The sequence below is a fragment of the Sinohyriopsis cumingii genome, chromosome 17 (assembly GCF_028554795.1).
Source record: "Sinohyriopsis cumingii isolate HCF-2022 chromosome 17, ASM2855479v2, whole genome shotgun sequence".
Lineage (NCBI taxonomy): Eukaryota > Metazoa > Mollusca > Bivalvia > Unionida > Unionidae > Sinohyriopsis > Sinohyriopsis cumingii.
In genome coordinates this window covers 15,813,620-15,864,343 of record NC_142977.1, presented here as the reverse complement: position 1 = coordinate 15,864,343, position 50,724 = coordinate 15,813,620, and the positions used below count along the sequence as shown (strand labels likewise).

Sequence of the window (50,724 nt, the reverse complement as noted above, 5' to 3'; positions counted from 1 at the left end):
TCAAGATGTCTATTCAGTTATAAAAAAAATGACTGACTTAAAACATACCTGACTATCTGATTGATTAATGTTATATGACATCAGTCTGACCATCAATAAAATTTAGAATAATTCTTTAAACATCCACTATGTAAAACAATTATATCATAAAACGGATAACAAGAATTTATGTAATTTTATATTTCACTTACCTCTACAGCTGAATATTGCTCACGTGAAATGAACAGCTTCCTGACAATCTTTGATAAAACAAAGGGAATTACCTTTCTAAGTACCATAGTTGTGGTGAAAGCTCAGAGCCAGATAATTCGGGGTAATCGGGTTCTTCATCGAAGGCACTTTGCGAATGCATCAAAGGTTAATCAGAACTCATTATATTTAAATAAACAAGACCAAAGATAAACCACTCTCGTGGAATGCTGTACGCGGCAATGAAACCCGGGTACATTTTGTTCATAAATATTTTCTACACTTAATACTGTGACAAGCTACATCAGTCGTATTCACTTTTACTCAACAATAAGTGCAATATTTAGTAAAATAACTCGAATGGTTTTTAAACATATGCTGACCAAAGAACTCTTCCGTTCCCAATCGAGTCGTTTTAACAGTACTCAGTGTTCTTATCTCTACGGAAATAAATTTCACCCTCAAGACACTAATTCATGTCCTTTTGACAAACAAATCATATTTTCATCTTTTCCAGTTGGGGACCTAGAGTGGCCGAGTGGTCTAAAGTGCTCACCGTTATGGATCACTACCATCTCATCTCTGTCTGCGAGGGTTCGAGTCTCGGGTTAGGCCAATGTGGGTATGTGAGAAAGCTTGCTATCTCACCTCTGTCTGCGTGGGTTCGAGCCTCAGGTTCGGCCAATGTGGGTATGTGAGAAAGCTTGCCATCGGTGGTTCATTCTGGGGTTTCCTGAGGGTTCTTCCTTCACCATTTACACTGGTCGCCTATCTTGTGCTGGACAATGGAGTTTAACCCTACAATAACAACAACGACTTTTCCAGCTGTACTGACTAAAAAATTGTTCTTTATCTGATCTGCATTGGTAATATCTAATTTAATTTTCTTTCTCTGGAATATTGTTTTTCATTACCTACTTTATGAAATGAGAATTTAAAATTGTTTTCTGTTATTTATCAGATCTGCAGTGGCAATATCTAATTTTATTTCATTTCTATCTTTGGAATTCGTTTCTCACTGCATGCTTTATGAAATAAGAATTAAGCTTTAAGGTATGAATCACAATGTCTGATGATGCTGTCCGAGTATTACGTTATGTACGAAAGTTTAAAGTAAAGGTGTCATTGTATAATTCTGATGATGCTGTCCGAGTATTACATATTTACGAAAGCTTAAAGTAAAGGTGTCATTGCATAATTCTGATGATGCTGACATAGTTTTGCGTATGTACGAAAGCTAAAACTAAAAGTGTCATTGCATAATTCTGATGATGCTGAGAAAAGATTACGTATGTACGAAAGTTTAAAGTAAATGTGTAGTCGCATAATTCTGATGATGCTGAGAAAAGATTACGTATGTACGAAAGTTTAAAGTAAATGTGTAATCGCATAATTCTGATGATGCTGAGAAAAGATTACGTATGTACGAAAGTTTAAAGTAAATGTGTAATCGCATAATTCTGATGATGCTGAGAAAAGATTACGTATGTACGAAAGTTTAAAGTAAAGGTGTCATCGCATAATTATGATGATGCTGACATAGTATCGTGTATGTACGAAAGCTAAAACTAAAAGTGTCATTGCATAATTCGGCGCAGGTTTACTTGTACCATTGACCGCTCCGGTGGCCTAGTAGTTAGAGCGTCCGCCTCGGATGCGGGAGGTCGTGGGTTCAATCCCTGGCCGAGTCATATCAAAGACTTACAAAAATGGTACTAATAGCTGCCTCGCTTGGCGCTCAGCATTAAGAGGTTAGTGTTAGGACTGGTCGGCCCGGTGTCAGGATAATGTGATTGGGTGGGACATCATGCCACATGTCTGCGGCATGATGCCCCAGTCCTAGACATCACTAAAAACTGCCACACTGCAGGCATCGTAGGGATATGACTGAAAAATTGTTAAAGCTACGTTAAAAATCCAAATCACACACACACACAAACACACACATCACACACTTGTACCATATATAAAATATTTTCTGTTCTTTCAAATGGTTTCCATGGTTACCAACAAAATATGTTTGGTTTCTCTCTTGAGCATGATCATGATATTTCTTCGACAAGTTTTTACTCAGTAATAAACAGTAACTTTCAAGCTTGAAGACAAGTGATTCAGATATGCAATACTTCCTACAATATAAAAGAGAACTGAAGATAGATGATTTGGTACGAATACCCTTCCTGCAGTATCAAACAGGGCTGAAAACGTTCCTTTCTTGATTTACATTCTAACCGATGCACGTCTCTGACCGCAATATAACACCACATTTGTTTTGGAAAACCTGATTTGTGGATCTGATTTGAGAAAAGACTGAATCCGGTTTTCACAGCTAACTTAATTCTTTCGTCACCTGTCTTGTTGATAAATTATCATTTTGTTTAATAAGGAAAATTGAACCAACGTTCTTTTTCTCATAGGGAATATAAAACATTAAGTTTTAAATCAGTGTGATTTAGTAACAGAGTAAACTAAACCGAAAGTCTCAGAATAGACAGGCGTTGTTGCCGTAAGAGTAGTACACATAAAGAATGAGGGTGGACAAGACCTTGTTTCTTTTAGAGTCGACAAGGTCTTATTTCTGCCGGAATGGGACAGGCCTTATTTCTGTTTGAGTAGTTCTTAGTTTGAACGATCTTCTTTAGTTAGAGAGCCAAATCCAGACCAGAATTAAAGCACCAAAGACTTCCTCAATTTTACAAATATAAACACTATTGATTAAACCAGACGGGAGATATATTTTAATAAATTGTATTTATAGTTTAAAACATCTCTATTAATTAATTATTACCTTTAAAATTATATTTACTTTAAAAATTGTATTCAGTGATGAAATTTCACTTTGTAATCACACGTGATGCTTGTCTATGACCGCTTTCTGCGATGGGAAGTAAAGTACGGGGCTGAGCAATGATGTCACGTGATACTAGTCACGGTCATATGGAAGTGGTTCAGTTTTTTAACCGGCCGAATATTATCCCAGGTAAACTTTACCCTCTCACCGTATATAAAACTGTGATAACTCTGCCCTAGATGCTATGGACCGATAGTCCACTAAATCATGTGAAAATTTCCAAACAACAGTACAATCAGAACAAAGAGAAATGCATCGCCACACACGTACTTTGTACATTATCTCTTTGTAAATCATCACTCATAAGGCCATTGAGCTCCTGTCTAGTGGGATACCACCTTCGTGGACCTGACTACGTCAATTAACACTGTCAGCCGGGAAGGCCTTTGGAAGATCATGACCAAATTTGGATGTCCAGAAGTCTTCGTTGAAATGGTGAGGCATTTTCATGATGGCATGCTTGCCAGAGTCCAGGACCAGGGTAACTATTCCGAACCCTTTGCAGTTACGAATGGTGTGAAACAAGGATGCAGGTTAGCCCCCACTCTCTTCAGCCTCATGTTCTCCGCAATGTTGATGGATACTTTCATGGACAGTGATGTGGGAGTAGGTCTCCGATGGGAAGTTGTTCAACCTAAGTAGGCTTCAACCCAAAACCAACAATTCCAAGTTGAGAACATTCGCGACCTCCTGTTTGCAGATGACTGCCCTCAACTCCAGCACGGATGCAGGCATGCAACATAGCATGGACTGTTTTCCACAGCGTGCACCAACTTTGGGCTCACCATCTCTACCAACAGGACCGATGTTCTGCACCAGCCAGCTCCTGGAGAAGATTACCTGGAACCATCCATCACTGTCAATGGCCAAAAGTTCAAAAATGTAGACAGGTTCGCATATCTCGACAGCACCCTCACACCAGCAGTCCACATAGACGATGAGGTCATCACCAGTATTGCCAAAGCCAGCGTAGCATTTGGCAGATTCCTCTCAAATGTCTGGGATAGGAAAGGCATCAAGCTTATCACCAAACTCAAAGTCTACGTAACGGTTGTTCTCCCCACCCTCCTCTGTGCTTGCGAGACATGGACTGTGTATAGCCGGCATGTTAAAACACGGAACCACTTCCATATGAGCTTTCTGAGGAAACTACTGAAAATCAGAAGGCATGACAAGGTACCAAACACAGAGGTGCTCACTCAGGTCTGCATGACAAGCATCCACACCAATCTGTGCAAGGCACAACTCCGATGGGCTGACCATGTTGTCCGCATGCCGGTAGAAAGCCTATCTGAAAAGTTCTTCTATGGAGAGCTACAGAAAGGCAAGGGATCTCATGGTGGTCAAAAAAAGAAGTACAATGACACCCTCATGGCCTCGCTGAAGAACTTAGGCATTGATCCTGACAGCTGGGAGAGTGTCGCTTCTAATCGATCTGCTTGGTGCAGTCAATGCCGGTGCGGCAGCCTTTGAGCAGAAAAGACTGATGGACGCAGCTGAAAAACGTGATCTGCGTAAATCCAAGAACAATAGTTCAGCAACTCCCAGTCAGCAACCTGTACATCCATGTCCCCACTGCAACAAATTCGTCCTGGCCCGGATCAGACTGATCAGCCATCTCCGGACCCACCACCATTGAATTGATGACATTGAATGGTCATCGACGCCGATGAACAAACGTCATCAAAGTATCACTTAATTTAGAACCAACTTTGCACAACTGCATTTTATGCACTGGAATCACCCCCTTGCTCACACAACATAAAATCGCATATTACTGACAATACTGTCAATAATTTTGCTGAAACATTGAGATCATGTATGACAGCAGCAGAGGGGGCGAATCCGACATTTTGTCCAATCGTCATTTTGCTTAATTATTACTTCTGCACTCAGCGGATCCGGTGTAGTCAGCGCTGGTAAAAAAAAAACGACGACGTCGTTGGGGGATCGTCGCGTCGTCATTTGGTTTAATTAACACCTTCTGCGCGTCGATCCCCAGCGTCGTCAGCGTCCGGTAAGCACATCGACGACCGCGTCGATGTCATCGCCCCCCTCTGCTGCTAAGTGGTTATTTACAATGAAAATTATTTACAACTAACCGAATATTTGGTCAAGTCCGATACGATATCGTGTCCGAGGATCTTGTAAATTTATCGTTACGAATCCATGTGGGGTCGACTGAGCATGACTAAAAAAGTTTCGAAAAACATTAAAGTCCATGTCACCGCCGCACCATGTCTGCCAAATATTTCGTAGCGTGTGTGTATCAACGCCGTTGAACACAGCAAGAATATTACAGTTGTCTCTAATTACTTTTGGAATCTGAGTGTATCGTTGAGTGACATATATCACGTCAGTGTTTTTATGCCTGCCTCTGGAAAATATCCTAGCTGGGTTTTTTTGATTGTCTAACATAACATCATCGTACACGACTAGATTGTTAACGTCGCCATCAATATCATCAATACCCGGTGCATCATTGATATCTGTAATAAACTCGATGACATTTTTTTTAGCGATCGCTGATGCATTCTCGTTGAAATCTTTCAACACCTCGTAGCATCGTTGATCATCTACGCTAGGAGCAACCAAATACAACTTATCCCACTTCATCCATCTCATTATTAAATTGAGTAACAATTGCGTCTTGCCGGATCCAGATGGTCCGATGATAATCATCCGGATCGAGTTTGGTAACGCTGCAACATGCTTAACTGGTTCTCTTGTTTTAGTCGCCGAAAAATCAATTATATTCATATTTCTATACATAAATTATGGATCTATATTGTGTGAAGTGTAGAGTGCGTACTGGCACAAATGATATGACAACCGCTACAACAAGAAATAACAGATCGGCGCTTACTGGTAAGTGTGTACAATGCGGTACAAAGAAATTTAGATTTATTTCTATTAAACCCGGGGATGTTTTAAAAAAAATCGAGGAGGTGATATTGCAGCCAAATTGGCAAAACTCCCCGGAACACCGTGGGCAAAGTATCCAGGAGAAAAACACCTCCCAGGATATAGCTACTGTGGTCCCGGAACACGATTAGATATTAGACTCGATGATCAAAATCAGCCGCGACCCGGTGAGTATCCAATAAACGCTATCGATAAGGCGTGTCATGCTCATGATGTTGCTTACAAAAGTAGCGATCTGCAACAGCGTCATATCGCGGATGTAAAATTAATTCACGCGCTAAATGCTATTCCTGATAAATCCGTGAAAGAAAAATTGGCCTCATGGTTGGTAAAATCGGCTATGAAAGGTAAATTAATGATTGGCGCTGGTAATTAATAACAGTCATCCAAGAAAAACGATGGATTCCATCTATTATTCTCCGAGAGGATACTGGAAGGGGAAGGCCGCAATTGGTAAGCTTGCAAGCGCTGCAAAGGTAACAAAGACCACTGCGGCTAATTGGTTATCCAAACAGGCTATATGGCAAATTTATCTACCACCGCCTAAACAAATCAACTTCTCTCGCTTTGATGTCGGCGTGCCTAATGAAGTTCATCAGGCTGATATACTATTTTTGCCGCATGACAACGGTTACAAATACGCGCTAACCGTAGTTGATGTTGCGAGTCGATACAAACAAGCGGAGCCGTTAAAAACAAAGTCGGCAACTGAAGTAGCCGCTGCGTTTGAAAGAATTTATCGAAGAGGCCCTCTGCGCTGGCCAAATCTATTACAAGTTGATCCCGGTAGTGAATTTCGCGGCGCTGTTTTATCAACGCTGAAACATCATAGCGTCGCGATACGACGAGGTCATACTGCGCTACATCGTGATCAGGCAATTGTTGAACGATTCAATCGGACTCTCGCTGAACGGTTATTTGGATATCAATACGCGAAGGAATTCATCCAAGAAAAACGATCTCGTGAATGGGTTAAAAGGTTGCCAGGCGTAATTGCAGCGTTAAATAACGAGATTACCCGAGCAATCAACATGAAGCCCAGCGACGCGATTAAATACGAGTATATACCCGGAAGATCAAAAATAGATAGCGTTTCCAAGCCGATTCTCGGCGATGTCACTGTCAGATATCTGTATGAACCAGGAGAGCTTGAAGGCGGTAAAAAAAGAGCTACTGATCCTATTTGGAGTGTTACCACACATAACATATCAACGATAACACGATCAACTGGTAGACCACCGATCTATAGACTGGATTCAACTGCTCCTCAGCGCGGATTTACACGCGAGCAACTACAAGTGATACCTAACGATACTCAATTGCCCCCACGTGGTCTTAACTAGCGCCGTTGCGTCTATTGCACTCAAGACAGGTCAACCTCACATTGTTTTTGACATGACCGAGACTGTTATCGATCCTATCCACGGTAAATTGGCGAGTGTCTTTATCCGAATAACGCCAACTCATTATACAATTGCAACTCGCGCAGTGATTATTCTGTTGTTGTCGTAGCGAGATTATTAATTCGGCATCAATATCAAAACGCCGCTGTTTTTTTTTTATCCTGTTGGCGGTAACCCGAGAGTTTTCTATCAATGACGCTTGCATCGATGGTGACTTTGTTGCCGGCTTCGTCGGTGGCTTCGTCAATAACAATTCTTCGAAGCTGATTTATCCTTCGTACTCTGGACACTGCAAGATAGACTAGATTCGACCATTCGATGCGATTATCAACTATCCAAACAATTGTGTCCGTGATGGTTAGTCCCTGCGAGGAATGTATTGTTGTTGCGTATCCTAGCGTCCACGGGGATTTATCAGCACGTAGCGCGTCCTCGACGACGCTGATATCAACGAGCACAATATCATTCAGCACGAGAATTTGTTTTTTTGTCCCCGACGCTGTCGGGGCTGGAATTTCAACTTCAATGTTCTGCCGCCGTGTGTCCGCGGGTCTATAACATAACGGCACTGGACGCGTTGGAAACTTTTCCTTATGCAACGTAAACAACTTCCGCTGAAGTGTGTCTCTGACTATCTTTCTACTCGCTACAATCAAATCGTTTGGTCTCCATGTTTCCCAGAATTCATTCAACGGCGTTTCCGGAATCACCTCGCGGATTATTTCACACTGAACTCTATCCGGCTGTAATCTGATTAGTTTTTTAACCTCGCGCAGTTGTTCATCAAGTGCTCGGTAATCAGTATCGGTTTCTTCATAATAGTCTACGAACCCGCTCAACCACTCATGTGGACCCTCGCCGACAAATGGTGGTGGTTGGCCATGGTCCCCACACATGATTACCGCTGTATTCGCGCGCAGCAACCACTCAAGAAACATTTGTAAAGTATCTAACGAAACAGTACATATCTCATCCCAGATGATAATGTCGGGAATAAATTTTTCACCCATTCGATCAGGAGTCCACTCACCGCCGCTGTATCGAAAAAAGCTGTGATAAGTAACGGCGTCAACATTTCGTTGTTTTATCTCTCGCGCTAGTCTATGGGTCGGTGTAAGCACGATTATACTTGCCCGCGTTCGAAATAATTCAATTGCCCGAGTCGTCTTTCCTGACCCGCCACAGCCGCTTAAATAAACCGTCTTGTGTCTACAAATTGGATCAGAACACGATGGTGCATTAGACCATTCTGACAATTTATCACCGCGTAAGTAGTTGTTCTCAACGGTGACATCTGCTGACGGGGAATAATCGCGTCGTATTTCATTTTTAATTCTCCATGTACCCCAACTCTCGTCCGGACTAGTAAACTCGGCTACGTTTTCCTTATACGCTACGTCAACATAAAATGAATCAACGGCTACTCTAACCGCGGTATCGGGAAATCTATTTATCATCGAGAATAAATTGATAGCGGCATAACCCAGCATAGACGCCCTCAAATGTGGATACGCCGGGCTGTCTCCGTCGCTGTAGGTAACAACTGTACCCAACCTTGTTCCATTGGACAAGAAAGCTGTTTTGCAGTTCACGTATCTATTTTTTGCCACTGCGTCCTTGATTACGAAATCATATTCTGCGTCATCTATAATCAGCCGTGAGCAATATCGTTTGTAATCGCAGTTTTTTCCACCTTGTGTAAACTTACCAATTATTCTTCTACCGAGATCTTTTGCCTCTCTGTTTCGTTGGTTAAATATCCTCCTGGACCATTCGATGATATATTCCTCGTCGGCATCAATGTTTTTTCTGGACTCGTCAATTATGCTATCTAGACGCTCCGGTTCTGGTAACCAGACTTCAGTCTGCGCCCGGTATGATATAATCGCGTCACTGACAATCAACGAAACTAGCATGCTACAATCAATCATATACCGTAGCAGCGCTATTGGCAACCACTTCTTTTCAGCCATGTGTCTACCGATCCAAATATAACAACAGCGATGAAGTCCTGCCGCGAACTCAAATGATACTATGCGAGCGAATCCGTTTAAATCAAAATCAGGCAGTGGTCCATTAATAGCAACACGAGTCATTTCATGTCTGGGGTGTCCAAATCGTTTGAAATACTCAGCGGCGGATCCATACCCGAGAAAACTCGCTGGATAACAGGCAACCATATCAACCGAAATCATAGCGTCGCGGTTGTATTCAGTGTTCCATAGTCCACCGTGATAGTATTCCAAACAACTGGATTGTACATCCGGTAGAAATTCCTTGCGCGTTGGTCTCCACGCATTTTTCCTTGCTGCAACATGAGCTACAACCGATGGAATCGTAAAACAATTTGTTAGCAGTTGTTCATCATGCTCTTCAAATTCCATGGCGGTTTTTTTCATCCTGTTGTGAAATGCTTCAGTGCGATATAATTCGCCGTTTGGTCTTACAAACTGATCAAAGGTATCCATGTCGTTTTCAGCGCTGCGAAGTAACCACACTGATACAGGGTCATTTTTACACAAGCAAGCAATAGCATCAAATAGTTTCCTCTCCGCGAGAAAACCGTCCTCTCCTAAAAATTCCCCCGGGATATACTTTACTGTTCTATCCCGTGGAAATATTGTGATCGCGGGCGTCCATGCGTGTTCGTTATGATCAATAATTTTGATTGGGGCCCCATTTGATTTGTACTTTGATTCGTATAATACTTCACCGGTTATCGTTGTAACGGTTATTGGAAATCTCAACGACGTTTCTAATCTCGCTATGTCGCTGATGGTCGCTCCACGCTCTTTTACGGTTAGTTCCCACTGGTTGATTTTGCTACGTCGTAAATCAGTCAATTTGTTTCCTCGACATGCATTTGTAAAATGTTCTATTATTCGTTCTGCTACACAATTTATCCCCGTTGACTGTTTCATCGGTTTCAGTTTTCCGATATCAGGTTTCTTATTTAACGGGTATATTCCATAAACAACTGATGTTTCAGGATACGCTCGTTCATAGTATGGTCTGTCAATTCCGGTTAACAACCCCGGCTTGGAGTCGCGGCTGACAATGACTGTTTTCTTGTCGCTGAGAACTGGTTCAAATTTATCACGTATGATCCAATCGCCTGATTTCACCCGGACAATGAATTTTACTCTGAAGAAATATCTTTTACCGTCAAGTTGTGATATTATCGTTGCTGCGCGGTTGTCGTTCATGGTAGCATCAACAACGCCATCAATTCGAAATGTTGACCAACTATGAGATGCACCATCACGTTTGAATTCATTGATACAATCGCGTATTTTATTTAACAGGGTTCTATCGTTTATTAACGCTTTTGGTGTGTCCTTGAGGACTCTATCGAGATTGAACTTAATATTTTTCCGGGGCTTAATTGCTGCTAATCTCTCGAACTCATCCATATAATTAAAACAAGTATTTAAATGAAAGAATATAGTATAATGAATCACTGCAAATGGTTGATGATTGGGTCGACAACCCCGTGCAATAAATCATGTAGAGGTGAATTCTGCGGATATCATTTACAAAGCGTTCGTAATGGTTCTCTTGGCCCCCTACCGTGCTTGGTTTGCCACGTCGGTGTAAGAGGAAAATCCCAGTTGTGTATTAATTGTGGCGGAAAGCGATACAGGGAACTAAAACGCTATTATGACAAACGAATTAAAAACGCCGTCATTGACCCCACCGCTGACTCCGTCATCAAAACCCCCCAAGACTACGTTGAAAGATTCATAATTAAACCAAATAATAAATTAGACAAGTAGTATTATTATACAAATGGACCAAGAATTTCAGCCGCACCCCCTGCTCGTCAATTACGAGGCATCTCGCGACGGTATTGTTAGAAACCGCAGACTGAAGAAGCCGGTTGGATGGAAAAACAATCACGGGTATTTAATGTTTACTGCTGGAGGGAAAAAATATCTCTGTCACAGAATCATCTATGAATGTTTCCACGGATTGATCAAAGATAGTCTCGTTATTGATCACATTGATTCTAATTATCAAAATAACAGACTGTGTAATCTGCAAGCCATCTCTCAGAGTGAAAATAGTAAAAAAGGCCAAACTGGTAAATACTCAAAGAAAGCAAAACCCGTAAAGTCATTTGATACAACAACTTACGAGGAAAAAATATTTCACTCCATGAATGAGGCAGGAAAATATTTTGACATTTGTATCGCCTCAATACAATTTGTTGCAGAACGAATATATCAAACAGCGATCTCAAAAAAGACGGGTCATAGAATTCGATTTTCATATATAACATCAAAGGGAGATAACTCGTTTTGTGATAGCGTCGCATGACAAGAGTTATGTCCCTTGAAGTCCAATTAATGTTGCGATTAATTAATCATTTTACGATGAAAACTAATGAAATACACGCTATTATCTAACAGCTGTATTCTTTTTTTTAATGTTTTATTCAAATATTTGGTTTCATTTAAATGCCGTGAAACACCATTAATAAGTATTTAAGGGTTTAACGATTCAAGGGAATTCAAATTAACACACACCTTGTGACTGACGCCGCTGTATTAGTCACTTTATATACAAGATGACTCGTTATAAGCCTGGGGCTTTCGAAAGCCAATTCAACTAATCAAAACTAACCCACGCTCTTGACCCGGGCGTGTGGTTGTCTTTTGTTCACAATCATGCAACCGGGTTAATTTAATTGGGTTGCTTTTGATTGGTTGAATTGGCCGTAGAGTTCCGCCCCGCCGTTTTATGTTTGTGCTGTCTTGTGCCGTCCCATCATCCATCAATCATTTCATCCTTAATTAAGTACATGTAGTGATGTCCCCCAAGCATATCTTCTGGGCGGTCTACGATGACGTTTGTCACCCTAGGCCTCCCTCCCGGAGATGTATGCTTTGGGGTTCCAAGATGTGAATGTCCTTAATTAAGTATATGTATATGCCTGTAATCTGCCACAACACTCGAGTGGAGATTTACGGCATTGTACTGTCCATGTATGCCTGTAATCTGCCACAACACTCGAGTGGAGATTTACGGCATTGTACTGTCCATGTATGCCTGTAATCTGCCACAACACTCGAGTGGAGATTTACGGCATTGTACTGTCCATACAAAAAACGGGGTCAAAAATGACCCCCAATAATTTTATTAAATTTTATTAAAATTTTTGATATTAGAAATAAGATGTTTTATAAGAATAATGAATATCGAAGACATCAATAATATATTAACTGAGATTTCAAAATTAAAAAATCAAGGAATTGAATTATCTGATGGTCTCGACAGTGAAAAAATATTATCCGATTATGAGATTATTAACGAACAGTCGAAACGGGGGCGTTTTACCCTGGCCCGCGATTACAACATACGATTAATGAGAACCTGTACCACAATGACGCAAATGCATTCATTGGACTATTCACTGCCGTTGAAATAATACGAAAAAAACTCGGACGTGTTTATGAACGACGCCGGGAGATTTCTAGTAAGATCAAAAACATTAGAAGGATTATAGACGAAAACTCCGTGGAGCCCCCGATGGTACACTCGGCGGAAAATTAGAAAATTGCGGATCAATTTACAATAATGGTAGGTGAATCACTTACTACTCGGCTAGCCAGAGAGCGGCTAGCAGCGCTTAAAAAGTTCATACCGTTACGAGACAGAGTGAGAGAGAAACTTCAAACGCGACAACAAATGCAAACCGATTTTACTGTTGGAAGCGAACAACTCTTTGCCCCGGTAACTAAAGCGACTAAGGATGTTACAGCTGCAACAGAACGAGCAATATACGGGGATATTCCTAAGGAGGGCGAACGGAAAGAGACGCCTCTTCTTCCTGTACTTGAAAAGATAGCAGCAGAGACAGAACAAACACAGCAACGGATAAAACAACTTTCCAGTGATATAAAAACCCAACGAGAGTATGAACGATTAGCTGATATTGATGATTCTGAACAGGGTGATGTTGGTGAACTTCAAAAAATTTCCACTCAAAAAGGAGTCCCCTTTATAGATAAACTCACTGAAGGGGCTATAGCACAAATAAAACGACCTCAATTACTGAAATCCGACGAGTATAGGGTTTTTGGTAATTTTGCCGCTCAAAGCTATCATTCAAGAAAAAACTTTTTAAAAGACGAGTATAAAAACAGTAATATAAAACGAGATGACTGGGTTAATTGGTTGTATAAAACGAATAAAGAGATTGATCGCTTGGATACAAAAGAATTGGGATATAAAGAATTTAAAAAAGGAATTGATGATTATGATATACGACAACAACAAGAAATACTACAACAGCAAAAAGAAGAAGTCCGAGAAAAACGTCAAAAAAAAGCTGGTTCTAAAAAAACAAGTGGAGAGGGGTATCCAAGTGGTAGTGGTCTAGTTGAAAACGCTAGTGTTACCTGCCCTAATAGTGTTCTCAGTGATATATCACGGCTAGAGGTATTAATTGGAGGAAAACGAGCCGGAAATAACTCTACGGAAATAATCAATGAGGCTGCTGATATTTGCAAGCGGTTATTTGCAGGCGGTATCATAGACATTAATACATATCGAACGCTCATAGACGAACTCGTGGATGATTAATTGGAAAACTGGTGTTTTTAATAAGGATGATCATACACTACAACCATGATAAACCAGTACTCGTCTACGTGGTAAACTCGCGATTGCCTATTTACCGCGCGTACTATGGAGATGGTCTCGGTAGCACCATTGCGGGGTTATTTACAAGAATGGCTCCAAAAGTAGCGCCGTTAGCCAAACAATTAGGAATGAAGGCTATTGATGTTATTCGTGATAAGGGTATTAGTGCCATTGGAGATGTTGCCGGAAGGGCGTTTTCTGCCGCACGAGACAAACTAATGTCGTTGGTAAAATCCAGGAGAAAAAAACAGAAACCACCGGTAATGCCATCAACGACAGTGATGCCTGCAAATGTCAGTAAAGTAATAAATAACGCCGTGGAAGAAAAATTAGAGTCGTTGGCGACGACTTCGCCATCCGCCGATGCGGCAACCAACGCGCTCATGAACGCGATAGCGGGGAGTGGTTTAAATTCAAAGAATTTACGACGAAAAAATCGCAATTGAAAACATCAACATGATAAATAATAGAATGTTTGCGCGTACCGCTGATCCCGCGTTTGATATGGACGCCCCAGTACGCAGGGATGATTCTGTCCGTGATTATCAATATTATTTTTATTATGCAGCGCAACCTGACCTACGATCGCGAATTGAACTTCAAGTCCAAGATACCAGTAAATATTTTTTGCCGTGTGAAGCGTTTATCGAAATCGAGGGAGAACTCGTGACAAATGCCGCCGATAATGCACCATACGCAGATGACCATCGTGTTCGAGTTGGCTTCGTCAACAACGGTATCATGGCGTTATTTGAGAGCGCCAGATATCTTATTGACGGGCGAGAAATTGAATCAATAGAACGCGAGGTTGATGTTGCAACGACGATAATTGGGTTGGCGAGATACTCGGATGATTATACAAGATCGGCGGGCCCATCTATAATGTTCGCAAAGGACTCCACCGATAACGCTGATCATATTCAGTACATTAACGTGCTGGTGGAAAGAGATACTTCAGTTCCTAATCAAGCTGAAGCAGCCAACCCAGACCGCAGAACAAGACCGGGTGCTGAGTTCAATATCATAAAAAGTACTAACGATAATTTTAATCTAGGGTTTGCAACACGAATAGGAATGTTGCAAGGACCACGCCGAAAGTTTTCATGCGCGATTCCACTCCATCACGTATTTGGATTCTGCAGAAATGTTAGAAAAGTTGTCTATGGGGCTAAGCATACAATCGCGCTGACGCGAAGGGGCGATGATAACAATGCAATATGGCATGCTGCTGGCGTCGCTGCCGGTAAAGTCATTTTAACTAAAATGGCATTGTGGATGCCGGTGCTGACTCCATCAGTTACCACGGAAGCACGATTGTTAGCATTTATGGAACAGGGAGGGAAATCGTTGTTGAGTTGGCTAGCGGTAACAACTGATGCTAAAGAGGATAACGTCGCCGATACGTTTACATGGCACCTAGCATCAAAACAGGGTGTTTCAGCCCCGCGTCATATATTCATAGCGCTACAGAATAGGGAACGATTGGGTAATCAAGAACGCAGCCATATGATATTTGATCGATTAGGAGTCATGGAGGTTTCGCTGAGAATAAACGGACAACAGGAACCATCCGAGGATATACAGCTTAATTACGGTGACAACCATGTCGCACGTGTGTATCATCGATTGCTGTCATATATGGGTCGTGATCAAAACGTCGACACTGGTTTGCAAATATCACAACTTGATTTTAAAAACCTGTATCCGATTTATTACTTTTCGTTGGAACATCTTGATTTAACGAGACAATCCGTCGTTGATATACACTTCCGAGCTCGTATAGCCCCAGCTGGTGTTAATTACAGAGCGGTCGCTGTCATTCTCAGCGATAAATCAATGCTGCTAGAAGGTGTTGGTGGACGAATGAGAATCGTTGATGCGCCAGTGGAAAACATGTAATTGAAAGCACAAAACGCGTTTACAATAAAATGTCGTATAGTGTCGTCAATGTAGAGTTGACTGATGGTCAAGTCAAGAAATTACGATCAAAGTCGGCTAAACAATGCGGGATCACAATAACGCTGAAGCCGTCACAGATGGCGGGTGGTAATCATAAGATATCGTTGACGGCGCGTCAAATAAAACATTTCAATGATGCGATGAAGAATAAAAAGGGTGTTCAAATAGATTTTTCAGCCGCAGCAATTAAAAACATGGAAAAGACCGGTGGGATATTTCCGCTGTTAGCTGCGATTTCGGCATTGATTGCCGCGGCCGCACCAGCAGTGGCTAAGGCGGCGGCGTTAGGAGCCGTTGGTACCGCGGCGGGGATGGCATTGAAGAAGGCAACCGGGAAAGGCTACAAAAAAAAACGACCCGTGGCCGGAAAGGGTCTAAGACTACCGGGAACCCCGTATTCATGGTACTCGGGAAAGGGTCTAAGACTACCGGGAACCGTTTATTAACTCCAATGTCTAATTTTGATTTAATAGACGCCGCAAACGCGTTAGCGATAAAAAACTTCAGAGGTGTTTTTATGAGGGATCAATTACCGACAAAACCAAGGAATATTGAAACCGGTATAATTAACCTCGATGGGTCCTCCGGAGCGGGAACTCATTGGGTTGCATACGCGATTGATCCGCGTGCGATCGTCTATTTTGATTCATACGGGTTAGCTCCGCCGAAAGAGTTCATGCGGTATATCCGGGCGTGTTCAGCCCGGGCGTGTTCAGCCCGGGTTTTTTATTCCACGCTGCCAACACAGCAATTGAGTGACCCGCCGATATGTGGCCGTGAGGTATTGAACGTACTCGCGGCGATTTCATCATCGCGGAAACCACCTCATGTGGTTGTAAACGAATACACTAGTGGGGTCGTAGAGGCCCGGCGGGTTAATTAGAAACGCTGGTTTTTTTTACAATAACGATGATTGATATCTGGGGACGACCGGTTTCGGCGCTGAAAGAATCCATAACGTCCGCCACCGATGACATAAAAAAACTAATCGAGGATGAAATCGCTGATACGTTAAATCTAACCAGTGTTGACCCAGGTGAAATAGTTGTATTTCAAGACCGCCAGGGTAAATTGAAATCCAGTAATGTGTCGCTGGATGACGTTTTAATACGACAGCGTAATGCCGCCGAGAACACTATCGCGTTGTATACCGGCGACGGGCGACTTAAATCAGGTGAATCCATCTTGACGATAAATGGAAAAATAAATACACTGGGCGACAATTATATATCCATGTCGAATTCGTTAAAGGGTTTACGTGGTGAATTTAACTTTCATGGAGAACAGTTCAGGTCGATGATAACGCACGTCAGCGAAATGCGAGACATTGTCAATAGTTTTTTTCGGGGACCCCCGACGGCAGACGAACCAAATCTTGTAATAATAAAAAATGCTATTTCGGATCTTATGGAGATGTCGGCCAATTTACCCCCGTTGCGAAAAAATGTTAACAGGATCGATGACAACTTTGATAAATTCTTTGGTAAAAAAAATACCAAGCCGGATGAGATTACAATAACTATAAATGATATCACTGCGTATGGACAGGAAATAAAAACAATCAAAACTGATGTTGCAACAAACAAAAGGAGTGTAGACGCGCATGAACGGGAAATAGAAATAATCGGCGCTAATGTTGCAACGATCATAAATAATGTAGACTCGCATGGACGGAAAATAGAAACAATCAAAACTGATGTTACAACGATCATAAATAATATGGACGCGCATACACAGGAAATAGGAACAATCAAAACTGATATTGAAGCGAACAAAAAGGGTGTGGACGCGCATACACAGGAAATAGGAACAATCAAAACTGATGTCGAAGCGAACAAAAAAAATGTAGACGCGTATTGGCGGGGAATAGGATTAATCAAAACTGATGTTGCAGCGAACAAAAAAGGTATAGACGTGCATACATATGAAATAGGAACAATCAAACTTGATGTTGCAGCAAACAAAAAAAGTATGACCGAGAATACACGGGAAATAGAAACAATCAAAACTAATGTTGCAGCGAACAAGAATAATATAGACGCGCATTGGCAGGAAGTAGGAATAATCAGAACTGATGTTGAAGCGATTAAAGACGGGCTACCGAGAGTAGCAGAGCAATTTGAAAAAATAAAAATCCCTCATGAGAACATCATCAACACAGTATACACAATTCAGCATGGATCATTCGATTGGACTCCTACACAGAATACAGTAAATATCACCGCAACTGTTAAGGGCATTTATCGATTGACACTGATTTCAATGATGCAGTTTAATATATTATCGTCGAGTTCATCCGGGTTTAACAATACAATATCAACAATTATAGACAAGAACGCAACTGAAAAGTTTACAATTTATGCCGTTGATAGAAATCTAGCCGGGGCAAACATTACATGGTATGTGGAATTTGTAGCGAATCTAAGTAATTAAAAACACTAGTTCTTTTAAAATAAAAATGACCACCAAGGAAATTGAATCAGAGGTATCACCGACGTCACATCAATATCGATTCGATACCGCAAAAGAATTCTCCGCGAACTTGAAAACGCTTTCCGAACAATACCGTGCAAAAATAAAAAAATACCGCCGAAAAATAACCGCCATCGACGCGGTCGTGTACTCGGTGTCGGGTATAGTGGCCGGTACCGGTGTTATTTTATCCACGGTGACCACGATAGCCCCGATCGCTGTTCCAATCGCTGTCTCCGCGATGACAACAGTTGCTGGAGTCGCCAACGCAATCACTAGGAAGATATCATCGTGTTTTCAGAAAAAACTCAACGAGTATACAGTAAAACATCAAATAGTATCCGACGCGTACTCGAAATTATCCGGGTTGATCTCGTTGTCAATTGATAATTTGTTCGTATCCGATGTTGAATTCTCCACGATGGTCCAGTTGTATAGCTCCGCGATGTCAAAAATCGAGGATTTTCAACTGGAAGCCGGAACCACCTGGTTGTTGAAATTAGACACTAAAGACAATAAATAATAATAATGTCGCTGAACCCCGAAGGGTTTCAATTACTTCAGCGGATCGCGGAGAACACCACTCCGGTACAAACAAATATGATATCAATAACGTCAACGAAACCCGAATTCAGTGTGAACTTCCCGTCGCCGGTTCCAGTGAAGGAAATAGCGCTGGCAAAATTGCGAGTATATCACAGTTGGCCTAATATTCGAGCGGAAGCATTTAACGGACAACAACCTAATAACTCGCTGGTTTTTGCACGGAAAAATAAACCCGATGGGACCCCAGACTGGGAGGAGGTTACAATACCAACTGGGTCATACCAAATAGAGCAAATCAATAAAGAATTTCAACGCAGAATAAAATCGATCACAGGAAAGGAATCAAAAATCGCTATTACGGTTCATGAACCGACGTTATCATCGACGATTGAAATAAGCACACCGGGGTATATGGTTGATATTTATAACAGTTCAATAAGAACCATACTAGGATGGCCTAAGAATCCACCCGCGGATTTGCACACAAATGTGCAATCGTATCATGAGATTAATCCCAGTTATCTGAATGATTTGTCTATTATAAGAAACACGTTATTACCCAGCGAGTTTATATTTCAAGACAGGAATACCATGCAATGGTTTTTTCCGTATAAGAAAACTCCTGAATTGTCAGCCAAGGTCACAGTTCGTTTAGATGATATCACTGGTGCGTTTGCCGAGATTAATCGTAATTACCAATCACAACTAGAACAGCTACGGAAAACAAAAGCACGAAAACACGTTGAGGTGTTAAATCAACTTATATCAGACATGGAATATATTAATGAGCGAATCGTTAAGACAATATCCGATAGCAGCGATGATAATAAACAAAAATTCCTAACCGGGTATAATATCACAGAAGCCGATTTACCCGATTTCAAGTTTCCAGGATACAACGCGCCAGAACTAAGAAAGTCTCTTAATGATTTTCTCAGTCCATCAACTTATATCCTCAGACACGATAACGGGGATGATGGTATGCATATTGCTCCATACAACGTAAATATCGCATCGGTGATAGCAATCAATCTAGTGTGTGATGTTATCGAAGGGAGTTACCAGGTAGATACCAATCAATCAAATCAAGCTCAACAGGGATATATCCTTTATTCATTTTCACCAACAGCCCCTCCGGGATTTTTAATCGTTGAGAATCCGATTAATCCGGTCTATATGCGATGTCATGATCGGTTTTTAACGAGAATTAATTTTAAACTCACCGATCAGTCAAATAACCTAATTGATCTACAGGAGGAGGAGTTAGTGATCACTCTGTTTGTAAGATCATTGTAAATAACCACTTAGCAGCAGAGGGGGGCGATGACATCGACGCGGTCGTCGATGTGCTTACCGGACGCTGACGACGCTGGGGATCGACGCGCAGAAGGTGTTAATTAAACCAAATGACGACGCGACGATCCCCCAACGACGTCGTCGTTTTTTTTTTACCAGCGCTGACTACACCGGATCCGCTGAGTGCAGAAGTAATAATTAAGCAAAATGACGATTGGACAAAATGTCGGATTCGCCCCCTCTGCTGCTATGACTAATATATTCCAGACTGTTTAGTACTGATCAACAGTGAACACTGCTTCAGGTGTCAGTACATTGGCCTAATTTCAGTACCTGTCCATGCATTTCAAGTAGCTTGCACTTAATAATACCAAAACGAGGTTGACAATGCAAACAAATCTAGACGAATACACAATGATCTAGATAACTCATCTTCTTAACGATCGTTAGAACACGATTGTCTCTCTGATGGACGGTAAATAGGTAAGAATGTCTTTTTTTTTTGATATTTTGGCGTATTTTGTTGTGGTTGGAATTGGACAAGTCCAATATGTATCACTCTCGCATCATGACGATAACGTAAGGTATAAAATGAATGTATCTGATTTACAAACGACAAGGTAGGAATAATAATAATGATAATTTTATCATCTGGCACGATGAGCTTTTAATAATTGCTTCTATCTTATTTTGTGTGTGAACCCCTATGGTCTCGGAACGTGGAACAGGCTTTACTGTATGTTACACTAAGAAAGAAATGGAAACCAGATCCGCGGTGGCTCAGTGGTTAGCATGCCATAACAGCGATCACGACGATGCAGGTACAAATCCTGCTGTCAAAAAAGAGGGGAGGGGGGATTGGCTACGTCATGTATCCATCGGTAAGGCATTTTATACCAGCTGCATCTGCACTAAATAACCTGCTTATTTCTGATGTTTCTGAGACGCACTGGTACATGCGATTTAGGCGATAGATACCGTTTCTTGCTGTACGGGTTGGAGTTCTGCCAGAATGGATATATTAGTCTCGCCTGTTGGGTTAGATTGTTGTCGTTATAGTATTGTAAGCACTAACGTAAATGTACAACAGCAAATGTAACGGAAAGTTCTTAATTTGAAAACATGCAACGGCACGTTCTTAATTTACAACATGTAACAGCAAGTTCTTAATTTTAAAATATGTTACGGCAAGTTCTTAATTGTACAACCCTAATATGCATACTGGTTTCCTTTTTGAAAAAGAACAACAAAACGTATACAAAAGAACAAAACAAGATCTGTCTGAAAACGTCGCACGGCTGTAATGATTCAATATTTCTTTCACGATGCTTCTCTAATTTTATATTGTGATTTGCTAACGACTGAAGAATATTTGTGGCATTAAATTAAAAGCAGAACTAAAGTCTAAACAGAAAATATAATGTTCATTAATGGCTATGCATATGATAGAATGGCAAACAGGTGTGACCCGGTCGCTTCTCAGAAGGTCACTTTTACTATAATTTTAAGTAACTTCATTCAAACGCAAATATTATTTTAAAATGTAACAAAACCTATCGTGATTTTTATATGTTGTGTCCATGTTAGTGACTAAAATAAGCAAGAAAGGTTTCCTGCATCTGAACTATTGGACTAGATTCCATCACAAATACTGAAACAAATTAAGGAAATACATAAGAAACGTAATTATTGTAATAATTCCGAACAAAGATAAATGCGCACACCAAGTTTCATGTCGATACACGCAGCAGTGTCGAGAAAAATGCTACATGGAAATATAAAGAATGAAAATATTGAAAGAAGCATAAAAATATATGTAGTTAATATATATATATATATATATATATATATATATATATATATATATATATATATATATATATATATATATATATGCATCTTCTTTATACCTGTTGTGATTTAACATTATAACACACTCATCGGATTCCATGACGGTATACACAAAAGTATAACACGGCTATCAGAATCAATGAAGTCATATAATTCTCATCAGATTCCATGACGATATGTACAAAAGTATAACACACCCATAAAATTATATCACTGTTAACACAAAAGTATAACATGACTATCAGAATCCATTGAGTTACATGCTTTTCATCAGATTCCATGACGATGTATACAACAGTATGTGTAACACACCCATCAGATTCCATGGCAGTATATACACACACCCCCATCATATTCCATGGCGGTATATATAAATGAGTTACACACCCATCAGAATCTATGACGGTTGAAACAAACGTTTGTGTATCCCTTACCCCTCAAGGAGAATATGGCAATTGGAGATAACTTGACGGAACTGGTCAGCGGTCACCTGGATTTTAGGCTGTAACACCATTATTTTCAGCGCACGATCAGCTATATATGACGGCTAGTATATCTGATGAAGGAAGAACTCGGGAAAGCACTGGGAAGCACCACGGACACGCGGGAAGTTTTCTCACATACGCTTAGATCGAGACTCGAAGCTACGCGGACAGAGGTGAGATTGCAGCGATAGGTAACGACGCGCATGTACACTGCACTGAGTACTCCAATGAAATTTTTGGCGTACTTTTGCTTAGTCATGATCGCTGGTTAAATCTAGCTACACTACGTGTTGAAAACTTTCTTTTATTCGTATCACCCCTAAAGACAACATTTAAAAGAAATAACTGGGCACGGATTATTATGTATCTGTGGAGACGTCCGAAAATTCTAGGAGCAGATACGATCAATTATTTAACACAAATTATTTTATTGTTATTTTCCTTTCAGAACATGAATTTTGTTTTAAACTGTTCGTTTGCACAATTTGCCAGCATAACTAGGTTTGCATGGGGAGTTTAAAGGGGACATAATGTGATCGATATATAATTTTGACGGGTACACTTTTATTTTCAACATGCATTTATGATGCGTTATAATCCTATTTTCGCTTTTTCCTTGTAGTAAGCAAACGCAGACAGTCCTATTTTACAGGCACTCTATTCTCGTAACATCGTCTGTATCGTTCAATCATCTCATTATATTTTTATTTTTTTATTACAAAACTGGGAAAGACAGTCCTTATAAGGAAGCACTAATTACTTCAAGAAATAAAAACGGTCCCAAATACTATCTGATATTCCAAATCTAAATATGGATGTTCTAGCTTTCTCGAATAAGTTGGAGGTTCGTATGCCTTTTAAAAGCTATTCGCAATCCCCCCCCCCTCCGCTTAGCTAAGCTTGATATCAGTAAAGAATACGTTTAATTGAAAATGAGTATATCCCAATTTATCAATATGAGTAAGAGGAACAATCAACAGAAAATAAAGATAAATAAAGATTTATGAATGAAATAAGTAAAATCTAATAATTATTCATAGAACCAGCTCAGTTACACACAATATAAATCCTTTCCACGTGATCAGTAATGCTAGATGTAATACTACTACTAATTATATAGACCGCTACGGTGGCCTATTGGTTAGAGCGTCCGCCTCGGATGCGGGAGGTCGTGGGTTCAATCCCCGGCCGAGTCATACCAAAGACTTACAAAAATGGTGCTAACAGCTGCCTCGCTTGGTGCTCAGCATTAAGAGGTTAGTGTTAGGACTGGTTAGCTTGGTGCCAGGATAATGGGACTGGGTGGGACATCATGCTACATGTCTGCGACATGATGCCCCGGTGCTAGGCATCACTATAAACTGCAACACTGCAAACATCGTAGCGATATGACTGCAAAATTGTTAAAGCTACGTTAAAAATCCAAAATCACACAAACACACACACACACACACACACACACACAAATAATAATAATAATAACGAAACCTCAAGGAGGGAACCATTCTTCAGAATGCGTTTTAATGAGAGATTAAGACATTATACGGATTTAATAGGCAGATAAAGGTCACTTACTTCAATTACTGTCGGACATGTTAGGTGAAACCATGCACAAGTAGATAAACTGTTTTCGATTCAGCTGTGTAAGATGAGATCGGTGGGTAGGTAAGCGCGTACATGAGCGCGCGCGTGTGTGTATTCGTTAGATCAATGGAGAGAGAGAGAGAGAGAGAGAGAGAGAGAGAAGGACGGAGGGGACATAGCTGAATTATCGATTGATTGTTAACATGATGTCTGACGTTTATTCCGAGAGTTAGATAGCGTTGGCAACAATTGATGTCGCCTCGTTAGTCCACACTCTACAGAACACATTGATGTAATGGAGGAACACTTTGAATATCGATAATGCAAATATTATGAATAAGTCCCTCTATGAGCGGGGACTGAAGCTGTTATTTGTATTGACCAGGCATTGATTCTAACGAGAACTCAAATTCTTAGATCGGAATTTCTGATTTGTTCCAGATAGTCATTAAATCCAGGGAAGGCAAACATCTCACCACTGGAATTGAAGTCACTCAGATCATTTTGAAACTCAGAGAGAGAAAGCACACAGGTATTTGTTACGTAAGTACATTCACATTTAATTGATAGAAGTACTGTGTCGAGCCAGAGGAAAAGTCATAATATTTAAATCTTAAAATGTGATTTTTTAGAGGTGTGTATGGGGGTGTGCGTGAGTGCGCGCGCGCGCGCGCCCGCTCTTGTCTCTTACTTATACTGGAACAGCTCATGACTGCAGCAAAGATGTATAGCTATATATGTGATCGTTCGTGTGTGTGTCTCTGTGTGTGTATGTGTGTGTGTGTGTGTGTGTGTGAGAGAGAGAGAGAGAGAGAGAGAGAGAGAGAGAGAGAGAGAGGGACAGAGAGAGAATAGCCGTGAGAAGAAAGAAGAAAGAAAAAAAAACAATTCAAAAGCAACAACAACAACAACAGCAACAAGAAAACAAAGGAAAAACTGGAACACTGTTTAACGGGGGAAAAGTATTCGTTTAATAAAACAAACTTGAGCAACACTTCCCGTCATTACAGATCTAGCAACGTTTAAATACTCGAGGTGTTTTATATATATATATATATATATATATATATATATATATATATATATATATATATATATATATATATATATATATATATATATATATATTTAAAACCTCTTCAATCACATATTGCATATTGGAGCATTGTCGTTTTCTTTCAGACATGTGTAAAGCTTCGGTCACGCTTTGCCATTGTTGAAGAGAAATTGCAAGAAAAGCAAGCTGGATATAGAATGATGTATTTTATAATAGATGATTGTACTATATCCTGCTATACAAAAATAAACAAACAAACAGAAAGAACGCTCCTGTTATAGTTTATGTACTTTTCACAGGCTTAAGAATGCGTTAAGAAACACCTCTTTCTCCATGTTTTGATAAAATGAATCGGTGAAAAGAAAAATACTGATTAAGTTCTTAAAGCACTTTATGATCAGCTTAAATCACGAAAGACTCTAAGAGCATTTGAAACGTTTTACTGGTATCAGGCAGGGGTGCATAATAAGCCTTTTCTTGTTTATAGTGTCGTAAATGATTTTGTTAAACTACTCGAAGCAAGTAAATGCAGAGGTATATGTTTTGATGAAAATGATCCAGACATATTACAATTTTAATTGGCTTATATTGTAATTAATTTGTGTGGGATACAGTTGTTAATTTAATGAGGTAAATAATCTATCTTCTGTAAAAATTACAGAATGAAATTGAAATTGTTGTTTTCAGGTCCGATGGAGCACTAAGGATATACGAGAAATCGTTGTATTGAAATGAACAAGTAGACACAGTATCATTATAAATATATCTGGGTTTGTATTGCACCGTTTAGGGTAAAGCAAAACAAACATCATCCTCGCAAGAGGAGCAAACATAGTTTAATCTCATGAAGTATTACATCTTTTTCAGTTTCTATTAAAGAGTCATGATTGTCCTCATTCTTTGTTACGGATCATAGAACTAGGTGTAGTATAGTAGGACGACTGAACTTCTGACGGGAGTCCCGTGTTAAACAGAGCCAAAAAAGATCATAAAACTAAAATTTCCCGACTAAATAAAATAGAAAGTTTATTGCAACTTAAATTAAGTAACAGAAAGAAGTGAACCCAAAACTATACGTAAAATCAACAGCCAATTTATTTACCTAAGTTAAAAAGTGAAAATTTACGAGACACTTATATATTATGAATTAAATTCCAAATACTCCTAAATATCCTATCACAAGACCAGAAATATAGAATGTTTCAAATGAATTCCAATATTGAATATCCTGATGTGCGTGTGCGTGTGATGCATAATGGCGTGATTTGGATATTTTAACGTAGCTTTACAAAATGCTCAGTCATATCACTACTATGTATGCAGTGAGGCAGTGTATAGTGATGTCTAGCACTGGGGCATCATGCCGCAGACGTGTAGCATCATGTCTTACCCAGTCACATTATCCTGACACCAGGCCGACCAGTCCTAGCACTAACATCTTCCTGCTGAGCGCCTTGTGAGGCTGCTGCTAGTACCAATTTTATAAGTCTTTGGTATGACTCGGCCGGGGTTCGAACCCGCGACCACCCGCATCCGAGGCAGACGCTCTAACCATTTAGGCCACCGAAGCGGTCTTCAGTCCGGAATATCTTTGAGTGAGTTCTCAATAATTCCAAAATAACGTGTTAATCCAAAGTCAGTAAGCACTTAGTAATTCCCATGAATAATTTTTATATAAAAAAAAACAATTCCTCTCGAATTATATCTGAATACAACTATAAAATCTGACAACAAATGAATTTCGGAGACAGATATAAAGATGTGAATTAATTATTTATTTATCAAGGCCCTATTTATGCACATGGTCACTTGACTTTGGTGTGAGTCATCCCCATGGGAAATTCCAATCAAATTGTAAGCAAGTTTGATTCTAAAATATTCTGAACTCAAAAAGATATATTAACGTGTTATTTACAAATTATAATCACTGACAAAAGTCAGCTATGTAAGCATAAGACCATTATCTTAAAGTACAATCTACAATTATGGACAAAATGTACATACATACATACATACATACATACATACATACATACATCCATCCATCCATCCATACACACATACATATATACATAACAAGACAAACGTCTTGTGTGACACATGATACGTAGTAAGGCATTATAATCTCATTTCCCGTCTATAAAGAACAAACAAACAGATTCATCCTGAGGAACTTGTTACGTAGCACGTCATTTCATTTAGAGTGCAGAGTGACACTTAATGAAATAATATTACAAACATACACTTTAAAATGTCAGCCTAATGTTAAAGTCCTGTTTGTCCCATAAACGTTTGACTATATTTAACATGGAACTCTAATTAGAAGCTTGACCATCCCGCTATACTGCTGATAAGATTTGAAGAATTCATATTTTTAATTTCTTCTTTTAATGTAGTTGTCTTTTTCGAGTGAATAAAGCAAGCCAAATGTCTACACTTTAAATTGAAAGGGGTTATGTATCTTTCTGTCACACCTGGAGTGTGACAAAATTATATCCTGTCATTGATATTTTGAGAAGGAATATGCAAATATTTAATTGCCAGCAAGCAGTCCAGCCACCCATTCATCCTTTATGCAATTTATATCTATGAACAGTATATATGTGTAGATTTATGTACGTTTACTTGTATTTCCTTGTAGAATATTTGATGTCATCATTTTACCGTGCCATAAGAATTTAAAAGAAATATGGACGCAGAGCAGTTCAGACAACGCGGACGAGAGATGATCGACTATGTCGCCGATTACCTTGAAAATATCCGCAGCCGTCAACCTTACCCGGATGTCAAGCCAGGTTACCTTCGTCAGCTAATACCAGACTGCGCCCCTGAGTCTCCCGACGCCTGGGATGATCTGTTTAAAGACATCGAGAGAGTCATTATGCCCGGGGTACGTAACCTCAAGCTAGGTTGCTCATGCTGAAATCTGTATCGACATTTCTCGTTCTTTTCATCTGCTCACTTTTATTTCCTTCATCACCATTTAGATCACTTTGCGAACTAGGTTGACACAGTGGACAAAAATAGTAATATCAGCACAGGAAACAATAATAGCAGCAGAAGCAGCAGACATACTGTGGTGATGATGTGGTGGTGGTGATGATGATGCGGTTGTGGTAGTAGTATTAGTGTTAGTTTTTATTATTATTATTATTATTATTATTATTAATAGTTATAGTAGTAGTAGTACTTTTATTCTTGTACTTGCTGTTGATGTTGTATTAGGAACTGCAGCCGATGTGGCACATGCAAATGTAGGCCACTCGAAGATATTCTATTCTGATCAATACCATCACATTCACTCTGCTTCTTTGGTCAATGGTGAGGCGATACAATATGCAGATAATTGCAGTATTATAGAGTGGAACAAACAAACATTGACACATTTTAATCAGATCCTCCTCGGAAACAATTAGGTAAAATAAAAAATAATTTTTGCAGGTTTGTGTCAGGAGGTGGTGGTGATGTGTGATCTCTCCCACTCTTTAATGTTCTTGGTTATCGTGATGTAGTAGATGATTGACCAAGGCGTTATTGCCCGAAACGAGTAAACAATACCATAAAATATGAAACTAAGGAATGGAATAATAGAGATGGGAGCAAAACTATAGAATAGAACATCACGAGCTCCCGTATATAAAATACAACAGCTTAATAAATAATTCTCAAATAAAAATAGAACCCAACCTAAACACGTGTCATTTTGTTTTTTCGTTTCCTTGGATCAACCAATATATCCACTCTTTCTGTGTCAGATATCTTCTATAAAAATTCAACATATGGCAATTTCACTCCTAATACACACTCGTTCCACACGAAATTGAATTAATGTACTCTCGCACTCCCTCTGAAATTAAGACATAATTAAACCTCTCAGATACTATTACTGCCACCCTGTTGCTATAAATTTGCCAGTTGAACTATGCACGTCGGCAAACGTTACTCGATTCTCGGTTGAAGAGGATTCACAAAAATTACACTCGAATTAATGGACTTCAGTCCTGTCCTAACTACGTTACTTTGCTAATTAAATATTTATTGACATCCATTTTCAGTCATAGAAAAATCAGTCTTCAGCATAAATGGTGCAATCATTTAAAACAAATAACTTACATATTCACACAATTTGTCTTGGAAGAAATGCATAAAATCTTAAACTACATGATTTCTATAACACACAACAAAAAAAAAAAACCCAACTAAATCCGAACTCATTTATATATCGAAATATTGTATGACATTCTTACAACACATGAATAATATAACATGCACAATTATTTCTGAAGTTGAGGAAAAATGTAACTATTAATTTAAAATGAATAAATTGAGTACTAATTATAAACTTATATCAATGAACACACTGTATGTAATTGAGACTAACCTTTGTGCCTTCCTGAGCTATTGCTCGCCTATCACCAGCGAATTGTCTCTGTCTCTTCTCTGATTTCGGGTCTCACAAATTTCCAGACTCTCTTGTCCATTGGATTTTTTTTTCAACGAGAGAAAATACTCAGTAATTGTCCCCAAAGTCCCTCAGACTTTTCCCCTCAGCCGATAAATTTGGACTGAATAATATCGCGAGGGATATTATTTTAAACCCTGATTTTCGTCTGGAACACACACACACACACACACACACACACACACACATCGTTCAGCTCTCACCAATCAGGATTACTACTTTAACCACGAAACCTTGTAGAAGTCAGAATAATCCTCTCTAGTCCTGATTTATTGATAACTATTCTGGAAAATATAATGTATGATACCTGTTTCAGATGGCCGGCGACTTCCTAAAATATTCCCTGGTTAGTCCCAACTCTTGTCATTTAACCGCGATTGACCTTGCGTTAGTACTGCATTCTATCTTGCTGTAACCGGTAATCGAGCGAGCCCTAATTAAAATTTAAATCATGCCTCACACAGAACAGGTTCCGTCCCTCTAAGTCAACCATTCGTGGCGAGTCTATCCCATACGTCAAACTGAAAGTATGCTTGTCACGCTGACCAAGACGGAATGCACTGTGAAATTATTCTACAGAAATCATGCTACAGAAGTTTGCACCATTACATATTGTATACGTTTCGCTCTATGCAGCTCGCAAATGAGTGCTACATTAACTATTTTTCATTGATCTATTGAAAAACACATATAGACAAGAAAGCCATGTCTTTATTTTAACATCAATTTCAGATAACCCATTGCTATAATCTTCATTTCAAACCATGTCTTTATTTCAACATTAATTTCAGATAACCCACTGGCATAGTCCTCATTTCCATGCCTATTATCCAACGGCGAACTCATTTCCAGCTATTTTGGCGGACATTTTGTCTGCTGCAATTGGTTGCATTGGCTTCACTTGGGTGAGTACGTTTTTCTGTCTTTCCTTTATTTTCGCTCAAAATGCTCACACACAAACATACATACACATACATTTGTATAAAAAAGTGTGCACAAATAAAAAAAAAATTACGACTGAATTGTGATGACAAACACTAACAAAGGTAAATTAAAAGTAAACCAAACAGACATCCGGCAATTAATTCAATTAACGTTATAAAAAACAGAATAAGGATTTACTGGAAACATGGAAATAAAATATATCCATAGTTATCAGTGATACCTAAATTTTTTGGCTTTGTTCTGCCTTCTACTATAAATATTTCCTCAAATGTTTATAGCTTAAGCTTCGTGGAACAATCATTTCTAATAACTGAGCATTTACTAAAATCTTTCACTCAAAAAGCTATGAATTAAGGCCTGATGTCAAAGAAAACGTCCATAAGGACTCTTTCACAACACATTTTACTATCTACGTCTACTGTTTCAGTTTTGAAGTAGAGGACATTTCTTTAGTGTAAACAGAACTAGACATTCCCATAACTGTATGGGTTTGACGGTATTTATTTTCTTGCCTTTAAAAATGCTCTCTCTCTCTCTCTCTCATATAAACTTATAACTGCCGGTCAGCGAGAGCCTGTTGTCTCAAATTAGCAGCCTCCTTCCAGTCCGTTTTAAAAGAAGAACCACATCAATTGTGTACTGTCAATTAACTTCTCTCATTGCATTAACAAAACCTATTTCGTTTCGTCATCCATTTCATCGAATTGCTGCTATGTTGGTGTCTTTTTGGCATTCATCAGCAATAATGTCATGTTTTGTCGTAACGTTGATCCTCGTACTTCTTTCACTGAATCCATTGATTTAGCTTGCATTAGTTACTGATCGATCTTAGAGATCCCAGATTTTATTAATGTTAAGTGTGGCCCGAATTAGCATTATTATATAGACGATCGGCGTGGGTTGATTACTCATCAGCGATAACATTTATATTACTAGACATTCATTAATAGCTATTTGCTAATTGATATTAATTTACTTTTCTAGCCACATTACACATTGGCAGGAAAATGAAATAATGGACGAATTCTTGTAATCACTTGAGTACTAAATCTGCAACATTTACCAAAATTTCCAAACGTGTATAACGGTGTACTACAATGAAAAGGATGCCGATTAATTGAATCGATTGGAAACCGCACTTTAGAATTAAGGCTAATAACTATTAATATATGAGGCATTGACAGTTTGCATGCCATACACTGTTTAGCTTCCGATTGTTTCATTTGCTGTGCGTCTTTTAACTCTTATTATGACAGGATTCAGTATTCTAGACATGTCTTTGTGGAATATTTGGCAAAATGAAGTAAAACCTCTTTAAGATTATTGTGATCTTTGTGGACTATTTGGCAAATGAGGTAAAACCTCTTTAAGATTATTGTGATCTTTGTGGACTATTTGGCAAATGAGGTAAAACCTCTTTAAGATTATCGTAATCTTTGTGGAATATTTGGCAAATGAGGTAAAACCTCTTTAAGATTATCGTAATCTTTGTGGAATATTTGGCAAATGAGGTAAATCCTCTGTAAGATTATTGTGATCTTTGTGGAATATTTGGCAAATGAGGTAAAACCTCTTTAAGATTATTATGATTTTTGTGGAATATTTGGCAAATGAGGTAAAACCTCTTTAAGATTATTATGATTTTTGTGGAATATTTGGCAAATGAGGTAAAACCTCTTTAAGATTATTGTGATCTTTGTGGAATATTTGGCAAATGAGGTAAAACCTCTTTCAGATTATTGTGATCTTTGTGGAATATTTGGCAAATGAGGTAAAACCTCTTTAAGATTATTGTGATCTTTGTGGAATATTTGGCAAATAAGGTAAAACCTCGTTAAGAATATTGTGATCTTTGTGGAATAATTGGCAAATGAGATAAAACCTCTTTAAGATTATTGTGATCTTCTTTCGGAGTGCTGCTTATACTTGATAAAAGAATCGATAATACAACGGAAGAACTGCATGGACATGCGCAAATGATGCTTTTATAGGTGATCCAATGAGTAAAAAAACCTCTTTAGCGGCTTAAATACTCGATATGATTAAAATCAACATCTGTGACATAAACGTCATGCTCTGTTGGCCCGTCGATTCACCAGTTAAAATTACGTGTTTTGCATCTACCAGACTGAAAAACTTGACTCGGAATATGTTTATTATGGCGATATTTATTCTAACGATATTTAGTCTAACGATTTTCATTCTAACGATATTTAGTCTAACGATTTTTATTCTAACGAGAACGATATGCAACGCTGTATCTGATGCATTACTAACACTAAGTGGACCGTCAATTCTAGAGGTTGGCAGAACAGAACCTTTGTTGATATCCGTCAGTTCTACTTATTACGAGAGGATCTCGATTTTAATCAGACTTCATAAACGGTGTTTCTTTTTATAGCAAATGTTATTCATCAAAGGTTTTCTTAATGATCATGTTTTTCAAAGGTAAACAATCTAGTTACAAGAAACTCTTTGTTGGCATTATCGGCAAATCGGTGTGTCGTGTGCGGTACAGTCATATTCTCGTAAACAGTAGCTTTTTCCTGGCAATGCTTGGGTGTGAATTTCATTCATACTTTACAAGATTGAACAAACCTAATCCTACAATATAGTTATATGAAGCTTTTAATTTGAACGATTTATTTCTTCGACACTGACAGGATATTCGTTTACAATGTTCCAATACGTAATCTTTGAGAGACAGAAAATTGAACCAAGCCCTTTACACGCGTAAACGTATCTGCCTTATTAGGCATAGCCTTGTAGATAGAAGACATGTAATTGTGTTGTTCTCTATCTGTCTGGTTTTTTTCTCTCTCTCTTATAACTTGGCCTTTAGTTGACACCATTGTTGTGCTTAGTTGCCGTAAAATGATTCTTATATGCTGACTAACATTCCGTGACACCGTTGATTCCTAAACCGTGAGACGAAGATATACATGTACATGTACTAACGTGCCACCAATAAAGTCTCCATTGAGAGGAGACGGTGCTATAAGGATATATTGTTTGCTTACTCCTTTTTCTTCAACGTCTCCTCGCCCACATGACCCAGCGGTGAGTTAAAAAAACCCAACAAATCAGCAAATTCATGCACAGGATCAGCTATGGATCCAGGAGGGCTGGAAGTTTGGGACTTGAGCTAGTATGCCAGTCTTCTTCAACTGAGTTTGTTCTTCCCATTAGCTGTGTATGTATACCCCTTGAGCATTTCCAGTCAGGTTTGGTCTGAAGGATCAAATGTAGTGTTATTGCAATATTCAAAATGCGAATTTATATTTGATAGCATTATGATGAAACACAAGTGATATGTGGTGTGATTTCAGCCTTGTGGATGAGCATTTATCAATGGCAAAGCACGGGTTTAAGAATAAATTCTTCGAACGCGATCTGTTAGATAAGAAATTTACACAAAGAGGAGCGGATGAGACTTGCCATGATACCCGAAATACACATATAGAATGTGTCAGTTTGCTTTGGGTGTCCAGTGGCAGGCAACCATTATTCTTAAGTCAATATGCTGAACTGTAAACTATTTAATAATAATAATAATAATAACAATAGCCCCAGCAAAACAAATAAATAAATGGACATAAAAGAACTGTGTCACGCGTGCATCTATATAACAATTTATTCCCACTCTTACCCTCTCTTTCTGGCTGACTTGCAAAAATTGTTACCACCTAATTTTAACGTTGGCATCCCTTTACCGCCTCCATGGCTGAATTGATACATATATCACTCGATGCTAATTATTTTGAGACAATCACAATCGATGAGATCTCTAAAATCAAAAGGTGTACCAATGTCAGTAACAATAATATAAAACAGCAGTGTACTTTTTCTTCTCGTGAGAAAAAGAAACCAATAAATGTCGACACCAATCAACTAAATACTTTAATTCAGGGAAAGTATTAAGGTCAATAAATACCGACTTCAATAAACTTTTGTGATATTCATGAGTATGATTGTTGTGACTGTCATTTAAACAAAGTCATTTCTATCTCACTCTTGTGCTTCCACATAATTCGCATGTTTCCTTAAAGAGATCGGTTGTCCAGAATCAATAGAAAAGGAATATCTTTTTTTGCTTGTATATATCGCCTATCCAAATGCGCAAAGAAAATATCCCGACACGCCGTCAAATAATGAGCTGGCATAGGGGAGTCTTTGTTAATTTCCTCGTTTGACGGCTATTACTTTGCGCAGTTCACTTCGCGTTATTTACTGTTAATACTTTATACAGGGGATGCCTTTACCCGAAGACACGATCGAAACTTCGATGGCCGTTTGTGCACAAAGAAAATAATCATCGGATGTAATTTGACGCCATATAGGATATTCTGAGAAGTACTTTCGTTAACATGACATAACATGGCAACGAGAAGGGAGTGAGGAACAATCGTCCTGCCGTTTGCATTTTTCGTTTAATCACCCACGACCACCACATGTATGTGCTTTCTCACAATTGCTACCACGTTTTATTATTATTTATTTTTCACTTTCCTAAGAGTCTGACTGTAAAGAACAAGTAATGTCACGATTGCTATGGATTCTGTCTGATTCAAACGAAAGATGATATATAGTTTTAGACCGTCCAGCAGATGATATTGTGTTTAAACGCTGATACTTCCACTACATGGCACGAGACTTCGTCTCCATCGATAGCATATATATTTATAAATATGATAACATAGGACTTATATCAAAATATTGAGCACCAGCTGGATTTTTTAATTTTGTAAAAATATAGAATATAAGCTATGTTTACTGATCAAAAGCCTTATGCCATAATACGTTACATTTTCAAAATTCGAGTGGATTGCCCTTTTGACGCCCAAACCGCAACACGTAAAAAAGGTAAAGAGTCGATAAATAGGGTGCCGCCTTTAATAAAGTCTTTGCGTGGATTTTAATGTCCAGGGGCCGTTACTTCAGCCCTTGTGAACCCAAGGATAACTGTATCAATATTCAAATAAAACTCGGGCATTCTAAGACATTCCTATGGATTGTTTGCACGAAATTTTCAGGCATCAAGTCCTGCTTGTACAGAGCTGGAAGTAATCACCCTTGACTGGCTGGGGAAGATGTTGGACCTCCCACCAGAGTTTCTTTCGTGCTCCGGCGGAAAAGGGGGAGGAGTTATACAGGTATGCTTTGAATTCCATTTACACTGCAAAGCTGACAATATTTGGATAGCGCAAAAGAGCTGTGATGCACGAAATCCGAAACTACAGTTGTGTTTTGTCTCTTTTTTTCTGGGAAAGAGCGCATTTAATATGGTGCATGAATACATCTTGATTTATCTGTCTTGACGTATCTATATGCCATACCAAACTTATTTCTTTCCTTTTTCTGCTACTCAGAACAAAACGAGTATTTCGTTTGTGTATAGAATGCAAACATATTAACTAACACATAGGACAACCTTACCATTTGGCAGTGTTCATGTTTGCGGAGATAAAAGAACAGCTAATTATACAGTTAGTTGAGCAAAGTGAAGTGAGGTGAAAGAGTGCCTAGTTTGTTTGATAATATAATACCTGTCACGTTGATCTAGAAGCACCACATAAATTCATAAGTTCAACTTTCAAGACTGTCAGCATGGAATCGTTCCATTGAACACTAGAACCTATTTTGTAATCAAGCATAAGACGGATACTAGTAAGACTTAAGAGTTTCTGACTTCTTTTTACGTGTTAATCAAATGTTAAAAAATTGCAACTAACAATGGAGTCAGTGTGAGTGGACAAACACTTTTTGGAACAGCGTCATCACCTTGATTCTTATTCCTTTATAACGTACTGATGATATTCAGTACCTTCAAACAATCAATCAGATTATTGTGAAATGTTCAATATATATATATATATATATATATATATATATATATATATATATATATATATATATATATATATATATATATATATATATATATATATATATATATATATATGAATGACTATTTCCAGGGCACCGCCAGTGAGGCCACCTTGGTAGCCCTTCTATCGGCCAGAACTATGTTTCTCCACAAAGTCAAGAAGGATAACACTGATATGGAAGATGGTGTGATCATGTCCAAGTTTGTTGCTTACATGTCCGATCAGGTTTGTCACCGTTCTTTAAACCTAAGTAGAATCTACAGAAGTTACTTCTAGTAATCATCTATCTATCTATCTATCTATCTATCTATCTATCAATCTATCTATCTATCTATCTATCTATCTATCTATCTATCTATCTAACTTCCGTCTATATTCCATATAAGCTCATTCGATATGTACAGCTTGTAGAAGTTACTCCCAGTAATCATATTGATATATTCCATATCAACTCATTCGATATGTAGAACCTGTAGAAGTTACTCCCAGTTATCATATTGATATATTCCATATCAACCCATTCGATATGTAGAACCTGTAGAAGTTACGCCTAGTAATGATGCAGATATAATCCATATCAAAACATTTATTTTGTAATAACGCTTGTATTGGTGATAAGCATACACATAAATTCAAATTCAGCCGACATATCATATTGTACTTTGAACTAATTTTTAAACATTTAAAAAATACTTGTTGTAATATTTACTGTGCACCTTTTAAGTCGAATGTTCGAAAATGTATCTTCATATAAACAATGATATGCTGTAGCAATAGTTTTTGACTTATGGAATTTTTCATCCCTTAAAGGCCATTGTTATTGATATGTTGTGGAATTTATTATCCTTTAAAGAACATTATTATTGATTTGTTGTGGAATTTATTATCCCTTAAAGGCCATTATTATTGATTTGTTGTGGAATTTATTATCCCTTAAAGGTCAATATTATTGATTTCTTATGGAATTTATTATCCTTTAAAGGACATTGTTATTGGTTTGTTATGGAATTTATTATTCCTTAAAGGTCATTATTATTGATTTGTTTTGAATTTATTATCCCTTAAAGGCCATTATTTTTTATTTGTTATGGAATTTATTATCACTTAAAGGCCGTTATTATTGATTTGTTATGAAATTTATTATCCCTTAAAGGCCATTAATATTGATATGCTGTGGAATTTATAATCCCTTAAAGGCCATTATTATTGATATCTTGTGGAATTTATTATCCCTTAAAGGACATTATTATTGCTTTGTTATGGAATTTATTATCCCTTAAAGGCCGTTATTATTGATTTGTTATGAAATTTATCCCTTACAGGCCATTATTATTGATTTGTTATGGAATTTATTATCCTTTAAAGGACATTATTATTCATTTGTAATGAAATTTATTATCCATAAAAGAACATTTTTATTGCTTTGTTGTGGAATTTATTATCCATTAAAGGACATTATTATTGCTTTGTTATGGAATTTATTATCCCTTAAAGGACATTATTCTTGATTTGTTGTGGAATTTATTACCCCTTAAGAGATATTATGATCGATTTGTTTTGGAATTTAATATCTTTTAAAGGCCATTATTATTGCTTTGTTGTGGAATTTTTGTATCCCTTAAATGGCATTATTATTGCTTTGTTGTAGGATTTATTATCCCTTAAAGGACCTTATTATTGATTTGTTGTGGAATTCATTATCCCTTAAAGGCCATTATTTTTTATTTGTTGTGAAATTTATTATCCCTTAAAGGCCAATATTATTGATTTGTTGTGGAATTTATTATCCCTTAAATGACATTATTATTGATTTGTTGTGGAATTTATTATCCCTTAAAGATCATTATTATTGCTTTGTTGTGGAAAATATTACCCCATAAAGGATATTATTATTGATTTGTTATGGAATTTTTTATTTGTCAAAGGCCATTATTATTGCTTTGTTGTGGATTTTTTCCTCTCCCTTATATGGCATTATTCTTGATTTGTTGTGAAATTTATTATCCCTTAAAGAACATTATTATTGCTTTGTTGTGGAATTTATTATATATTAATGAACATTATTATTAATTCACTATTCAATTTATTATCCCTTAAATGATATTATTATTGATTTGCTGTGTAATTTTTTATCCCATTAAAGGACATTATTATTGATTTGTTATGGAATTTATTATCACTTAAAGGACATTATTATCAATTTGTTGTGGAATTTATTATCCCTTAAAGGACATTATTATTTTTTTGTTGTGGAATTTATTATCCATTAAACAACATTATTATCAATTTGTTGTGGAATGTATTATCCCTTAAAGGCCATTATTATTGCATTGTTGTGGAATTTATTATCCCTTAAGGACATTCTTATTGCTTTGTTGTGGAATTTATTATCCCTTAAAGGACATTATTATTCCTTTTGGTTTGTATTCTTCATTTGCAATAAAACTGGTTTAACTAGGCTATCAAAAGTTCTAAAATGCATTTGACGTTAATATTTGCATATTTACATGACATGTTTTAAAATAAATTGTGAATTTAATCGATGAATAGCCATTATTTGTGAGTTAATGATCTGTTCCATTGTTGGGGGAGAGATTCTCTTATAAATTAAATGATCAAAGTTTGTAAGTTTTCATTACCATAAATATCGTTATTGATCTCATGAAATTTTATCATTAACTTAAAATATAAAACTTTAGTTTTACAAATATAAGTCAGTTTCCATTTTAACACTATTCATGCAACATATTTATACGCCATTATATGTCGAGATCAGTTGCAAAGAAAATTTTTCTGATAAATGTTTATTCAACTCTGCTGAATTTTACATTTTTTTTTTAAAGACTTAGAAACAATAAAAATTTACCACAAACACCTGTTCTTACAGGTTTTGGCCACATTTGTATTTATTAGAGTGATGACCTCACACAACAGAGATGATCTCAGATAAGTATAGTGCTATATAACATACGTGTTGTTTGTCCATGGCTTGCCATTGTTTTGTCTATTGGATTCCAGGGCAGTAGTTATTAATATGAAATATCGTAAACAATTTAATTTGTTGCTTTCTGTTTATCAGACTGGTTATTGAAGAAAGTTTTCTCTTAACACCCATGCAGGCACACTCGTCCGTGGAGCGTGCGGGACTGATTGCCGCCATCAAAATGCGGAAGCTGGAAACAGACGACCAATGTGCACTCCATGGACACACCCTCCAGCAAGCCATAGATAGTGACAAGGCTAACGGTCTTATACCTATATTTGTGAGCTTCTTTACATTTCATTTCTTAAAGGTTTAAATGCAACTAATCGTCTTTAAATATGTATAGAATTTTGGGAACCGAAAACACTAAAGAACCCAAGAGACTACTCCAGAGAGAGAGAGGATAATTAGTGGAATGCAGAATCTAGAAGGAAAATTGATTGAAGATATATCCTGTATTCAAGCTGTCTTTAATCCAAATGCTTTCTTTGGTTTCTTGATGACTTTGTTTACTTTCCTCCGAAAACGAAAAACCAAAACAAATCACAAAAGAAATGGAATAAAACATCTATATAAAATACCGCTAAACACGGTTATTGAATACAACTATATTTACACCACTGTCGGGCTTTTCTGCACACATAAGGTTTCAGTCACCAATATTGATGCAAAACGCATACTGAATTCGAGATATTGACAAAAATAAAATACTTCAATGCTTACCATTTGAAAAGAGGCAATTGTCACCAGAATATTTGATTCAATATAATACTAAGTTTGGGCACACCGGATACCACCCCTGTTTTCATGACTCGCAAGATGTCAGCCTATTCTGCGCATATACCAGCAAGTAGATCTCCGCTTTTTTCTGACATTACTGGTAGCGAGCATCCGATAGTCTGAACTGATTAGAGGCTGAAACAGCGTAAAACTTCAGTATCGAATACGGCCCGACCTGGTTGGTCTGCGCTACCAGTAATGTCAGGAAAAAAAGAGAAAAAAAGCTGAGATCTATATGTCGATCTATGTTGCATATAGCATTGAAAAGATATAATGTTTATGCATCATGCTATGGAAATAAAATACATTACTCTGGACTCTTTCTGTAAGCATTTCAGTCAAGTAATTAGGTCAGGTTTATAGCTGGTTTTAAAAAATTCAACGTAACAATGCCACTAAATAGCAAGAGATATTAAGCAATCTAAACCAATCTCATAAAAAATGAGCAAAAGTTCAACACTTTATAAAAATAAGTTTTAGGTGGAAGAGAAACAACAATGAATAAGATGTAATGTGTTTTTAATACGTCTCGTTTGTGGGGAAAGAGAATGTAGAAACAGACTAACGCTGGGCAATTTATTGAGAATATTGTTCTAGCGGCATGTTGACATGTTGGATAGCAGACGATAAAGTACACGTGGAACAGCTTCTTGTAAAATTAGAAACTTGGATTAAGATGCAGTATTGTTCTAAGGTAAACATTTCCATCTTTTGTAGGATTCTAAAAGATAAATAATAAATAGGTTGTTCAGGGTTACAAGTTCAAGACGGTCATGGAGTGGATCTTCATGTTGACATTTAGTAAACACATTTTCATATGTATTTAGAGCAGAAATATGGGATATTTTTTTCTTTGCTTTATGAATATAACTTTCCTTAATAAAGGATAATCATTTTTTCTTGATACAAATTGGATTTTCAACCAACAAATAACACGTGATCCAATGTTTACAGAAAAGACATATCATTGGTCAGACTTATCCGATGCGCAGAATTGTCCAACATGGTGGGGTATATACAATTCAGAAATTTACGTTGGTTAAATTGACATGTATCCGTTTTAATTCAGAGTGGTCTGTAATATGCTTATATTCTCCTCATCCATTTTAATATAAATATCACCTTCAAGAAATATATATTTTCTTTTGTAGTACAACTATTCTCATGTAAAGACACATGATGGATAAGAATAAAAATCTAATTTGTTTTTACAATTAGGAAAACTATAGATCAAACAGCTATACAATTTTAGTACTCTATTTAAAGGTCTGTGCAACCCTAGGGACCACGCCATCTTGTGCCTTTGACAGTCTTCCCGAGATAGGACCAATATGTAAGTTAATCAAGGTTACCTGCTTTTGGATTGAGGGAATTAGTTTTCAATTTATAATACCACATAATGGTCCTGGTCATAAAAAGTAGAAGAAATCTTTATAGTAATTTAAAAAGGTTTGTTTCTCAAAATGTTAATTACTTCAAACCTCCTCTTACACCTTTAACCGCAGTGACTAATGCACGAGCTGCTTGAATACAATTTGTATTGGGTTCAGAAAATTGTTTTGCAGGTAATACGTATATAATTTATGTACCATGTAAGAATAACCATTATACATGAATTACTTCGTGAAACCTTTATCCATATAACTCAGCATTTGTTAAACACACCTAGTCTGGAGGTTCTCTTAAAATTCATTCCACTGGTTATTATGTGATTGTTTTAAATTTTTTAAAAGTGCAGAATTAGATTTTGTAATCTCTTTACTTAATTCAGATTGGCTAGTTCATACTGAAAGACTTCATCCAGGTTACGATTATTAAATAATTCATTTTGACTGTAGTGATAATGCTTATAGCAAACATGAAACTTTGTTGAAGCTGGAAATTGTGCCCATATTAATTGTGATTCTATCAGCCAATTTTTTGTTCTTAGGTGAGAAGGAGGGCCTCTGGCTACATGTCGATGCAGCGTACGCTGGAAGTGCTTTCATTTGTCCCGAGTTTAGATCATTCCTTAATGGTGTGGAGGTATGCAGTAGAACCAGTTACATTATGTTTTGTGTCAACTTTTGCTATAGATTGTTTTATTACCTGTTTTGTGCTGAATTGTTATACATTTTATTATCAATTTTGGTAGTGACAACATGGTGGAAATCAAGTCTTGGAGAAAGATAAGTTGACATTTCAAAATTGTTACGAGGAAGAAGCTAAGGCTTAGTAATCTGAGTTTCAGGTCACTTAAGACTTGATAGACAGTTGGAATATTTGATTTGTTACATCAGGAGGATGCATTATCCATTGTGTCATGTTCATGCTGAAGAGAATTATATATATATATATATATATATATATATATATATATATATATATATATATATATATATATATATGTAGTCACTTTCATAGTGAAGGGAATGCTATAAACAGGAGGTAATGCTGATGAAGATGTCACATACCTGGAGACATGTTCATACAAAAGAAGATGTTATGTACACGATATCATGCTTATACCGAATAGGAAGCTGTAAACATGTATAAATGTTTATACTGTAGATGTTAATACCTGCAGTCATGTTCATGCTGAACATGTAATCATGATCATGTGGTTAATTATATATATATCGTGTTCTTAACTTTTGCCCATGATTGTAGATTGCCCATTAAAGATAATGGTCTTTTGAAAACAGGATGTTTACATGACTAACGTTTGTCTATGATTGTAGGTTGTAATTAACAGGTTGATATCGCTTTTGAGTTTAGAATATTCAAGAAACAGACTTGTTTATAATTTGATTGGAATTTTACATTGGAATGACTCTCATCTAGGTCAAGTGAAAATATGTATAAATAGGGACTTGATAAAGAAATAATTTATTCCTGCATTAGGTCAGTCTTTGGCATCTATTTATTATCAGAGTTTACAACTGCATTGAGATAAAATTCCAGAGAATTATTTAAATTATTATTTGGAATTATCAAGTGTTTATTAACTTCAGATTAACACATCATTTTGGAATTATTGTGAACTCATTCAAAGACATTCCAAATTACATAATTGTGGTACATCAGGGCATACAGGACTATTAGATCTCACTTGGATCATTCTATAGTTTTGGATTTGTGATAACACATGTAGGATTATTTTATATTTAATTCACAATACTGTAAGCATCTCTTGTATTTTAAATATTATATTATAGGAAAATAAATAAATTAGCTGATATTACTTAAATGTTTGGTTTTACTTTAACCTAGAGTCAAACTATACTGAATAGGATGCTCTATACCTGGATTCATGTTCGTTCTAAAGAGGATATTGCACAGATGGAGTAGAGTTCACACTGCAGTGAATTGACTTGAATTGGGCAGGGCGCAAAATGGATTTGTCAGCCCTAGGAAAAATTCTTCAGTAAACCATTATGAATTACCAATAAAATTATTTTCTTTGGTGGTGGGCTCCCTGACTGTTGAGTGCCCCAGAATTTTTTCCTATTTGTCCTACCCTGTCTGTGGCCCTGGAATTAGGACAACACTTTTTCTTGATACATGCATGTCTGTATGAAATAATGCTGTATGCATGTCTGTATGAAATAATGATGTAACTTGTCTATTTTTTGCGAACTCTCAAATAGAGTTTTTCATTCGATAAGTGCCCAAAAGAAACCCTAATCACAAAAGCAGAATATTTGGCTTTAACACGGTAGTTTTTTATTTGAGTCAACTTTTTTGTTTCAGAACTGTGTTCTCTTTTACAGTATGCCATGTCTTTCAACTTCAACCCTCATAAATGGCTGCGGGTCAACTTTGATTGTTCTACTATGTGGTGAGTATTATTAAATCCTGCCATAGGGAATCGGTCTGTTTATTGTGCAGATGATTAGCTGGACCAGTAAACACCAGCCAATCGCATGACAGCTGAGATATAAAAAAATTACAGATAAATAGTCTCAGATAGTTTATGATGCCATTTTCTTGCTGAATGAAGAACGTTATTTCATGTTCATGTATTCACTTTAGTTTAAATACATTTTTAACGCATTATAGGCTGTTTCAGGCCAAAGATGGGAGTTAAGTGCCTCTCTAAAAGTTGCACCAAGGCAACATACCCTTGTTAACCTAGGCAGGTATCAAATCCACTACTCTTTGATTGCAAGTCCGATGCCCTTCCAACTAAGATACTTTGGCTCCATGAAGGAATGGGGAATATGACTTTGCTGGGACTATTCGTGATCATTTACTGTACTATACTCTATGTCGTAAATATAAAAAAGATTTGGTCAAAAAGTTTTTGCACTTGTCTATTTTGGTATTTTTCACCTAAGAAAAATAATACTTCACATGTAAAAATATAAAATTTCCCATCGTGACATGTGATGTGCGAATAAAATGTTCTGACAAGAGCAATGCAGGCAAGAATAATGTATATTTCATGATCTAAATCCATAAATATAAACTCCATTACCTTTTTGGAAATAAAATCTTTTGCTGGCATCTGTTGACTCATGTGATCATTATCTTGTGTACAAAGTTATAACCATGATTATGGTAAACAGCCTTATCACTTAATTTGACTATTACTGTTGTTGTAATCAATGATTTAAATTTATATGTAAAAGACTAATCTTTTGCAACATATTATATCATATCTCCCATGAAATTGCTGGTATAAGCCTATAAAGACACTTTTAATATAAGCCAAAAAGAGAGAAAAAAACCCAGCATCTGATTGGACAACATATACATCTGATAGATGCTTATACAGAGTAAATATTCTAATCACAAAGTAATTATTTGCATATGCTACCTTTAGTACTGTTCACTGCATATCAAAATTTTTTGCAATGACTGCAACCATTTTACTGAATCGGTTTCCTAATTTGACTGAAACTGTAAACACTGTTAGATCGGAACTCTGTTTTAACATTCCTTTATAAAGTAAATGCAAATTAAAGAACCAGTCTAGTTTGGATAAGTCATTTTTTCTGTTTTACTTTCAAAACTGTAATATTTATTGTCATATGTTTCAGTTTATGGAGTTTAAAGTTTTACTCTTGATAATCAAACAATGAAAAGTTTGTATACATAACCATACTAGATTGTTCCCTTTGTTTTTGAAATTTTCAATATAATGTCTCAATTTATGTCTTGTAACTTACAGTATTATTAAAATTTTGGAAAAAACGAAGCAATAATTTAGCTACGTTAGAATGGCTTTGAGTGTGATGCTAATCATAAACTTTCAATTGATCATAACCTGTAATAAAATATTTTGTTTAAAAAGCAAACAAATTGTATCAAAGTATGTTGATAATTATGATTAAACTTACTTAAATATTTTTAAAATCTTAGTATGGAAACACATTTTCAAATACCTACTGCGCATTGAAAGACTTTATCTTCTTCAGTATTGTGTCCTCATTTTATAATGATTTATTAAGCATTTTCTTACATACAGTAGTACATTTGAAACCCAGAAGGGAGTTAACATCCCCTTGTTATTTGTGTGCTGTTTTTGTGTTACAGTGATACTTACTATGTTGTGTGCTTACAGGGTACAATATTGCATACTAGTGAGTGATGCTTACTATGTTGTATACTTACAGGATACATTATTGCATACTAGTGAGTAATGCTTACTATGTTGTGTACTTACAGGGTACTAGATTGCATACTAATCAGTAATGCTTATTATGTTTTGTACTTACAGGGTAAAGGATAGCACACTTATTAGTGATGCTTTCAATGTCGATCCTTTATACCTCAAACATGAAAATCAGGGTCATGTGATGCCGGATTACAGGGTAAGCACGTGTTTAAAGCTCCACCAATGGTGCATATTTTCGAACGATACCATCTACCTGTTCTAACCCAATATTTTGAAGCAGCATATCTTGGATACACCATTTTCTTCAGTGTGGATGGTTTACTCATTAGCTATAATTCTAACTTCCTTTCTTGTGGCATACATAAATTTAAGTCATCTTCCATGTAAACTTCACTTGTTCTTGTTAGGCATTTATTTGCTACATTGTGTGTAGGTCCATGGTGTACAGAATGCATCAGGTCACCTCGGGTCTAACTGTAACTGTAAAGTTAAATTGTTCCACAATGACTTTTTAACTATTTTTATTCTGAATCCTATTTCATAACCCTATAAACACAGCTGTATTCTTAGCCATCAAAAGCATTCCCATAAGGACTTATGGACTACTTTCCAATTATTCACAGCCTGTGCATCTACTATTATACTGTTAAGTCCATGAAAAAGGATTGTTACTGCTACATCTGATGACGACCAAATATCAGAAAAATAATTTAAATGCACAAGTTATTTTAAAGTAATTATTAAATTTATCTAATTGACTGGAACACAACAATATTTTTCACCACCTAGTAAATTACAAAGTTTTTTTTCTTTTCTAAAGCTTGGTTGATTCTGATTTTTCACCTTAGATTGTATGTAGTGATTTTTCATTTCAGCACTGGCATATACCACTTGGAAGAAGGTTTCGATCCCTGAAACTTTGGTTTGTTTTGCGTCTATATGGCCAGAAAGGTTTACAAGAATACATCAGAAAGGTAAGAGCCTGTATGACTGATCTTTTTCTCTTTCAAGTCAGAGGTGCATTTAGATTTGTAGAAAATCACATAGTCACATCTTGTTTGATTTAAAAGAATTATATTACTTTTGTTTTCTCAATCGAGTTGTAGTAAAAATAAAACTATGGCTGAAAAATCACTGTGTGATTGGCAATGTTGCCAAAGAAAGATAAGATGTTGTATTTAGCACTCAGATGCTTATTTAGCACTCAGATGCTTATTTAGCACTTAATGCTAATGCTCACTTGTCAACGTCTTATGAAACAATTTTTCTTTAAACTTGCATTAAAATTATTCTTTAAATAAGCATCACAGAGATTTGACTGTCATGATGATCTAGTCATATCTCATAAATGCAAAACATTTAATTATAGTTAAGTTGACCATTGGCCAGATTTAATTTTTGTATTATCTTTTTGACAGGATGTGAGACTTGCACATGAATTCAAAAACCTGGTGTTGGCCGATGAAAGATTTGAATTGTTTGGTGAAGTTACCTTGGGGCTGGTTTGTTTTAGATTGAAGGTTTGTTGTACATGACTGACGTTTTCATACACGTTTATTTTAACCAACTAGATTACCTATATTCTAATCAAATCCTTGTGTAAAATGTTCTGAAAGAAGTAAGATTTGTAATTTTAAGAATTATATTATTCACTTGGATTAATGCAATCTTTATATTATATTTAATTTCAAAAATTATTTGCATGATAAAAGTTGGAATTCAAAAATACATGTGCTTTGTTTTATATGACATATAAGTATCCATGAAATATACCAGTTTTATTTTACATTATGACATATAAGTATCCATGAAATATACCAGTTTTATTTTACATTATGACATATAAGTATCCATGAAATATACCAGTTTTATTTTACATTATGACATATAAGTATCCATGAAATATACCAGTTTTATTTTACATTATGACATATAAGTATCCATGAAATATACCAGTTTTATTTTACATTATGACATATAAGTATCCATGAAATATACCAGTTTTATTTTACATTATTTTATTCCTTTTGATAATATGTTGTTCATCAAAACTTTTATATGTCAATTTGACAATGATCATGGCATCAATTATTTTCTTAAATTCATGTTCTTGGGTAAGATTTTGAGTCAGTTATTATTCTTGAAAAAGCCATCATTATTAAAATGAATAAATTTATGAAATGCCTCAGCATTTAGTGATCAAGTATTATAACATCTTACTCTGGGGACCTGAGTGGCTGAGTGGTCTAAAGCGCTCTCCATTACGGATCACTGCCATCTGACCTCTCCCTGTGTGGGTTCGAGTCTCGAATTCGGCCAAAGTGGGTATGTGAGAAAGTTTACTAGTAGCTTCTTGTGGGCCAGTGGTTCTTTCCAGAATTTTCCTGGGTTCTTCCTCCACCATTAATACTGGCCGTCATGTATAGCCTATCGTGTGCTGAAAAATGATGTTAAACCCTACAACAACAACAACATCTTACTCTACTCTTCTAACAGAAATAACTTTTTATTTAAATAATCATGTCAACATATTGCTTTGATGAGATGAATGGAAGACGGCTAAATAATTACCGAGTGATGCACATAGTACCATGCCAGTAAAGTCCAAGTACTTCCTGACCTTTGTCACTCCAGACTACCAAAATCAATCATCTTGTATATGACATTTACACTTATATGACAATATTTTTATACTACGTATACTTTATGTTATCACAGAGATCTGATGAAGTTAATGAGAGACTGCTGAAGGCAATAAACGATGATCGTAGAATACACATTGTGCCCTCTCATGCAAAGGGCAAATACTTCCTGCGTTTTGCTGTCTGCGCCGCCCAAACTTCATTGGAGGATGCCAAGTTTGCCTGGAAAGTCATCTCTGAAACAGTGGATTCTCTTCTCAAAGAAGAACAGTGTTATTGAAATGAGCATTATTTATTTACATGAATTGTGTGATAGTTGATGCTTAGCATACCTTCAACATGTGCATTCTTATTGCTGTCAGGATAGAACACTAATTATTCATCGATGTTGTTGTCTCCTTTATACCATTAATCTGTAAATCATCAAATGTCAACACCTGACAAATGTTTTCACAGTAAATACATATACATGTATAATTTGTTAAGAATCTTGAGTTTTCATGAACATTATATACATTAGGGAATCTATGAGCAATTTCAAGCACAAATTTATACAGGATTACAGAAAAGATGTAAGGTAGCCGCCCTCATAAGGTCACTTAATAGTGGTTTCTATTAGGGGTTATTGCACAGTTTGTAATTGTATGACATTTCCATTATAAGCATAATTGAGTATCAAGCCACTTCTAGAGAAGGTAGACTTTAGCAATGTTGTTTTCTATTGAAGTATATCATTTAAAATTGGCTAAAATTCAGTATAATCAGCTTCACGTTCAAATGTTTTTTGATGGTCACCTGCCTGATAAAAGTGAAGAGATTGCAGAGTGTTAATTTCTAAAGAAACTTATTAAATGCCCTGTACACTTTTCGATTACATGACCTGCATCCATTGAGTTGCATGCAGCATTTTTCAGATAGTGTCACAAATAAAAAAATCAAATGAGAATGGATGTAAAATATTATTTATTATATGGTTACAAATACCAACAAAAGCTATGAGTTACTTAATGATTTTGTTACATGGTCTAGGTGTGATCTCGCATTGGGGTATGTGTGAATAATTAGTTATGAACTTGACTTTATGCCACAAATAAAGATGTATGAAGTGCAATAAAATGTGCAACTCATCATTTGCATCTGTTCGTGACCACATTTAATGCTCCTTCTCTGCACATAATGGTGACAGACTAAATTGTTATGGTGCTGGCATCAAACCAAAACATTTAAGTCCATACACAACCATCCTGACCTGTATTATAGGAAAACACATTTGTGTAAAATAGATGCAGAGTAAAAGACCATAAACTGCCAAATAACGTTATGCACCTCATTTGCAATTGCAACTGAGGATATTAAAGTCGACATTTGAGAGTAGTAGCAACTATAACATGCATAAAGAACCAAAACACATGCAAAACTGATAAAGAATTGGTATTGAGATCCATGGGAGTAAGAAGTTTTACGTGAATTAGAACAAAATGATTGTGTTGAAGAAGTCAATTGATATTTGCTGTGTAATAAAACATTGAAGTATTTTATTTGAAATCACATCTATTGTTTATTCGATGATCTTCTCTCCTATATAACATGTTATGACTCTAGATCTTAAAATACATAAATGAAAGAATGAAAACCATTAATTTTAGTAAAATCAAAAAGAAATTTATTTCTCTTCAATTCAAAATAAAAGTTAAAAATACACTTAAAGTTTTATGAATTAAATTCCACCATATCCTAAATGTCCTAACACAAGTTTAGAAATACATGTATGATAGAGAGGGTCCTATGTCAGAATGGGTCATGGGGGTAATCTAAGGTATTTTAGTCACTCTGTAGAATTTTTCCTTCAGATTTTTTCTTCTTCTCTCAACATCAAGCTCGCACTGAGCACCTGTGGATATCGTGATCAAGGATCATGTAAATATATTGTAAATCTGGGGGGGGGTTGACTGTGCTCACGAAAAGATTTTTTTAAATTTAATTATATCCATGTCTCCACTACACAGAGTATTTGTATGAACTCCATTAAATACAACTAAAATATTACGTTATGTCTAATCACTTTAGGTATTTGTATATATTGCTGAGTAACATAAATCACGTCTGTGTTTTTGTGTCTTCCTCTGGAAAATATCCAAGCTGGATTTGATTGTTTA

The 50,724-nt window shown here is 36.9% G+C and overlaps 1 protein-coding gene across 5 annotated transcripts; it reads left to right on the top strand.

The window, feature by feature from the left end:
• Positions 1-20,702: 20,702 nt before the first annotated feature.
• On the top strand, positions 20,703-50,480 carry LOC149777807 (aromatic-L-amino-acid decarboxylase-like). 5 transcript variants are annotated; one of them, XM_089938859.1, is made up of 14 exons: positions 20,703-20,772; positions 24,651-24,752; positions 27,908-28,156; positions 30,520-30,633; positions 35,707-35,826; positions 36,652-36,786; positions 39,681-39,824; positions 41,591-41,657; positions 42,255-42,349; positions 44,077-44,144; positions 46,029-46,122; positions 46,802-46,900; positions 47,345-47,446; positions 48,645-50,476. In XM_089938859.1, the coding sequence occupies exons 3-14, from the start codon at positions 27,956-27,958 to the stop codon at positions 48,846-48,848; spliced, it is 1,443 nt and encodes a 480-aa protein (XP_089794985.1). In that variant the 5' UTR covers positions 20,703-20,772; positions 24,651-24,752; positions 27,908-27,955; the 3' UTR covers positions 48,849-50,476. The 5 variants fall into 5 exon arrangements, with proteins under 5 accessions (XP_089794985.1, XP_089794986.1, XP_089794987.1 ...); XM_089938860.1 differs by having other exon boundaries at positions 20,706-20,772; positions 24,651-24,741; positions 48,645-50,477; XM_089938861.1 differs by lacking the exon at positions 24,651-24,752 and having other exon boundaries at positions 20,710-20,772; positions 48,645-50,477.
• The last annotated feature ends 244 nt before the right edge of the window (positions 50,481-50,724 follow it).

Coding starts and splice junctions, on each gene's coding strand:
- LOC149777807 (XM_089938860.1), top strand. CDS start 27,956: ATGGACGCAGAGCAGTTCAGACAACGCGGACGAGAGATGATCGACTAT. Junction 35,827..36,651: donor AAGGGGGAGGAGTTATACAG/GTATGCTTTGAA, acceptor GACTATTTCCAG/GGCACCGCCAGTGAGGCCAC. Junction 42,350..44,076: donor CATTCCTTAATGGTGTGGAG/GTATGCAGTAGA, acceptor TCTCTTTTACAG/TATGCCATGTCTTTCAACTT.